Source organism: Centropristis striata, chromosome 19, assembly GCF_030273125.1.
Source record: "Centropristis striata isolate RG_2023a ecotype Rhode Island chromosome 19, C.striata_1.0, whole genome shotgun sequence".
In the NCBI taxonomy this organism is placed as follows: Eukaryota; Metazoa; Chordata; class Actinopteri; order Perciformes; family Serranidae; genus Centropristis; species Centropristis striata.
The window spans coordinates 8,505,558-8,577,646 of NC_081535.1; the positions used below are offsets into that span (position 1 = coordinate 8,505,558).

General features: G+C 38.0%; 3 protein-coding genes across 4 annotated transcripts in view; 1 reads left to right on the forward strand and 2 right to left on the reverse strand.

Annotated features, from left to right (window-relative positions):
* Positions 1–1,590: 1,590 nt before the first annotated feature.
* Positions 1,591–19,425, reverse strand: bnip3lb (BCL2 interacting protein 3 like b). Its single transcript, XM_059357969.1, has 6 exons — positions 18,353–19,425; positions 12,926–13,157; positions 8,824–8,902; positions 8,326–8,429; positions 7,279–7,428; positions 1,591–4,564 (listed from the first exon to the last, which is right to left on the reverse strand). Exons 1-6 carry the CDS (start codon positions 18,408–18,410, stop codon positions 4,516–4,518), a joined length of 672 nt encoding a protein of 223 aa, XP_059213952.1. The 5' UTR covers positions 18,411–19,425; the 3' UTR covers positions 1,591–4,515.
* A 287-nt stretch (positions 19,426–19,712) lies between these two features.
* ppp2r2ab (protein phosphatase 2, regulatory subunit B, alpha b) lies at positions 19,713–38,110 on the reverse strand. 2 transcript variants are annotated; one of them, XM_059357968.1, is made up of 10 exons: positions 37,852–38,110; positions 34,809–34,877; positions 29,327–29,424; positions 28,915–29,080; positions 28,175–28,287; positions 26,022–26,199; positions 25,170–25,334; positions 23,479–23,648; positions 22,420–22,511; positions 19,713–20,942 (listed from the first exon to the last, which is right to left on the reverse strand). In XM_059357968.1, the coding sequence occupies exons 1-10, from the start codon at positions 37,856–37,858 to the stop codon at positions 20,663–20,665; spliced, it is 1,338 nt and encodes a 445-aa protein (XP_059213951.1). In that variant the 5' UTR covers positions 37,859–38,110; the 3' UTR covers positions 19,713–20,662. The 2 variants fall into 2 exon arrangements, with proteins under 2 accessions (XP_059213951.1, XP_059213950.1); XM_059357967.1 differs by having other exon boundaries at positions 28,915–29,083.
* Positions 38,111–47,186: 9,076 nt separating this feature from the next.
* The window catches only part of gsna (gelsolin a), a 30,977-nt gene continuing 6,074 nt past the window's right edge, over positions 47,187–72,089 (forward strand). The window contains exons 1-11 of the mRNA XM_059358516.1: positions 47,187–47,327; positions 58,923–59,123; positions 61,638–61,792; positions 62,736–62,897; positions 63,106–63,255; positions 63,335–63,424; positions 64,270–64,402; positions 65,732–66,036; positions 66,949–67,082; positions 68,276–68,366; positions 71,038–71,208. Of these exons, the coding sequence (XP_059214499.1) occupies positions 58,928–59,123; positions 61,638–61,792; positions 62,736–62,897; positions 63,106–63,255; positions 63,335–63,424; positions 64,270–64,402; positions 65,732–66,036; positions 66,949–67,082; positions 68,276–68,366; positions 71,038–71,208 (1,587 nt within the window). The 5' untranslated portion in view covers positions 47,187–47,327; positions 58,923–58,927. The remainder of the gene's footprint in view (positions 47,328–58,922; positions 59,124–61,637; positions 61,793–62,735; positions 62,898–63,105; positions 63,256–63,334; positions 63,425–64,269; positions 64,403–65,731; positions 66,037–66,948; positions 67,083–68,275; positions 68,367–71,037; positions 71,209–72,089) is intronic.

Consider the following 72,089-nt stretch of genomic DNA (forward strand, 5'->3'; position numbering starts at 1 on the left):
CCTTATGCTCGTACGGATTTGGGTAAAGGGCATTTGTTTACTCTGCACCTTATGCATGGAATATGCTACCGAAAGACTGGAAGCTAACTTAGATTCTTTGAGCACTTTTAAATCCGAACTGTTTGTTTTTGAGGCCAATTCAACAATATGCACTTGTTTCTCATAACGTGTTTAAGGTCTGTGTCTTATGTAAATATGTAACAGTATTTTGTGTGTGCTGCCTCTTGGCCAGGGCTCCCTTGAAAAAGAGGTTCTTAATCTCAATGGGATATTCCTGGTTAAATAAGGGTTAAATAAAATAAAAAAATAAAAAATGAGAAAAAGTCAAGCTTAACTCTCACCTCCTTTCATCCAAAACTGATAGTTTTTTCTTCTCTTCTTGTAGGAGTTTCCAGCGCGTTAGTAACTGTCTTCCTGAGAGGCGTGATGCCTCAGGTCTCAGCTATGTGTGCTAAACTCAGAGCTGCTGTGGATTTGAATCACATCCAAAACAACGGTTGGGACCTGTGACAGCTGCTGAGGGTGACAGGGTGTGGAGCCGAGGAGATGGGGAGAAAAAAAACACGTAATTCAAGACATGTTGTTATAATTAACACTTGGAATGATTGAGTCACATGCAAATGGCAAAGTAATATAAAATTTAAACCATGCTTGGGTGTTTTCCCTCTTTGTTTAAACTCTTCCTCAGCAGGGAGTTTATGTGGAAGTGAGAGAAAAAAAATTGGATGATCCATTTTCTTATTCTGATCTAAACTGTTTTATCTCCTGTTTATAGCTTATAATGAACAGTATATATAAAAGTTTTTTCCAAGATAATTTTTTAGAAGCTGCTTTAAAAAAACTTTTCTTTTTCTGTGAATCAGGTGAAAAAAAGTTTCTGGAGGGTGAATTTTTTTTAGTTTTTTATCATCTGTGAAAAAAGTTAACATTTTTACACACCTGTTCTTCCACCATAAACACGGGAGAAATAAATATTTAGATCAGAATTAGAAAATGGATCACCTGCCTCTCAGGGTTTCCACATGTTGGCCAGTTTTTATGGAATTGTAAATGTTAATATTTGCATTTTTCTTTCCACTTTAAGGATTTTTGTGAGAATATTCATTACATACATTTAAAATGTGGTTGCTTCTAACAGTTTTATATTATAGTAAATATAAGTTCAATATTGTAGATATTTTTTGGCCTGCTGGTCTATTAATAAAACATTTTTAGGACACTGATGACGTTGGGCTCTGATAACTTATATATATTATACTTATTATACTTATGTATAATTAATACCTAGCATTATTTTATAGAAAATAACTCAATCATTAATTCTACTAGCTTCAGCATTACACATTTAAGCATCAACTAAAAGGATAAATTAATTCCAATAAAAAGCTAATTATATTAAGGATATTAAATTAGCATTCAGCAAAATGAAATCCTTAATTTTCCTTTTAGTTTTACATACCTAATGATTTAGCAGCATGGTTAAATTACTTAATTTGTGACTAATCATGTTGAGATATTCAACAAAACAAAAAGTTTACAGTGATTTACTCAGAACTGTCAACATGTAAAAATGCACACTCAGCGAATAACTTCATTCAGGTAATCTTTAATGACAAAATGTTCATCAATTCTTCCAATGTATTGGGAAAAAGAAAATCAAAGCAAATGCATCATTACAATAACTAGTGTTAGACCATCGCAGCCTGAGGGAAGTCTCTCTCTATTCACATTAGGCCCTGCCATCAACAATAAGGGTTCATTCTTTACACTTTTTATCTCGACTCCCGCTCTGTGCGTTCACAATCTTTCTGCAACATCAGGAAAAAAAATAACAGACGAAACAAACCAAACAGGAAAGAACGATCCGAAACGCCGCTGCATGTCAAACACTGCATGTACAAACACAGGCAGACAAAAATACCGTAGCGCTGTGGCTGACATGGAGACAATACTCCGATCACTGTCGTCTGTCGTTAAAGGTAAAATAAAAAGATAACACGTCCTGAGTCGACCTGCTGGGTCAAATAGTATTTGCAGGAAAAAAATATTTCAAAAAGAAGCTGAGTTTACTTCAAGTAGCTGTCGAGAGCAGAAAAAGTTAGGTGGGATTTATTTCCAATACTTCACATGTACGCCTTCAAGTCGAACCCCAAACTGAAAACTTTCTTTAAGTTGTGACCTACATTTACTTTAACAATAGTCAGAACTCATAGAAGTTGATGCTGTTTTTTGTCTACTCTCTTTTTTCTTGCATTAAATGTAACACTGAACTGCAGTAATCAGAAAATCATATTTTGAAAAGGCAACAAAGCAATGTCAGCTAGTAGAATGCTCACTTTTAAGCCTAAGAGTTAAAACCTCTACATCTAAAAAAAATAAAATAAAAAGCGTTAGAAAAACTGCAAATGCTGTGAAAAAGAAAATATCTACAGAAGTCCTGAGGCAAGACAAGCTGGTGATCCATTTTACAGTCTGTTTTATTTCTTTCCTGTGTTTGTGAATGAAATACAGGTGAAAAAAAGGTTTTGTGAGGACAATCTTTCTACATGTCTTTTTTAAGTGCCAGGTGATAAAAAATGTCAGGATAATTTTTTCAGTGTTTGTCACTGTAAAACTAACTTCAGCCACAAGTGCACCACTACCTCATGTTCCAGGTAAGTTTTAGAACAGCCCCTTGTGGCCGAAATGAGTATTACAACAAATAGTTGGTCCTGACCACAAAAAAAAAAAATCACCTGCAATTTTATTTTACCCGTTTTAACAGATCAAAAAAGTAGGAAACTTAAAAAGAATATCCTGGCAAAACCTTTTTCCACACCGGTTTGTAAGTCATAAACACAGGAGAGAAAATAACACAAAACAGACACTAAAAAAAAGGAATCAGCAGATTTCTTTTTCCATTTTCCTCTTAGAGCTTCCATAAATACCAAGTTACCAGATTTCTAGGAATTATTTACCTCAGGCTGGGATGAGTTTGCTCCAAAAGAAAGAGAAAAACATTCGTTTTAAATATTATTTGACCCAGTTCGGGCTGTGTAAGGTCTACTTGGGATAAAAAATGAACTACAGTCCAAACTCAAGCTTTTCAATCATGCTGCGCACCTTACAGAACACGCTAGCCACGTACCTCTGTTTATACATAAAGCAGAGCCTCGGTAGGTAAAGACAAACCTCCCTTTGTCTACATGAGGATGGCCCTCTACCTGTCAAAACCCTGGAATTAGTTCCCTTCATCTTGAAGCTTGATGAAGCATTTCTGTGGAAATTTTGGCAAATGTGTTGGAGTGCTAGAAAGCAGGGCTGGACATGTTTCACAAGCAATTCTACTGAAAGTGAAAGTCAATTATATTACCTGAAATAATTGACTTTTGAATAAATTTACTCAAATCTAAAAAAAAAAAAATGGCAGTAATTTAAGCTCTGTTTATTTCAAATCTTTCAACGTTTGAATATTTTTGGTAGCTAATCGATTAATCTGGAGTAAAAGTAAAGAGGGATCTGAGTGGTCGGGACAAAAAGCAGCTTGCCGATATGTTGCAGACAAACCAGGAAGCTCAATAGAAGGACAACACTGACAGTTTGGACAGACGCCTGAACCTTTCTGGACCGTACAGCGGCGTTACCAAGACCCAACCATGAAATACTGTTAGTGTACACACCGCCTGCCTGCCTGCACAACACACATCGACACCCTGGTTTCCAGTTATTGTCACTTTGCAAAGTATTCATTCTGAATTGATTTTAATTTCTAGTTTCCATCAAAGAAAAAATCTCTGGCTGGCTGTCAGAGCCTTCAGAGACTTCCCCAGTGCAATTCATGAGCGCTTGTGGTTTAGGATGGCCACTATGGTAACTCAACATCATTCTCAATACACCACCGCTGTTGTAAAATAAATAAAAAAAAAAAACAATATTTCCTAAAGAAAATGGCTACTTTCAAGAAGGCATGATTACATTTTCAGCTCGCGTGGTCGACTCTGAATTTGGCCGAAACCCTTTTTCGAGATCGAGTGTTGGGCTACTCATGTAGGTGGCACAATCTGTGGTCAATTCTAAAAACTGGTCAGTCCGCCCTTGTTGTCACATGATCAAGGGGTCGTATGTAGTAGAAGAGTTTGGTTTGATGCTGCGACCCTCCCTGAAAACCCACCCGTTAGAAACACTGAACCCAATCGCTGGGGGAAAGAGAAATATGGAAAATATGGGACCTTATGCATTCTTTGAAAAGCTTACACAAATGACTGAAGGATATAAGGCGTAAAAGAGGAGGAGGGGGGGTATCTACAGACAGTCAGAGAACAGCCGATTAAGAAATAAAGGGTGGGGGAAGGAGGAGGAGGAGGGGGGGAGGAGAGATGCATTACTCCTGAGAACATGTCATATCTCAGGGACGGGGAGGGGAAGCGGGGACAGGCGGGACAGAGGGAGAAGACACGGCCGTTCTTCTCACAACAGCAAAACTTTCTCCAAACAACGTCATGGCCACTTCTCAGGCACTTTTCTTCAGTTTCAGGTTCAGAAAGAGCTGGCGGGTGGCGTGGTCAGCCTCTTTCCGATGTAGACTCTGACAAGAAGAAAGAACACAGACCAGGAGGTTACATATCATCATGCAGGCATTTTGACTTGTCCTACAGGAGGGAGTTTCAACAGTGATTGCTTCATGGCAATAATTGCTACTACAGAGTCATCTGTAGATGTGCTGTACGTTTCCATTGTAGTCAAATCGAAATTTTGAAATTGGGCACTTAAAAAAATGCAAATTAGGGATGTTTCTTTAGAAGATGGCAGTGTAATGTATTACTCTAGGCTAACCAGTCAGTAAACAATAAAAAAAGAAGAGATTATGCGGGAAAGAAAACAGTAGAAGTAGAGACTTTCAGCACCCATGAGAGAAAATGCAGAAGACGCTGACAGCAAAAAAAAAAGCCTTTTCTTCTTCTTTTGGGTTTTCATGAAGGATGGAAACAGCTGATCAGTTATGTGAGTTGGTTGGAATGTTTGGTTACATCCAAATGTATTATGAAAAAGCATTTCCAATCTCCCATTTAGCACAATAACGATTATCCAAAAAGACAAAAACCATCTCAAATGAGCATAAAAACTTCTATGCATATTTTAACAAGTTTCATTGAATTTTGGTGTTATCCTCAAATCCTGCAAATCTTTAAAATACGCATAGAAATACATTGATGGAAGACCCATTGTGATCGGATAAAAATGGAGAGGAACACTGATGTATATGTGGTTGGGGTGCAAGTGAAACCAGATGTCTAATCTCGTGTGTAAACGGCGATCTGTCCACTTGTGATCCGATCGTCCAAGATACATTTTAAAACCAAGAGTAAACAGGGTCTTAAAATAGAAAAAAAGATCCCCAAATTCTCCCTTTTTTCAAACAGAAAAATGTGCAATCTATAAAAAAAAAGGTTGATCTCTACAAACTAAAAACACTAAAGACTGAGCAGTTACTCTAAATCTCATGCATGATAAGGATCATGAAAGATTAATATAAACAGAAATAATAAAACCCTAGTAGCTCCTTTCTCATAAATCTCATCATACAGCAATTACAGTTCAGTGAAAGCACCACAGTGACTAATTATGTAACTGTATAAACTTCACACTGGCCAACAGAGACATTGTGATGATGACAGTTTTGTTAATGACACTCATTACACGCCACATCACGTAGAAGAAAAGCCTGCTGTCTGAGGTATCGCTGCTGTGATATTATCTGATTGAGGAGTCTGGATTATTATAACATGTGTTATCATGAGCAGAGAGGGCTCATGGGAGTGTCGCGGCTCGCTATGAGGCAGCAGGTGTGCAGCCTCTCAGTCAGCAGCTGCTGAGTTTGTCACACTCACATATAAGGAGAAGGAGGGAGGACACGGCTGACTTTTATCTGCGGCTCTACAGCGCCCCCTAGTGAGATTTATGTACAACTACAAAATCACAGTGAAATTGTTTTGAAATTGGAGCAAAATCCATGCTGATTGTTCACTGAAGAATTTAACCTTCCTCTTGTGTTCGGGTCGCCACCGACCAATTTTTAACTTTTAAATTCATAATAGTACCACACAGCTTTTGTTTATGGCATCAAGGCTTTTTGACTTTGTCAGGAACTTCTATTTAAACAAAATAAAACAAAAAAAAATAATATCACTAAATTATAAATTGCCCTGGTGAAAATCAAACATTTGTGTTGTTAGGGTCAGTTTTGATCCAGTTATAATAAAAGTTTATAAAAGAATAATTAGTGAAAAAACTTAAATCATAAACATACTGTCAGCTCAAAAGGACAACAGTCCACTGACAGCCAGCACCTTCAACAATCCCCTGAGCTTCAGTTAGAGGCTGAACAAATCAAACAAACACAGACGGATATCTACAGATTTGTAAGCGATGCATAAGACTAATTAATTTCAGTTTGCAGCATGCAAAAATTAGAAGAAGATTTACAATAAGCCAAGTTCTGGATCATATCTTTACTGAAAATGAGACACGGGAAAAAGAGCAGGTTTCTGAGGAAGACCATGAAGAGTATCAAGCAGAAGACACAGACACATCTGATGCAATAAGAACAGAAAGACAAACATATACTGCTTCGACAAAAATATCTCTGCAAAGAACAAACTAAAAGTGTCACTTTTTACCACACATGCATCTAAAGACATACACATACACATGCCTGTTCTTGCACACAAAGACTGGAACTAGTACTTGATTTCTATTGGTTTGATTGGCTTGATTGCTTGTTGTTTGTTTGCACATCTACATTTTGTATTATTATTATTTCTGCTTTTCATTTTTTATTGGTAATTCATTTCTATTTTAAGTAAAAAAATACGGGTCAAATTTGACCCTAACACCATAGATGTTAGCTAATAATATTAAAATTTAAAAAATCAGGTAAAATAACAACCTTTCATTAATTTATATACTTCTATTGAGGTTAATTTTACCATTTTTTTTTAAATTGAAAACGAGAAGTATGTTGTCAAAAGAAAGGCCCAGGGGGCACAGCAAGTATATTAAAACTAATCTTTTCATGGATAAAGAAGCCTAACAAGTTAACCAAGAGGTAAGACACAAATTGGATGATAAATAATTATTTTGAGGGTATTTTATGGATCATTTAAGACACAGGTCAAAACCGACCCGCTAACACCATGGATAGTATAAGAAAGCTAACACAAGAGAAAGGTTAAACAATTTACTGTCAGGCTTGTTATCACTCAGAGACCTGACAGGTGATGTGTGGTGTTTCTGTCTTACCCCAGCCCCAGAGCGAGGATGTGTGATAGTAGCAGCGAGGGGATGAAGACTTTGAGGAACTCAGCGGAGAAGATTCCTCCTTTCTTCATGGCTCCAGTCTTCCTCATGCTGAGTGTTACTGAGCGGCGAGGGTGACGGAAATGAAACTCCCTGCAAAAATTATTATTATTTTATTTTAGACACAACACAACTGCTTGACAACCTGGCAACTATCAATCATGGTAAATATGCCCCCAAACATCTACTTTTTTAAAACTTTTTATTCTTTGTTTTTTATTGTTTTTATTTATTACTATATTTGTGTATGTTTTTTTTATTGTATTTTAATAACTGTACAGCATTTTGGTCAACTGAGGTTGTTTTTAAATGTGCTCTATAAATAAACTTTGACTTGACTTGACTATTGTTTCAGTCCTTCATATAGCAAAAAGTAGCAAACATTCTATGGTTAAAATTTCAGTGGAAATGTGCTTAGTTTTTGCTGTAAAATGCAGTATGTATAGATTTAATTTAACTACAATTTTCCTTAATAAATGATCAAAGAAAAGCAACTTGTCAACTTCTCCAAATTTTCTGTTTCTAAAAAAATGATTTATGGCATTATACCTGTGTAATACTGGTCTAATACTGTGTAATACTCATGATTGTGCTGTTTTCATAGAAATGTAGTACATTGTCCAGAAACTGCTGGCTGTTTCTATTTCATGGGGGCATTAAAATAACTAGAATAAGTTAATCAATGGGTTAAAGAATTGTGCACCTGCAAAAATCATAGCCATGAGACTTTAAATACAATATTTAAAAAGGTCTAAAAATCATAGATATCTACACAGGAAAAATATACATAACTTTCTTAAGATTTTTAAAAATGCTTTAATTATCAGCATCAGAGTTTCATGAACACTTTGTGGCAGCTGCTTTTATATTTGTCCTTTAGACCAACTTTATTGCCACAACGACTGACCACTTACTCTGGACAAACAAGCAGCTGTGTGTGTGCAGTTGCCATGGAAAAGTCACGTTGATGTTTACTGAGCTGAGACTTACTTGGGGGGAATGTTTTCTGGTCGACTAGACCAGTCAGCAACCCAGTCTGCGTCCTTCATCAGGATGTCCATGTCCCTCTCCTTGTCCAACGCGTCCTCTTCTGACTAAAGACACCAACACACACACACACACGTCACTGAGAAACCTTGGCCTTCAGTCTTTATGATCATGACGAACATTCTTTCAAACAAGTATGTATGTGACGTGTCATGGACAAAGAGACAGAGGTAGAGAAATCAGTGCAGAAACTAACACTTTTTTGTGTTTTTGTTGGTGCCCTGACAGAGAAAAAGAGAGAAAAGGTGCAGAAGAAGAGTGAAAGTAATGGTGACAACACATGCTGTGCAAAGGAAACAGAAACCCTCATTGGGTGCGGCAGCCGTCTCCATGGAAACTAAAGGCAGACGGCAGTTGTCATGTACATACACACACCACTTTCGGGCCAGTGGCTGGGGTTGCCATGACAACAGACTGATGGAGAAGCACATGAGCTCTTACTAGGCTGTCTCTTCTGGCGCTCACGTCCACGTCAAAGATGATCTGTCCGTCATCCTGGGGACTGTGTGGCCGCGGAGGGCTGTGGGCAGAGTCAAAAACATCAAATCAGAGTCATGACCTCTTGACTTCTCCTCATCCCTTCATTTCATTGATAAATGAATAATGCATGGAATTAAATCCACAGGTCAGAGGAAGAACACATATTTTCCCAACATGGTCTCAAGATGCAAAAAAAAAAAAAAAAACGTATAATTTTAAATACTATCAAAAATAAATATGCTGCTCATTAGGAAACATCAGCTGAGAAACATGGCAACTTACAGGACTCTAAAAAACTAGAATGCATCACTCCCTGTTTGGGTTTGATCCTACTGATAAACGTGAGCCAGTTGAGACTAGGGCTGTACATCTTTACTGGTCTCACGATTCGATTATCTAGCCCACGATTCCATTCCATTCCCCGATGCGTTACATCCTTGATTTCTTTATATTACAACATATGGTTACTTTTTCATCAATAAATACTAGTGGTCTGATAAATGTGGGTTCACTTTTTATTATTTAAAGTGCTTTACAAAATGTATAGCCGACTTTTGGAGTCAAGTTGTAACTTCTAACAACTTCCTACTGCTCTGAGGACATTCCTGATAACCGACATTTTTGTAAAGCAAAATAAATAGTATAGGCCTAGTCTACTACCTGATTATGGACTGTCACTGCATCGATTCAGAATCATCCACATCTGGATTGTGATGCATCGATTATACAATTATTTTAATCACCTCTAGCTGATATGGACCAAGCTGTTTGTTAGCTAGAAACATATTTTACATCATATTGTCTTTGTACAGTGTTCAACTGAATATATGTCACAAAGGATTTGCAAATTATCACGAGACAGCGTCCCAAAGTTTTTGGAATCAGGGTTTTATTTTATCTCAGTGACTGCAATACTTCATATTTTGGATAATATTTAGGCATGTTGTAAATAAGGAAAAATGTATGGAAATTAAATGTGATGAGCACCAGACCTGCTTTGTTACACTAACCCGTATGTAGAAGACATGACAGTAATTTTGTATTGTATACTTTCCTTTAGTCTCTTAGTTTCACTACAGTTTTATTACGTCACAACACCTCAACTAGGCCAGTGTAGGATGTTCAATCAGTCCTTTACCCAGCAGGAAAATCTTGCTGCTCCTGACCTTTGACTTCTCTGTGAGTCTTGGCAGGACAAGTAAAGAAAACATTTTACTTATTAAATCTGTGTCACTTGACACCCAGTTTGTCCAGTGCAATGTTTGTGTTCCTGCCCACTTCTCAGCAGCTTGTTGATACAGTGTTCTTGTGTTCGCAAATGCTCACAAACATCCTCAGGTGACTCACTGACAACTGACTGCCCGACTCTCTGATAAGCTCGACTTTATCTGCCACGATGACACACAAACACAGTGATGTGGCTGGGAGTTGAAGGGTCGGGATTTTTCTAACGTCCTCTCTAACGCTGTGGAAGACGTGTTCATTTTATTTTCAGGAGCCGACTCAGCTCCTAGGCAGCTGTCAGAGCTGACTCAACATGTTCAGAGAGCAATAACGAGCAGCCCCTCCTGATTTATGGGATGATTTCACTTGAGGGATTTTAGAAGTTATGTCACCAATATTAAACGCCTCTCATAAAAAAAGGTGTTACTGTTAACTTCCACTTTTTCCAGTGAGTTTTATTAGGAGGTTAGTAGATGAGCAGCCATCTGTGTGTCTAGGCTGAACACATTTGGCTGGAAACTTATATTTCAGTCATGCTACTCAAGACTGCTGTTTTATCAACACTTGAACTATGCAACAATTATTGATTTCCCCAAGATTATCTTAAATGAACAAGATGACTTCCATCTGGATATTATGTCCCCACACACAAAAGTTTCAGTGTAGTACAAGCAGTGAAGAAAACACTTGATTTCCCACCAAATTGTTCAACTAGAGAGTTGGCTGCAGTGCAAAGAACGTGCTCCAAACTGAGTGAAATTAATGAGGAACATAAGACAGGAGCGGAGTTCACCACGTGAAATAAATCTTCCACCACTGTAAACACACACTTGAATGAACCCAAGAACTTGTGACTTTCTTTGAACTTTTTGTGGTGGAAATTCCTGTGCTTTCAGCTGTATTTTATGTTGAGCATTTAGGAAATATGTAACAGCCTTTGGAGCAAAACTAGTTGTATTTTGTATGTTTCACAGTTGAATAAAAGGATCCAACCAGCACACTGGAGATAGTGGGGACACTATAATATTAAAAGATTGTTAAGTTACAAGAGTGGTTTTTGTATAAAAAAACCACCATATTGTTTAAAAATTAAGCCGTTTTCAAGAATATTCAAATACAAACATTCCTAATCTTGAGAACATAACAAAACTTTTTCTAAACTTTTGAGACTTAATACTTGTCATATTAAGCAGGATCCCAAACCACTTATTGGGAGTGGCTTATGAAACACTCCAACAGCAACTTACTGACATTTAAGTAAGTTCCATTCAAGCTAAATTTAATTGTATTAAGGATCAAAACTACATTCTCTATAGGAAATGATAGGTGTGCTGATTTGATTGGAAAGTGTTTGTATTTACAGTGACCAAAACAAAGTTTTGCAAAGTTAAAATGTTATCTTTTTCTGTTCATTCAAACATAATTGCTTTAGAATATATTGCTGCACATTCCTGCCTCACTTGCACATATTTTTTAAATAGTAGCCCATTTAAAAAATATTTTGATTGTAATTTTTTCTCTTTCCCTCTGTCTGTTTCTGCCAGAACTGGGGAGTGTTTGTGCCAAAGTTTGTCATTGTATTTCTACCCTACACAGTAATAAAGGGTGCTTCATTCAGCTGTGAGTGTGACTACACACAGAGTTGGAGTAGGAGTGGGGAGGGTCTCATTTAAGAAAGGCCCTGTGTCTTCTCAGACACCCTTCAGCAGAGCAACAACAGCATCATAATACCAGAGGATTGTTAAAAGACTACTTCACCCATTAAGTATTGCACTCCTATGAGACTGTCGGATTTATGACTGTTAATAACTCAACACTTCAGGGTTTTATGCTTCGGATACGATACTTGAAATTGAAATCTAAATCTATAAAGCAGGACCTGAAATTGTCTTTTAAATTACACACATTCTTCTTCCTTATTAGAAAGTTGGTACCTTCATAACGTAACTTTACGACTGACAGTTCTTTCTGAGATTTGGGTGTGTCACAAGCAGTAGCCTTGAGCCACTTCTTTCTAACTTCATATCCACAGATTTTTTTTTCTGCTGATGTTCTGCAACATTTATGGGACTTCACACAGCTTCCTCTGAAGCCATAGAGTAACTGTATCCCAAATCGGACACTGTTCGGCTAAGATTCTATCAAAATTTCACATTAACTACTAATATAAATGATCATGTTATGCTTCCAATTATTAAAATGTTGTGAAACTAAAGTCTACCTTTTTCTCTTTCGAACCGTATATTGCTTTGACTGTGTACGTTAGCCTTGAGTTTACCAGAGTCGGCAAAAGGACGCTAACGCTGGTGAATTAGCTGTGCGCTAACTGTATCCCAAATCAGACACTTTCATCTCCTTGCTGTAAAACAATGGGGGCTGTTGAGTTTTTCGGGAGAAATTGGATGTTTCTGGGTAAGCCAAATAAAGAACACCGTTATCAACACACCCGGACCATACTTCTGTCCTTCACAATAAAATACAGTACAGTAAAAATACAGATGTACTTTTAAGATCGTCAAGTGTCGCCCAAACGTTCTTACTGCTTTCTCTCATCAGATTTACTTGCATATTGTAATTAGACATGTAAATCTCCAAGTACATAAATAAAATTTCACACATAGATATATGTATAAATCAATTATACCTACACTGGTGGTGGCGATCTTATTCGAAATGACCGTAAAAATATTGGAAAGAGCGGCATTGCAGATGTGTCCGATTTGGGATACATTCTCTATATATTACTTTATATAACTTTTCTTCACATGCACATGCAGTAGTACTCGTCGCTCTATAAACTGCGATGAGTGAAATGGGTGGAGTTCCCCTTCAGCACTACCTGTCGCAGGAGGAGTTGCTGCGGCTTGACTCGTGCTGGGCGTCCAGCAGGATCTTCTCCATGTCTCCGTTGTGGATTGAGGATGAGGATGGGACGTGCTCCAGCCCCCCCACCATGGCCTCTTCTTCCTCCACCTGAGGGAGGGGCAGGAGGCCTGGGGCCGGGCCGCCTGTGGAGGATGACTGGGCTGCTCCGGCTGTGCCTCTGTTCATCTCTAACTCCACCCAGGACCCTGTGGGAAGAAACAGAGAAGCATACTTTAATTCACTCACCTCTGTCAGTGCTGCCAATGTTTAATGTTTTGGTTTTAAATGATTGTCATCAAAACAGAAAACACAGGTGAAAGGTCAGTTTAAACCATTTTTCACCCAGTTGTTATGTCCCCACCTGTGCACTCAAAAGTTTTATGTTCCTGCTGGAAGAAAACGCCAACAACCATAGTTTATGTAACACGAGGTCGCCCTGCAACAGGGACAGGTTTACATTCCATGAAAAGCTTTTTACATTTTTAGATTTTTTTTTCACTTTATCTTGATATTCTAAAACACAGATTAATAGATGCCCAGTTTCTTTCTCTTTTAAAAAAACAACAACAAAAAACAAGCTGTAACTGAATAATTAATATTATTTATTAATAATAAATACTGAAATAAGGCACTTATTTTACACAAAACCGCAACTGAAATGCATAATTTAGGGATTTGTTTACTTAAGTGTGGTTGAGAACCATTATTAGATGATACTGAGGTTAAATTTAAGGTACTGACCATTTACTGTATGTAAGAAGTGGACACAGTCACCGTGATATCATACATTGCTTTGCGATTAACCCTTTTGAAGCGCTGAGTCTGGATTTTGTTTTTCGCCTTCTTGTTTTTTTGGAGCCATAAGTGACCATATTTGGCTGAGATTGTACAGCTGAGTTAGCAGCAGCTAGTTCCAGCTAGCTTGGCTAGCATTGTGCAAAAAAACAAACAAAAAAACTAAACTCTGGCTTAGAGTGTTTTTCAGTACGGCCAAACGCTGAGCATTACAATTAACTGTCATCAACTGAAAAACTGTGAAAGGGTCAAAGTTCTACGACAAACACACCATCAGTGGAGTCGTCCCCTGCTGGCCATTAGAAAGAATGCAGATTTAAGGCACTTCCACATTGGCTTCACTTTTCAGGCCCGGAGGTTGCTGCTTGGTACCGACACAAACTCTTAAATATTTGGCATGACAGCCAACTGTTTTACAAAGTGGTGCTTGTGAGTTCATGTAAAAGAGCTGGACTGATTGACTGGATTAAAACATAAATATTTGATATGAGAAAAATTTGCATTGCTTTTCAAAGAGTTTCTCCGTCTCGACATGTCCGTATACGAGTGCTGGCTCCGTCTCATCAGCTGATAAGACGGAGCCAGCGTAAAGACATGTCAATAAATGAATAAGCCAATATCCTGTTCAGTGTCAGATCTGATATGCCCTGAGGAGCAGGCTATTTGCTTACACTGGCTACTCAAATCATAAATGGGAAGTGTCATTTAACAGTGTCCTTTTTCATTTTGGTGCATATTACCGTCCTTTTGGAAACATTCCCAGATCAACAGCCTGCCTGTGCCTCTACAGCAGGGAACAAAGCACTGCCTAGTGCCTACCTATTTTTGTGTTTTGGTACAGCCATTGATTGTTTGTTTTTCGCTATGTGCACTGATTATATATAATATACAATACTGTGCAAAGGTCTTAGGCAAGTGTGAAAAAATGCTGTAAAATAAGAATACTTTCCAAAACAGAAATGTTAATAGTTCATTTTTATCAATTAACAAAATGCAAAGTGAGTGAACAGAAGAAACATCTAAATCAAATAAATATTTGGTGCGTCCACCCCTTTGCCTTCAAACCAGCATCAATTCTTCTAGGCATTTTTTCACACCTGTCTAAGACTTGTGCACAGTACTGTACATCAGTTTGGGCAGGTAGGAGCTTGTAGGAACTATTTTAATAGTAGCCATTTTGACTTGAAAAGAACATATCACCCAACCAAAGTTTCAAGCACTTTATTCAAAATCCAAGCACTTTTTAAACACCACTTAAAGTGTTTTCAATGATTTCCAGCAGCAGCTGGGACCTTGTAGTCCTGAAATACCTTTTCACAAAATTTTTTTGACTGGTCACAGCAGGACAAGCACGGATGCTAATAAGGTTAATGGTGGCTCAGCTCTTATTAAATTTTTTAGTGTCCTGGTGAGCTGGTGTGCACAAAGCAGAAAACTGGAACACCTAAATGACTTGGCACACATCATGTTAATTGCACCTGTTAAGACATGTCAAAATATGTACCTCCTGTCAGCACTCCCTCTAAGTGCAGCAAACAGGCTTTTTTACTCAAAAGCCAAGGTGTATAATATGGGGAAGAGAAAGAGAAGATCTGTCAAAATAATTTCCTGGTCCTAACCTGGAGAGGAACAACAAGACAGACAGATGGACAGCCTGAGCCTGTCAGTCAGAGAAGTTCAAGAGTAAAGCTCTACTTACTGCCGTGTGATGAAAGGGCTGTAAATACCTGCCTGTGTATATGCCGTGGTGTCTTAGACCTTGACTGTGATATATGACGCCCTCCATGTTTGTACATGAGCTGTGGCATGGACTGGCAGCTGAGGAGGCACAGCATTTCAGAGGTGGGTTTCAACTACAGAGGAGGGGCAGGTTAGTCAGGGTAACTGCCAATCATTGTACAGCTTTAAAACACTTTCTCCATCCGTCCTCGTTAAAATAAAAAGGGAAAGGCCTCCTGAGCAGGTCACATGACCCCATAACAGTAAGTAAACACTGTGTTCACATGAGCTTTCAGGGGACTGAATTTCCCAGTTCAGGCCAGTTATACCCACTCCCACAAACGATGCACCCCTCCCCCCCTAAACTGGCCTCGACTCAGCACTTGCACTCATCCTGCGGATTACACAGCGGACTGCGAGCCAAGCCGCTGGCGACAGCCCATTGTCTCCGCTCCGTGGACTAAAACCACATCGCCATTGGTGCCGACGCTTCCGAACATTCTGGCCACAGAGCCGTTATCAGCTGTTGGGTGGGTTTAGAGGAAGCAGACATGATATGACCTCTTTGATCTACTGATGCTGAAGGATCAGACAACAGGGAGGAGGGCCCAGGCTGCCTCTTGCCTCAAGATCCCAGGTATTAGATAAAAATGACTCTGGTGTGAGCGCTCCAGGAAAGGCCAGAAATAACACAGTCTCAGATATCAGAGCTCACTGCTGGCCTCTCCATCTGATCAGTGCAAGGTCCTATTGTGCCTAAAGCTGTGTCTCAGCAGGGACTGTTACAGCCTATATGCCACTGCAACCAATGACATTTGCTATGAATTTCATAGTTTATAAATTAAGTCATTCGGATTAATCAGATGTAACTAAAACCCTGATGCTAAAAAAAACAGTGGGACCCTGTATACAACATAAATAAATAAAAAGTACAGTGTATATTCACAAAAACAAAAGTTTATCAGTTTGCACATAAAATTCATGCTTTCAATTGAATATATGTCAAAATGCATTAGCAAATTATTGTATTCTGTTTTAGGCAACGTCCCAACTTTTTTGGAGTTGAAAATGAATGATAACACTAACTTTATCAGCTAAATGTGAAAATAAGTTAATCAAAAATTAGGGCATGGCGATTAATGGGATTTTATTTTCAATTAAGATTTTGGCTTCCAACAGAAAACAATCACAGAGATTAAAAAACAAATATTTGTTATTTTATTTATTTTAATGCATATATAACTATAAAATAAATATGTATTTATACAATTTTTACTTTTACTTTCATCTGTTTTAGAAACAAATTCAAAGTATACTGAATGCATGATGTTTCTAAACGCAGTATAAAATCAAGTAATCTTGATCTCAATATCAACTGAATGAACTGAGATAATGATTTTTTTCAATAAACAAACAGCCCTATCAAAAACAATGCTTGATTAATGTTGTGGTAGCTAAATTGATTATGTGGTCCAAGATAAAATAAATTATCTCTGTTTTTGGCATAACTCGCATGAATACAACCTGTGGATGTACAACAGGAATACCAGACTTTAACATAACAATTGTTTGTGACTTTAGATCTCATACAGCAGGGGGGAAATATAGCCCAACATGCTGTTAAATCTACAACCTGCTTGCTCCACAGTAACTATCCATCACTGGCTGTCTGTTTCTATAAAAAAAATGAAACCTCTGTGTCTCTTTAAATAAGAAAAAGCAGCTGGAAAGTGTAATTGTGACCACTGTGGGTTGTATTTGGCCAGCCACAGTGTTCCTACATTGCAGTATGCTGTAACACTTTCCTCTCTTTCCGCACGTCCGAAACGTCTGTCTCCTTGTCACTGCAGCCATAAATAGCATGCCAAGTCACAGCCCCCCGTAGTGTGGTAAAACTTAACCCACAGAAGCTCTCCAAAGCCCCTGAGTCAGTGCAGCAGGGTAATAAACATGCCTTTGTTTACGTCTCTAATGACCTATACAAGCCGAGGTTTTGCATGCAGCTTATCCCATTTTAACAACTGAAGCAGGGTATAAATGTTAGATATTCAAGTTTCAATCATAACATGCACAACAATTACATAAGCAGTTGTTCTAAATGAAAATCTTGGGTCTTGGGCTCCTCCAACAGAACAGTTTGTACAAAAAGAAAATCACACAGGTAAAAAAAAAAAGGGGGGGAAACTAAGACATAAATAAGTGCAAGTTAGAATATAGGGATAAAATACTTGACAGTAATAGTATATGAAATCAAGTACTATAAGTTTGTGGTCGACAGTTATTCAAAATTAATAAGCTAATTGTAACAGAATTGTAGCAAATGTATATACATACAGGATCACTTATGTAACCCCTAAGTCAGTGCTTTTGTTTACGTCCTATGGCTTTTGTAAGGCGAGGTCATAAATTTCAGAAACTAAAGGTACGATCCTTGAAACGATTGATAAACATTAAATAAAAAATAATAGGTTTTTGGTGTTTCTAAAAATATAACTGACTGAAAAGTATAACAACTACATGATCTAAATGTCTCTGCCCCCATTTTTGCCAGTTCTTCAGACTTCTTCCATCTCGCCTTGTTGACAAAGCTTAAACCCGCCTCCACCTCTCTACAAGATCGCTGATTGGCTTACTCGCTTGTCAATCAACCCTGTGGCAACCCCATTGGCTTTGACACTGTCAATAAACACACGGAACATAGCGTTCTCGCATTCAATGTAGCTTGACGGTGAGGGGAAAAAAATATAACCAGGCAAAAAAAAAAACTATATTTAATAATTAAGAGGCCCCAATAAACTTATAATAAACACAAAGCCGTGTACCCACACACGTCCCCCAGGGAACAAACACAATGACAGCCCAGTAATTTGGTAAAAATGTAGCTCACCGTTCAGCCCGGATTCTCCGTTGTTGTCTGCAGAAGTAGAGTTAGCAGCGTCGGACATCGTGGAGCCTGGTGAGCGGGGCGGGTTGGATAAAAGATTCAAAAACGCGCACTACCTTATCTGCACACATTCAGACGTGCGATAGTACAGCTCACCCGAGTGGCCTACTGCCCTGTTTTTCCCCAACAGCGAGCGCGGCTAGCTTAAGCTAAGCTAAAGCACCGCTGCAGTTTGTTTTTCGCCCGTTAGCTGGTCTGGGAGCAGCAGCGCTCGCGAGCCGCTTAGACAGACCTTCCCGGGGCTGGGTGATGACGTCAGACCGTCCCGTTGATAACAAAAGAGGGAGAAGGATTACATAACAAGCAGACTACTGACTGCATGCATAAAGTACTAGCATCGATTAATGATCCAATGTGCAAAAAATTAAAACAATACGGCTTGTGGTGATTGGTGCAAGCTTAATTTGCCCACGAGGAGGAGGAGGCGTGCGTGCATGCACTCACGTACACAGCACATGACAAGTCAAGACAGAGGCAGATGTGTGTTTTCAGTAATCAGACTCCACATCAGCTGATTGCAGCAAGCCTTTTAGTGGTTGTCAAGTAGCAGAGCGGGTTGTTTTCATTGTGACCAGTCAGATTGGGGACAGATTCACAGCTGGATTTACCACCTGGTTGGCAGGTGCTTGCAATTTTCAATGATTTAAAAAAAAAAACAGCAGGAACCTGAAAGTACAATCACTGCACTCCAGGCTGGACAATCTGCCTTTTCTCCACCTGAAGGTGTTCTAATCAGGTCATGTGTTTGATTATAATGTAAACATGGATATCATAATACTGATATAGCAACTGATATAGATCACATAGACAACACATTGCAGAAAACTAGAGCACAGTATTGGTGAGATCTCATCAACGATCAGGCAATCACAAGGGTGCAAAAAGTAGTTCCTTTATTATCTTCACTGTCATAGATTAAAACTGTAGTTATACATTACTAGAGGCATCAATATAGTCTAAACTGTCCACATTTTAAATACGTGTGGAGACATCAACTGCTGCAAATCTTAGTGCAGCTTATTGTACCATCACATACAGTAGCAGTAATAATGTCTGCAGTAGTTTAAACACTTTAAGTGACTTAATGCCTCAAATAATGTCTCTTTTTTAAACTTACAACACATCCAAGTACTTTAGTTGGTGCAGTAAGAGTCCAGTGTCAAATCAAAAAAAAAGTATTCCCTGTTGTGAAGTACTGCTTCAGAGCTGTGGTACACACCATGAGAAGACAATACTTAAGATCACTCAAAAAGATGTGTAAAGGTCCAGCTTCGGTTCACAAAATAGGACGGAACAAATCTGGTGACGTTTTGACTTTTTTTTTAATATAAATATGACAATCATAATAATTATCTTTGAATAGGCTATCTCTTATACCTGACTATTGTCGAACACAAACAAAAGGAGGAAGAGGAACCGTTGCACAAAGATGTCAAGACAGAGCCAATACACGAGAAAATCTTTTTCTGGAGTCTGGACCTATTTGACCACCCAGAGCCTGAGAAACACAACAGTGAGCGGGACAACTCCTCACTGGGCCGGGCTTTCAAATCTGTGAAAAAACACTGTCGTTTTCAAACTCCTCGAGGCAACCGCTGAGGTGTCGCTGTCCTGTACAGAGCAGCAAGTGCGTAAAGAAAACTGTGAGCATACGTTTGTGACTGATGAGTATGCGTGGTTTAATGAACGAGGGGAGACATGTGAAGAGATTCAAAGAATACTATGACAGTATAACGGATGAATTAATAAAAGGTGTATACACACAAAAAAAAGACTGGCAATTTTTTTCTTAGAAAAATAAACACTACAATGGCACAGGACAATAAGGGGACATACTAAATAAGTGTTTTTTCATTTTCTACCACAGAGCCATTGGGGGGGAAAGTTATAAAAATAAGTGTGTCTGTATTCAGAATTTTAAGGAAATTAAACTGTTTACCCATGTCACCCCAGGGAAGAAAAGGGCAAGTGGGCTGGCAAAAAAAAAGCCATACCAAAAAGGGGGGGAAAAAAATTGGCACAACATCACTTAAACAACAAGGCAGGTGTTAACTCTGCCACAGACAGGCTGATGATGGGCAAGAGCGAGGCTTCCTCTGTCCACATCTAGAACAAAGTGGCAAAGTCTGGTCACCCAGTAGCGACGGACAGGGATGCTGGTTGTCTGCATTACAGCGGATCACCCTGGATGAGGCTGCGGGGTAGTACACATGACGTCACCCGCACCAGATCTCACATAACCTAACCCCGGTGTTAATTCACTTTATCCTGGAATATGTAGAGGTTGTTGGTCGTTGCCACTGCGATGATGTTGTCCTGGGGGTGCCAGGCAGTGTGAAGGATCTTCTTGTTGAAGTCCAAACTGTCCACGCTGATTTCATCCTTCTTGCGCTTGCCGCCTGCGCACACTTTGCGAGGCTTTAGGACCTGCATGGGCTTGCTGTTTTCTCGGGAGGCCTCCAGGGTTACATCCCGCCTCTGGCCGCGGTCAAACATCCGGAAGAAGTTGTTGTATGAGCCAGTCATAACCACACTGATGGGGGGGCAAATGAGAACAACACAAACAATCTTGAAACAATGTCCATTATTAAAAGATGTTTACATTTTAAGTCGGGCTGGGTGATATAAAAAAATATATCGATATATTTTTAAAAGTGATATGCAATTAGACCATATCGCATATATCAATATAGTTCTTTTCCCCCCTCTCTTTATGTATAAATGATACCCTTACTAGGGTTTGTCATATTTAGTTCTTTTGTAATGTTCGTTATTCTTTTCTCATTTTTTTTTTTTGTGATCAAATGTTCGTTATTCTTTTCTCATTTAAATATATTTATTTTGGAAAAAGATTGGCCTATTTTACTTCATAGGCCATTTTTATAAGTTTTTATTTTTTATTTAAATGTGCACTTTTTTTTTTTAAGTACTCCTGTTATACAGTATTTATGTTCACTTAAATAAACGGTTTCAATAAAACAACTTGTGGCATGTCATATCTGGCTTTGACTGAACATTTGCTCTCACTTTGCGATAAAAATATCAGGATCTACATCGTATAACGATATTCAGCCTTAATATATCAGGATATGACTTTTGGTCCATATCGCCCAGTCCTAATTTTAGGGATGCACCAATCAAACTTTTTTAGTCCTGATATTATTACCCAGGCATTGGGTAACAGCAGATAACGACTACTTAACGCTTAACAAATTAATACAGATATAAACGTACTGAATTGTTATTAAAACAAAGTGTGCACCAGAAACTTGTTTAAAAATGGGTTTTAAATGCAGCAACAAATTGGTCAAATCTCGCAAAGGAACTAAAATTCCAGTGTAAAACATTTAAACAGCGTAATACATGAACAAAATATAAACATCAAATCACAATCAAAAAACTAGCGCAACAGTACCTTCACACATCTGTTATTGAGTCAACAAAAGTGCTGGCAAGTATTGGATTGGTGCATCCCCAGTTTCAGTTAAAATCAGAGTGGTAGCCTTAACATCAATGCACAATTGGTATGCAGTGGACATAAAAAGAAACTTCAAACGTATAAACACTTCTAAATTAGGTGTTTTTTCTTAGCTTGAATGCCAAAGAGCTGAATTTATTGATCAAAAAGAAGTTGTAATCAGCGGGGAGAGTATGTATGTATGTATGTGTGTGTGTGTGTGTGTGCGTGCGTGTGTGTGTGTGTGTGTGAAGTAGAATGCAGGTCTTGCAATCAACACTTTGAAATCTCATGCAAGCACTATCATTTACAACAAATTAGAAAGATAGGCAGCATCAATAATGTAAACAAAGACAGAGCTACTTTAAGCCACAGTTCACCCCAAAATCAAAAATACATATTTTTAACATTCAGCAACTCTCACCAAACAATCTAGATTGATATATAGCAGTTCAGGTGAGAGGTAAAATACACATTTTTTGATTATGGGGTGAACTGTCCCTTTAAGACGTTTCACAAGGCATTGTTTTATTTGCCCCCCGGATGTCCTCACCTGTCATTTCCATTCCAGCAGCATTCAAACTTGTCAAAGATGCAGTCGTTCTCATACAGCGAACACAGCTTGCTCCTCAGGTACTCATGAACCTGTAATGATCAGAGGCAGGTGTGAAAAGGCTACCTAAAGACTAACACATTCACTGTTAGCATGTTAGTATGTGCGCATCATATAATCTAGAAGCTTGTCACAATGGAATAAACTTGTCTATAAACAGGCCAGTGTGCAGCAGAAAACAATGCGTCTATGGTGCCTCCAAGTGGTCACTATGTGGAATTACAAGGTGAGATTCAAAAAGGTGTGGCATTGGTTTAAGGGGGGGGAAACAGTCCTTTCTTCAACAGTTGCTTTTTTATTTTCCTTTAAAAAGGGTGCAGTCTATGACTTTGGAGGAATGCGGTTGTCTCATTCACAGGTTACCAAAGACTGGCACAACCTAATTCACCTGTATTTGACAGCCAAGACATCTTCAGCACGAAATTCCATTTAGGAATAAATGCTATTTGGCAACAGAGTAAAATTTGAGATGAGAACAAACTGATATTTAGTGTCCATATACAGTGTGAAAATATCACATGGACAATTCCAAATACATAATACCTTCTTGTCATTTTGCTGAGACAATACATCGTCTGAGTTTTTGAACATTGTTAACTTTATTCAGACCCTAGACTAAACAAGGCCGCATTCTTTCCCCATAATGAAAATGTTAAGCCTACAAGCTCCAGTGATTTTAGAGACCAGTGAACTTTTGTTTTAGGTTCAATCCAAGTGGTCTGATGCATGAAGCCGACTTCAAACTCACATCTTAATCAGTCTGGTAAAAACATTTGCTGCACTAAAAATAACCCACTGTCTCTAAGGCTATTGGTATTACAATATTACAATATCACTAACAAGAGACTCTTAAAGCACAGAGGAAATGGAGATAGTCAGTGTGCCTTCAGCTCTACACTCTGTGAGCTCTACAAATGATGTTCATTTAGCGCTAATTATAACCCGTTTCCACTTGTGTAACACAGCAGACTGTTGTTCTGTTTGATCTGTCATTCTTACCTGATAGGTCTCCACTGGCCTGTTTTCCATGTTCAGATCCCAGATCTTAACAGACAAGTAGTCTCTGGTCATCATGTAGCGTCCGTTGTGGCTAAACTTTACATCTGAGATGGAGGATATGATCTCAGAGAAGAAGGAGCGGTTACTGGGATCTTCTGGCTCCTCAAACACTGGACAAGAGAAAGGAAGATGATGCAAACATTAGATAAAATACAGTCCGACTGCAGCATGGACAGGTTTCCTAGCGTCATTAGTAAGATGTGCTTGTATACGGGTGGGTGAAAACAAACCAGATTGACAGAGAACAACATGAGAAGTGTTTTCTATGCACAATTCACAAAGGTAATTGGTGGAAAATGTTTGTTATTATCCAAAATATTATCTCCCTCTTCGCTCAGAGAACAGATTTTAGCTCAGGGCATTTAATGATCTGGTGAAACCTTAACAATTTGCTAAATAAATATGCTATTTAACATTTTCAAAATAATATGAGCCGATAGTTGAGGTTTATAACGGTGAACAAATGAAAAAAGGTTGCAGGTAATTTAATGGTCATGTGAGCCGAATGATGTAGAGAAAGGGGCACACCACTCCAAAAAAACTTTTTTTTTTTTTTTTTACATTTGGTCATAGAAACATGCCACACAGTGAATGTGCCATCGATTCAGGTTCAGTTTCACACATCTACGATTGTTGCTTGTTGCTCTGTTCACTGAAACAAACCTTGGTCACTTTTTTTCTGTCTGCTGACCTCCCAAGCCATAAAGCATTTAGTGTTACTATAAAAAACAGCAACTATGAGTTGTCTTGTGTTTCGGCTGCAGCATAACTGCATATCAAACTGAATTTTTAATATAGTGATTCAATTTTAATTGCTTGTTTTGATATGTTTACATATCTTTAAGGCACTCCGCTTTTGAACCCACTGGCAGAGGTAAATGTCATCACTGCTAAGAGTTGCCGTTTTCATTAGAATATATGTCAGATTAGCTTGCTAGAGCTGACAAATACCCACCACATACAAATTTGCATCAAAACAGTAATTTTACTGGTGTCAAGCAAGTTGTGTGCATAACAACCATGACGCTGTGATAATGAGTTTTACTCCCTGCTGCGTGTGTATACTCAGTTGTTTGAAAATGGGTAACCCCTCTTTTCTTTAAACATACTATAAGAGATGAAGTTTGTGTAGTTCACTAGAAATCAGGGGGCTTATCTTCAGGGTTCGTACACTTTAGCAGTGGTCAAATTCAAGCATTTTTCAAGGACTTTCAAGGTAAATTTTCAAGCTTTTCCAGTACCTTACACCTGTTGTAAATTGCATGTTTTAGATGAGTACTTACATACTAAAAGGGGGAGATTTCACTTAACCATACCAACAGCGATGGTATTACACTTTTAGGAGGAACGGTCATTTCAGTTAAGCTTATCCTTTTTTTTACATTTTTACATTTCACATTACATATAGTCAGATTTGCAAGAGAAATACAGTAAGAATTTCAAACATTTACAAGCACTTTATCCAAAATCCAAGCACTTTTCAAACCTTGAAAATACAAAATAAAAAAAATAAAAATGTTTTAATTCAAGCATTTTCAAGGATTTCAAGCACGAGCCCTGTATCTTAATGAATCCAGTACTGAAGCCACCTGTCGAGGAATGGTAATTAAAAGTGACCAAAGGAGACTCACATTTGGAGTGCTTGTCACACAGCGCTGAAGCCCTCATGTCACACAAACGGATGGTTCCTTTGCTGCTGCTGTAGACGAAAGTGTTACACTGATGAGGGTGGAACTCTGCTGCTGTGATCACCTCCGTTAGCTCCTCCATGTTGGCCGGTTTAATGTCAACAATGTCTGGAGGACAGAGGATTAAGGAATGAACCTTTAGAGTGATTAGGAGGACGACTCGCCTGGTTCTAAGCAAGGTTATAATAGTTTGGGATTTTTTATTAGTTTCAATTTCGTTATAATTTTTTGTTTTCAAATTCAGTTTGAATGAGTATGAGTAAAATGTATTTGTTGGATGCCAGATTAAAAAAGTCACAATAAACATTGCCTTTATTTCCTTTGTCTGATCCATCTCAGCCCTAATAAGTTTATTAAGTCATAAAACGAAATAGATGAAATAGATTTCATATCAACCAAAAACGTTTATGTATGAAAAAAAGACAAAGATGAAAACGAAGGACATTTTCACTATAATTTGAGATAGTTTTAGTTAGTTTTGGAACCACAGAATGCAGTTTCAGTTAGTTATCGTTTTTTTTTTTTTAAACTCATTTTATTCTTATTTCAGTTAACAAAAATGTTTTTTCAATTCTAGTTTTCGTCATTTTGTTAGTTTTAGTCAACTATAATAACCTTGGTTCTAAGTATGCATGATTTTATATATATATATATATATATATATATATATATATATATATATATATATAAAAACTTTTTTTGCTCTTCACTATCAGATACTGATCAGATGCTCTTATATTGAGAGGAGTTCTATTGATTGGTCAGGTAAACGGGCAAAAACACATTTAAGGATACTGAAGCTGCGGTCGGTGATCTCAAGGTGCCAGAGGTTGATGCGGAGATCATCTGCAGACAGGTAAGTCTCGTTGTCACTGTTGACGGAGATAGAGTTGATATGGTAGGTGTGAGCGTTGGCAAACACCCTCCGAGGACTGGCTTCTACCATGAGGTCCATGGGTATTAAAACTGGTACCTGAGGGGAGAACAAACACATATTTACACAATGAGATTTTTCATAAATAGAAACTTGAAGCACATTTCTAGTGTGTCACAAAGCTTCTATTAGACTTTCATTACTTGCGTATGTAGCCAATGTTTCACACAGTATGCAGTAGGGAGTATTAAGTGTTTCCACCAATTTAATCAGTCATCTATCAAATGTGAGTTTAACACAAGGATTTGCTTTTTAATACTTTGTCCTTGGACCCTTACTTTGAATAAGCAGAGTTTGTTGTATGCTGTACAGATTCTAAAGCCCCTTGAGGCAAGTTTGTGATTTATCTTAGGCTTTATTAATAACACCGACTTGTCTTTCTTTAAATTTTGTGCCAACATGCAAGTGTAAATTGTCAGCTTTTTGGCTGAACACCATGATAACTATGCGCCCAGAAGGTGCATGATTCTGACAGGAGTCCAAACATTAGCTTGCAGAGCAACTGCACCGGCTGCAAGCTGCAGTTATCTAAGCCGTTAGCAGCAGAAAAGGAAGCCAAACCATTAGCTCTTCCTGACTCCTAACACACCCATGTTTAATATCTTAATATATCATCTTCTTTGAGTGTGGTTGGGCTATGTGATACATGACTATATAATGCTTTCTTATTCTTTTTTCTTTCATTTTTATATTGACTTGAGATTGTAATGCCTGTTGTGCTCTATTAAATATTATTGTCTGGACCCCAGGAAGACTAGCTGTCTTCTTGGTATCAGCTAATGAGGATCCTTTTAAATAAACTAATAATACTCCTGCATCCAAGTTAGATTTGGAATTAATGGGATTTAGATCTGAAAATTTATAGAGTTTCTGTTTTGTACATATTGCTCCTGCATCAGACTTTTAGGATGCACCACGAAGCAGTCAGCTGCACTGAAGTCAAACGGTTGGCCACGCTCCCTCGACTGGGAGGATGAGTGAGTGGAACAGTGACAGGACGCCAATCACTCGCTAAGTCCTGACTACTAAATTAACAACAGCAGGAGTACAGAATTCTCTCCTCGGGCTGAGTGACAAACAGGGACGAGAGCCTCAGCGGCTGTGTTCCCATGGAAACCATGCTCAGACAGGTCAACAAGATATATGACAGTTACAGAAACTTGAAAAAAGCAATATATGAGGCTCTGAAACTGATAAATGTACAGTTTGAGACAACAAAGGAGACAAGAATTAACTAGCTAGCGCATACTGCAGTCCTGCTGCCTCACTGCCCGCTGCAGCAGGAGGAGGCCGCAGTTCAGAAGATGGACAACAGCTCACATTCAGCCAGCACAAACCACACACAGGGGGTCTCATTGGGCTGAAGGCCAGCAGCAGCCCTGGGTCAAACCAGAAATCTGCTCCTCTTCCACGTCAGACACACAACCATTTATATCTTGTACATCATAAAAAGCCGTTACCCATGTAGATGCACGTTGATAAGTAAACAGCAGCCACAGTTAAAACCACCACACGATGTTACACCCACAAAGGTGTTGTCAGTATTTTTGTTTGACTGTGTTAGCATAAAAGACAGTGCTTGACTAACATTTTGTTAATCCTGTTAGATGACTCAGGTAGTTTTTGTCACACCTGTTCATGTTAGGACAAGAAAACATATTCTTATATGATTCTTTTGAATACATAATTTGGTGATCTCAGCAAACTGCCAGCTTAGTTTTACCTAAGTTCAACCTAAAACCTGTTAGAATAAGTGTAGCCAAATAACCTGTGTGGGTTTTTGAATAGATTTCATCAACTGTAGCCTTCAGTATAACTACAGGGCAGGGAACCTGACAAGTCCACATTACCTCACAAAGCAAACCTGCTAAACTGGGCCGCACTGCTCCCTCAATGTATCACGTATCAAATAAATGTGCTGGGATTATTTTGAGTTCCAGATGGAAACACTGGTCGGTCAGAGTAATTCCACCTCTTGAAATAAACTCAGGTTGTGTTTGATGCAAGGACTGACCCGCAGTGATGCGATAGTGTTGGGGTCTTTATAGCGTCCATCCTCCTCTTTGAGATTATAGCCCTCTGGTCTCTTGTCCCGTTCACTGATTTTCCACAACTTGATTGTCTTATCTGTCATAAAGAAGAAGAACGATGTCAACACCAAAAGCACCAATGACAAATCTAGACTCTTAGCATATAGTGACAGGATCAAACTACATGGATATGTTGGTCACACTGGTTACATTTCAAAGGGGTTAAAGAAAAAGGGAATTAAATGGATTTTTTCCAGATGTGAAATATTTTCTCTGCTGTTGGCTAAAAGGTATGTTTTTAATCCAAGGTTACATAATTCTGATAACTTAATATATAGTTTAGTTCATGCCTTTTTGCACGAATTAAAGTGTAAAAATACTTAAACTATACTTGACCTGCCCATAAGTCATAGTAACAAACGTTTTGTGCAGAGCCATCATTCCTCTATGAGAGGACTGTGATATATATCTTATACAGGATATCCATGTAAAGTAAGGGAAGCCTGGATATTGTGTTTCAAGATAACACTTTCCTGGGAATTTTGTTATCTTACAAATTCAATTTCTATTATGTTTTCAATTTTTTTTATTCCAGTTCTTGATATGAAGTGTTAAAGGGTCTTTATTTCTTTTCTCTTTTAAAATGGTTTTATTGTCACAAGAGATGGCTGTCAAATACCTGGGTAGTCACTGAAATTGAATCAAATTAAAATGACAAAGTTACCATTAGTTGACAACAGGAACTGAGCGGCATTCTTTTGAGGCAGCCAGCGGATCTTGTTGATCTTCTCTTCTATTTCCAAACTCTTCAAGTAGTCGAACTCGGGCTCATGGCTCTGGAAAGTGCTGTAAACATTGTATTCGCTCCGGAACTGAGGCTGATTCTTATTCTGCTGGGAGCCGGGTGAAATATTAGACAAAGATGAAAAGAGCAGATGTTAGACCAAAATAAGCCGGTGACGACCTTTCTGTTCTACATTTGATGAGTTTCATTTCTAAAAAGACACATCATATAAAACATGACAGCTACTTTTGAATATAATGCTTATCGCCAATTTAAGAAATATTTAGTTTTAATCTTTTATTACTTTTTTTTAAATTAATTTTTGGGAATAAAGACAAATTTGCAGCTGTACCTCTATTTCCTGCTGGAAAATGACAACTCGACCGCCCTTGTCTCCTGTGGCTAGCAGCTCCCCTGTGTGGTTAAACTCAACTGTGGATATGATGTCCGCTGCAAGAAAACAAAACGCAAACATGACAGTATTTAAATTTGCACATGTGATCTTAGATTTCTCTGTGCTGGAATCAGAGTGCATTAGATGGCCAGGACGCAGAAGGATGTCAGAGCATGTAGAGCAGACGGAAAATGATCATTAACCTAGTTTTACCCTCTCCTCTACCCCCCTTACTTCAGCAGCGTTATAGGTTTCCCCCAGCAGTAGAATGTTGCTTTATAAACTGAAACTCACTGACATAGACATACACTCTTATTTAACCCTTTGTTACCCACTGGAGCAGAAAGACAATGCTGCAAAAGGTTGTAGTAGGAGGTCTTTGTGTCTGTGGTCCTCCCTCAGGCCAGAAGTAGGAGAATAATATATTTGAACAACTGGCAAGGCTACTTACAGGGTTTGTACACTTTTTCAGTGGTCAAATTCAAGCACTTTTCAAGGACTTTCAAGGTCCATTTTCAAGCTTTTCCAGTACCTTTCAACGGTTGTAAATGGCATGTTTTAATGAGTATTTCGATATCAAAAGATAGCCTGGCTAACGCCAGACTATATCACAAATGAGATCTAGTCTGGACACGAGCTATTCATTTCTCCATCGAGGAGGCGTGGTTTACGATCCTCCAGAGCCGTTTTATTGGGCGCTACCAATGTCTATCAAAAGCGTCTGTACGTAGCTCTTAGCCAATCATATCAGTTATACCAGATGACGTATGTAGAGCGACAGAAATTGATGTTTACATAGCCAGACTAGCCCATCTCTACTTTAGGACTAAAATGCTCAATTCTGCTTCTGCAACGTTTTTCTGCAGCATGTTCTGACTCTGGCTGCTCTGTAGTTTAAGCTCACAGTCTACCGGCTGTGTTGCAAGATCACTGGCGTTACAGCAGTGAGCGGTAGCGGGGCTAGTTGGTAGATTAGGCTTTTGCCAAATCCTGTCAGAAGCACGGCTAAAACATCCTTTACCGTGGTGAAACAGGAGTGTAAAGTCAAACGTTGTTCTTCCTTTAAGATCAACTTTCGCTCTAAACTATTTAAAATGGCATCTACAGCTAGATCGAAAGAGAGTTTTGAGTCTGCTGCAGCCATGTTGGATCCGTAAGAAAACTACAAGTTTCCATCTGTCGAGTAGTACGCGTCATCTTGCCGTCCCTCCCGGTTCTGTGATTGGATCCCTAAAACAGGGCTAAGAAACGGCCATAGTTTCCAGACCCTTTCGCAGTTCGAAATGAAATCGAGCGTGCAAGGCAGTATGGGTATACCCAGGCTAACTAAAAGGGGTCATTTCACTTAACCATACCACCAGCAATGGTATTACACTTTTAACAACTAAAAAGTAGTTTGCTAATCTCATAAAACATACTGGTATGGGAATCTAGGGGCTAGGAGCAAAAGTAAGGTCACAAAAATCATCAACCAGCAGCTGGTGGAACTATACACGACCCAAACTAGGAGGAAAGCCCCACAAATAGGCCTACTTCAGGACCCTCACATCCACTAGGAATTAGAAAAACTCCCTGCAGTAGGAAGATACAGGGTAGAGCAACAAGAAACATCTCAGAAACAAGAAGATGAAGGCGGAGCGGTCTTCATTTCAAATAGGCTATAGGCTTTTCAGTTTGGGGTTTTTTTCCATTGAAAATGCGGTTATCTATAGTCAGATTACAAGAAAAATACAGTAAGAATTTCAAGCATTTACAAGCACTTAATCCAAAATCCAAACACTTTTCAAACCTTGAAATTCAACATGAAAATTCAAGCATTTTCAACGATTTAAAGCACCAATACGAACCATGTACTTAACAGGAAATACTTAAAACTATTATGGCAGTAACTAATAATTATTTTTCCCCTGCCATCAGCAACGATCATCATTTCCCCCCCTTAATTCAACCTATAAAATGTATAAAATAATGAAGAATTCCAATCACAGGTGTAAAAAGAAAGCAACTGCAAAGCAACTACCCTGCATTACTTATTGATGGCTAATGGAAGTTACCATCTATATGTGGATGCTGCATAAAAGGAGAGGATAGTGCACCAGTTTTCTGTCAGTGAGTCCACGGTTGGAATGTGTTAAAGGGCTGAAACATGCCAGACTGCTGAAGAACATCATGAACCAAACTTTACAGTCTTACAGTAACGCATGATGCCATTCTTTGGATTCCAGCTGCATGGCCATTTTGTTCTTTGGTTTGTTCTCATGACTGTAGACAATGTGTGCTGTGATCCAATGTAATTTATTTTACTTATTTGGGAGATTAATGAAAACTTTACACACAAAATGATAAACAATACCTGATATGTGTCGGTGCCCCCATTGAAACATCTGTATACAATCAAGAGAAACTACATATTCTTACATACATACATACTCTCTCAAAACAGGGGTGTCACGAAACCAAATCCACGATTCAATTGTACTGTCACATTTAAGGCCACGATTTGATTCAACCTTAGATTTGAACACTTCTCAGCAGTGAAGGCTATGCCATTGTTAGACTATGGAGACTCAATCCGTGGGTGCTTGAGGAGAATCTCTTACATTTACATTTAGTCATTCAGCAGACGCTTTTATCCAAAGCGACTTACAGGAAGAATAAAAGCAAACAATCAAGGTATAGTGCAATAAGAGCTATTAATGCATCAATAAGTGCTAGTGACAATTCTTTAAGGAGTAGAATTATTATGTGGTGCTAGGAGAGAAGATGCTCTTTTTTAAAAAAAAAAAAAAAAGGTAGAGAGGGAGGCCCCTGCTCTGGTTGGAACCATAATGCAGCCATAATTTAACAGAAAGACCAATAGCAGCACTGTGTTTTGGAAGATGTAGTTTGTGCTGTTGTACATTTTACTGATATAGGTTTCCATTATTTTGTGCACCCCATTTACAACAGTAGGGGTAAATAAAACAGCAACACCTTTCACCTTTCTGAGCTAGGTGTGCCTATATATAAATATAAACTGGCAACTGAGTGTAATTCGATGCAACTTTACCCAGCAACGCATGGCACGGGACAGTCAAATACATGTGGAAGCACGAATTCAAGGTAAAATACCTTACAACATGAAGAAGGTATAGCATTGTGCTAATTGTACCATTTAGAAACCGCCCAGAAACCCTGTCTGATAGGAGCATTAACTGCTGTACAGTGTCTGATAAGCCTTCACACTTGTGGAAATATAATTTAGCATCTGTGAGCTTCTGTCCATTACAAGGGCATCTGGCCTGCTGAAGGTGCGGCTGCTGAATTTCCCTATAGTTGGGGCACCTGCATCACACCATGTGCAACCAAAATCTGAGTCCATGATGTAGGCAAAGCACAGATGGCACCTGTTGTCTGAGGCTCTTCATCTACCCAGCTCACCACGCCTGGTTTTTCATGTACCATTCCTTTCTGATATACTAAAAACTGCTCTGAAAATAAAGTGGCCATATTTTGTGTTTTGATTCAATGTTAATCGATGCGAGGCTTAGCAGTCAGTCACTAACCTCAATGATAAATAAGGCTGCACTTTATGTAAAAAAAAAAGGGGCTTTCTCTGGTACTAGGCTTGCCAGCAAAAAGCTTTTAATGTGAAGCAGCAAGAGGAAGTAGTTTGTTTGCATTAGAACCACCGTAACACAAAGCTCCAATAAAGGAATTAGAAAGCAGAATGTAGTGGCACCATAGAAAAATGTATTTTACAGAGTAAACCTCACACTTTCTCTAGCTTGTCATCTAGATCAGTGTTTCCCAACCTTTTTCTTGAGGTACCCACATTTTTACCATTGGAAACTTTGGCGACCCCCCCATTGTCCATTGCTTCTATGAAGCCGAAGTCAATGTGACTTTCATGGTACAGTCTCTTTTCCTTTTTGAGATATTCAGCATTTTTGTCTCCCTGACGCTTCGCCATTTTTCCATTAGCTCTGTGTTTCTGTTGTTAGGTGAGGTTACCGCTAGGTGAGGTTACCGCTAGGTGAGGTTACCGCTAGGTGAGGTTACCTGTGCATACTGCAGGAGGGATGTTACACATGTCCTTATTCTCTCGATATAGCCTTTATTTTTCTAAAGCGATTTTTCTATTTAAACAAATGTTTAATGTAGCCCTTATTTAGTTGTTATTGTCCCACTAGTGAATTAAATGCTGACTCATCTATATTTAAAGACATTAGATTTATTACATCCCTTAAAATCAAGAGGGTTTCATGACCCCCTGTGGATCTTTGGTGCCCCCCTGGGGGGGGGTCAGGCCCCCCCTGTTGGGAATCACTGATCTAGATGACCACACAGGGTGGGAGTGTCAATTAAATGGCCTACATGAGTAATGTCATGTTGTTTACCCACAATGTACAGGGTTCGCACACTTTAGCAGTGGTCAAATTCAAGCATTTTTCAAGGACTTTCAAGGTCAATTCTCAAGCTTTTCCAGTATCTTACACCTGTTGTAAATTGCATGTTTTAGATGAGTACTTACATACTAAAAGGGTGTTACACTTTTAAAGGTATAACACTTTTAGGAGGAATGGTCTTCAATTCAGATAGGCTACTCCTTATTTTTTACATTGAACATGTGATTATCTATAATCTATAGATTAATATAGTCAGATTGCAAGGTGAATATAGTAAGAATTTCAAGCATTTACAAGCACTCTATCCAAAATCCAAGCACTTTTTAAACCTTGAAAAAAACAACATTTAAATTCAAGCATTTTCAAGGATTTCAAGCACCCGTAGGAACCCTGAATGTATCACACGTAGACTTTATATTACATAACTATTGTATTCCGTCAAAAGTGTTTCAACAACAACAACATTTCCAACTGCACCTGAAGGCCACTTCATTCATTTCACAGCAGCTCGACAAGAAAAGAGGGAGGGACTGTGTGCTGGTGCTTGTTGCGGGTAACACACTAACTGGGGGTTTGTGCTTGTGTTAAGTTTTTCACCACAGCGGTGAGAGACAGGGATGTTTACCGTTTCTCTTTCACTGACTTGCTGTTGATCACTGCAGCGTGACATTGGGCTGCCATTCTCTCAAAGTTGAGTCAATTTTCGACTTTTCCAAAGCAAGCCACTTCGTTTTCTTTCAGCATCGCCTGAGCTCAAATTCTCTTCCTCACTCAAATGAATGGGAGGACCGCCTTTTTCACCGCATTTCATGTGAAAGTTGCCTTACAGTTAACACTGCAGGAATCACACAGTTAAAATGCGGAGCATCGTGGTTTGTCGCCTAATTAGGCTACATTGACCAAGTGGGAATGAAACACAAAAGGAAAGTGTAGAGCTGCTATATGCTCACTCACTGAAAACGGTTATATATTACCTAATACCTATAACATTTTGCCCCATTTGCCCATCTGTGCTTTAGATTACAAATACTAGTTCTTAGCAAGACTCATACCTTCAGCTACGTCGTCATCAATGGCTCCTTTCACCTGAGAGAAGCACCACTGCATGTCACCTCCAGGTCCTGCAGAGATTAAAAAACAATCATTAAATTACATTTTGATTACAAGCTCCGTGATGATTCTCAGATCTTAACTGTATTGTGCTGGGCATCAACTACGATGTACAAGTGGTTAAGATGAACGAAGACAGCAAAGTTATGGCTGATGATGAAACCGATTGCTTCGGCAATAATTCACATCATGATGTGGTATGTCAAAAATGTACTGATTGTTTGGACTTTCCTTGCTCATACAGGTTATATAGTTGCACCTCTACAATGTGCTGTGTTTCAACCCACTGTCTGACAGTGTCGTGGGATAATTGAAGTGATGTTAGAACAACAGATGAAGGACAGTCATGTTGCAAAAATGTGTGAAGTCATACATGTGCCCATATCCTCTCACAACTTCTCTATATCTGGCCTCAAAAGACAAATTACTTTGTTATGACATAAAACCTTGCAATCTCTCTATAACTAAACACAGTGGATGTGGATATTTCTGAACTGTTGCACACAGATTACTTGCAAGAAGAGTCATGCTATGTGAACAATAAGAGGCCAAAGAGTTAATCATGTTATGAAAAACATCTTAAAATTCATTGAGTGTAAATGCATTCATTAAATCAGAAATCTAATTTGAGCCTTAGTTGAAAATGTGGTTCTCTAACTTGGACAAAAAAATACCTGATTGCAAATAATCATATATATACAAATACTGACATTACTACAGTATGAATGCAGTCTTGAAACAACTTTTATTTTAAGCCTGGGCAACTGTTACACCAGCAGGAGATGCTCTCAGGCCTATGTTTAAAAATACATCAACAAGAAAAAACACGCTAGCTTGTTTAATAATGACCTCCATCACTTGCCTCAACAGGTTCTCATACAGGATATCTCATTGCATAACATAGCTAGTTAAATTCCGCATATTTCTACACGTGATCGTTTCTCTTATTACACAATGCAAACTGGTCTGATTTGTCGATAACACGTAGTGGAAGAGCTCTGCAGAATAATCAAGGACATTTATGAGTCACCCTGTATTCTGTGGTGAATCATGAGTTAAAACAAACAGCCAGGACAGGCTTGGTACCGGTCAGGACAAAATGTAGCACTCTCGGAGATTGTCTGCATTCATTGCAGAAGGAAATGTACATAGCAAAAAGGTGTTTTAATGTCCATATAATCTGAGCCAGTCGATTTCAACAAAAAGGGTTATGTGCAATGCTTCTGCCAAAAGACCAGAGTCACTTCCCCGCCCAAACAGACCAAATTCAAATATAAATAATTCAAATTCAGTTTCTGGTGGCACATATTTCAGCCCATAGATGCCTTGTCTCTTTTTAGCCTATCTTTTGCTCCTAAGGGACCATTAGGAGAAGTAATTCAGAAACAAATGATCACAGAATGAATATGAGAAGCTCAAACCGATCCCACGTACTAAATATGTCAGTATGCTAAAGGAATAACTGACCATTAATCTCTATCGGATACATGGGACTTCAGACGCATATAATGTTTAATAACTCTACATTCATTGCACAAGCATCAGCTGATGAATGAAATGTGAAATGCTAACGTTGCGATGGGCTGAAAATATCTCGACTATCTAGGTCTTGTTTGAAGAGAGAATATTTCCTTTAAAGCATATTTATGTTCCCAGTAGCGGCTCTCTTCAGTCCTTTTTTGCATATTTGCCAGCTTGTTCAATGTGCAGCAGGCCTGGACTACTAGCCTGCATGTGGCCAATGTCAAAGTTTGAGCTAACGTTAGCCTGCTAGCCTGGATTGTCAAGCCAGTCATGGCATGTTTGAGAAATGTGTGCACTGGAGTGAAAACCGCCAGTTTTACCTCAAGCTATGTGCTTCAACATCAACAGCAGATTCAATAACTTGAATTATCATCTTATCAATCCAGTGCACAAGTCTGAGAAGCGCAAGCGTTATAGGTTAGTGTTGAATAGCTATGTTTGCAGCGTTAGCTTGAAAGAAAAGAAGGTCCCGGCTCGGTGATAATGGTAAACAGCTATCGGTAGCTAGCAGCAGCTTGCTAGCTAGCTTTAGCCGGTGTAATGTCCTAACTGGTTTCCAGACTATCTGGTTCCCGTACTCGTGTGTGCAGTTGCCTCAGTTAGCAGATTCGTCACATATTTAATAAACATTTAACTGGTGATTTCCAGGTTGCATCTCCTTTTACTGTGGATAATATTGTTGTATAAGTGAACATTACATCACAGCCACCTATACATAAAAAGAATGAGCATGAAAATATAATGTTTCCAAGATCAGTTAGAGCTGGATTCAAATTCACTACGACACAATTTAATTGTTCATGAACCATCACCTGTACAGTCATGGAATACATGATTAGACCACCCTTGTTTTCTTCCATTTTTTCTTCATTTTAATGCCTGGTACAGCTAAAGGTACATTTGTTTGGACAAATATAATAATAATAACAGAAATGGCTCATAAAAGTTAAATTGAAGAGCTGATATGTAGACATTTTCCATGTTTTTATTGATTATAACCAAAATCATTATCAATAAAATCATATTATATGTCTAGATATCAGCTCTTAAAATAAAATATTCTCAGCTATTTTTGTTATCATTATATTTGTCCAAACAAACGTACCTTAAGTTGCACCAGGCATTAAAATGAACAAGAATTTGAAGAAAACAATGGTCTAATAATTTTTTCCATGACTGTATATGTTTATTAAATATGTGAGGAAACTGCTAAATGAGGCAGAAAACAGCTGCACACAACAGTCAGGGCACCAGATAGCTCGAGAACCAGTTAGGACACAACACCGGCACAGACAGGCCAAATGGGCGAGCTAGCTACCGTTAGCTCCAGCTAGCTAAGTTTGTTAGCTCTACTGACACTAGGCTGGGTTAGCGGAACCTTGCGGGATCAGAGTCGGGTTTATAAAAACAAACGCCGGCCTGTTCGCGGCGTTTCTGTGTGTAATTGTTAAACTGAATTACCTGCCATGACGAGACAGACAGTGGAGCTTCAGCCTCAGTCAGTCACGATCCTGCTTCCCACTCCCACGCGCTGGTTCGTGGGATCTGAACTTTTCCTTCCGCTGAATCTCCGCAAACCTGAACGTCAGGCGCTCAATTAACCGTAAAGCTGGCTATTATTTTACTGCTCTCCTCCTTTTGTTTCCCGCTCCTCCGGCTGTAGTTTCCTCCTGTGTGTCAGTCACTCTCCCATATATCTCTGTGACTCTCCCCCTCTGATCTCCTCCTCCCCTCTAGAGTTTCTCTCCGCACGGCAACCAAAGGGTTCTTATAATGCGCGCGCACACCCAATGGCAGATGCACAGGCACGCGCGTGCACAAAGATGAAGAAACACTTAGTAGACAGCAGGGATGGAGGAAGCATTGTTATAATGTTACATGATCATATTTTACTGAAGTATTCATATTTATTGTGTTGGAAAGCACAAAAACTGCAATGTTGTTCTTGTCGAACATTTGGTCACAGTGAAAGGAACAATATTACCATTAGACCTCTGAAGTCCAGGAGATTTTGGTTCAAATTTGTCAACTTCATATGCATTCATTTCTGTCTCTGTTAAGCATCTTTCAGTCTGTCCTCACATCGCATGCATGGCTCCTTTTTCTCCACACAAATTTGTCTATCAGTCAGATTTTTCATTTTATTTTAATTAACAAAGTATAAAGCTGCCAGGAACACAAAATACAAACAAAAGACACAAGTGTCTATGGAAATGTATACCTTCTTTTTTCTCTCTCTTTTAATTTTTTTTTTTACCATTTATACACACAAAACAGCAGAAAAAATAATAAATAATAAAACTACAAAACAGTCTATTTGTATGAAGTTAAAAAAAGTAATAGTTTTCATTGTAGAAAGAAAATTCACAATTTAAAAATGGTCTAGAAACATAAATGGCACACTGTGAAAGCTCCTATTATTGAACTTTAGCTTGTCTACATATCATATATAAATAAAGTTATTACTGTAAATAAAACATGTGTATTTTAGATAAATAGATGGACTCCAGAGTTGTTAATATTACAACAGGTATCCATTCAATGTGACTACACCTTACTATCCAATCAGATCAAATCAAATCAAAATTACTCTATTTATCCCCGAGGGGAAATTCAGTTAGTCTGTTATCTCTGTTAGAATGAGACAGCCTGATGGCTGTAGGAGTGAAGGATCTTTTGTATCTCTCCGTCCTGCAACGGAGAGAGAGGAGCCGTCCACTGCTGTTTTTTTTGGTCCATAAAGGTTTTGTGTAGCGGATGGTCCGGGTATTTCAGGATGGCCTGGAACATCTTGACAGTGCATGTCTCCACCACCTCCTCCTGGCTCCAACCACAGAACCAGCTCTTTAGACCAGTCTGTCCAACCGCCTTCATCTCTGTGTGTGATGCTGCCTCCCCAGCAGACTGCAGCATAAAACAACACACTACCACCACAGACTGATAAAACATCTGCAGCATCTTACTACAGATGTCAAGAGATCTGAGCTTCCTTAAGAAAAAGAGGCGGCTCTGCCCCTTTTTGTAGAGAGCGTCTGTGTTTAGGGACCAGTCCAACTTATTATCCAGGTGTACACCTAGATACTTAGAACTTGGCACCACCTCCATGTCCACCCCACAGGTATTCACTGGCTGAGGGGGGGATTGAACCTGTGGAAATCTATGATCTTTTCCTTAGTCTTTGAGGTGTATGTATCAGATATGTATGTATGAATGTATCCATTTCAATGTGACTATACACCTTACTATCCAAGCTATTTCAATTCTGATACACTCCAAAGTTGTAGTCATATTTTCGTCTCAGCAGACTGTGCACATAATACTCTCTTCACTAATGTATGCACATAAATCAGCCCAGTCTACAGTAACTAATTATACATAGGCCTGCATTTGTTCCAGTTTCCTTTGCACTGCAATGCACTCTTGCACTAACATAACCCTGTAGTATATACAGCTTATGTAGATACTATAACATAAGAGATAAGATAAGATATGACTTTATTTATCCCACAGTGGGGAAATTCAGTTGTCACAGCAGCTCAAGATACAGACACATAGATATATAAAAAACAGAATAAAGAATATAAACAATAAGACATATACAAACATTATATACATACATTTCTGCTATTTGGCATTTATTATTTATATATTATTTTTTGTGTTTGTTTGTTTTCCTGAAAGTATTTTGCATTTTACAGATATTGCATATTGGAGAAAAGGTCTATAGCCATAGTGTTGGAAAATGCATGATAGCATTGCAGCAATGGTAGTTCTCTATGTGCTATCACTGCTGTTTTCATTCCTCCACCATTACAACTAATGTAATGTATCATGTAAAACCTATTTTTGTGCTCTTTATGATGGCGCTATTGTATTTGCATAGTCATTCAGAATTGTCCCTATTGCTTTTATAGATTAAAGGTCAAATTATGTTGCCCTTTACAATGATATATGACTTAATGATCTCTTGTGTATGATATCATTTTCTATACATGACTATATGTATAAAATAGCAACAAAAAAAACAAACATGGACAAATTGTAATGGTGGAGGGATGAAAAGGAGTCATAATACATAGAAAGTTACCATTGCTGCAATGCTATCGTGTATTTTCCAACACTAGGGACATAGACATTTTTAAAAAAAAGTCACTATAAGACATGATCCCTCCAAATTGGCACAGACTAATTTACAGTGAGCTCCAGCTTAATTTTTTGCAACTTGCCAACAACAGCTGGCAGTGTTGCTGAGAGAGCTGACATAGAAAATGAGAAAAAGAGGTAAAATCACACATTACAAGAGAAAAGACAGGGATAAACCTCAATCTGCTCATTTAAAGGAGTCTGTCATTACACACTTTCATGAACTAACAGCTAGAATAACAAAGTAACACAATATAGTGAGCTACAACATCACTAACTATGCACTATGTGTACACTTATGTGCACACATTTTTATCCTGTTACTGTTCAAAGACCTTTTTGGTGGTTGTGGGCAGTGGATGTTTAGGGGGAGATAGCAGGTCAACAATAAATGCCACATAGAAGTGGTGTATATCATCTGAAAGCTGTGAACCCGAAGATTAATTTGAGATTCAGCTCAGCACTGTGTGTCACGTTGTTCTGGTCAAAAATATCTAATAAAAATTACTTAATGAATGAATTATTTATTTATTGAAGTCCAGTTCATGTTCAACTGTGTCCCATAAGTTGTTGCAGCAATTTTTGGGTTGATACCATTTGCTACACACATGGTGCTCAATAATGCTATTTTATTTATATCGAGAATGGATAAAAATGGTCAGAGAAAACCTCCAGAATATCACATCAATATATCAAGACCTATGGAACAACATAGTGGAATCCATGCTGAGATTTGGGTTCAATAACTTTGGTCATTTTGGAGATTTCTGTATTTTCAGCGATTGGATGACGAGCACTTCTGTTCTACAAACTACTGTGAAACCCCCTTATTGTCAATATACCTAGGAAAGCTGCACATCCTCTAAATGCTCAAGTTCTCTAGTTTGTGGTTGTAAAGTTTCATGAGGCTGTGATAATCATTGAGGTCACCGCAGCTCATTTTATACACTGAGGTTGAGATTTAAAAACTCAGTGAAGTGAAAAACAGAACTGCAAAGTGCCCGTCTGTCAAATATGTCTGTCTGAATATGTATTTCCATGTATGAGTCACGACTACAGCAATCCAAAATTGACCTCTGCTGTGTCTGTTATTGCCTGTCAGAATTTCTGAACATATCTCTCTTCTCACATTATCCCCTTATATCATGTCTACTGTAAAGGAAGTACAGTCGTTTTTTGGTGGACTTTGGAGGGGATTGAAGAGCTTGTAAGATGTCTCCACATCACAAGCATGGAGGCCTTCAGATGTGTAAGTGAAAGTTTCACCACCCACATTTCAAACAGAAGAAGTATGCCAACTGAAGAAAAAAGAAACAGCTTTCCTGGGCTGCAGCTTGCTACGAAACACAAGAAAAGTGAGATGATCATTTCTTTACCAGAAGCTTGCTCAGATGGGGTAGAGCTATCAGAACTGTCATTTCCAATACCTTATTAGACTCAGTGAAACTGTCAATTCCCATCCAGGCACTGCTTTCTGACCCACTCCACCTGTCAATGATTTCAAACCCTTTAATTGACATTTCCAAAGACAAGCTTCCCTTCAGTCTTCCTCAAACAGCCAGCAGCAGTGGGCCCCTCTGCTGTCCCACCACCTGCCCCTCATCACAGAGACAGACAGCACAAAAAACTTTCACCAAAGAAATAAAATGACAGCCAAGCAAAGTAATGGGCAGCCCTGTTGAAAGCCTCAGATTTTGTGATGACCAGCTGGCAGTCTCTGTTTCATGTTTCCATCATTCAGGATAAACCACAAATCTTGCTGTCAGCTGTTTTCACTGGAGCTACTATATCTCTCTCTTCTAATGTCAGTTTTTACAGTGAGGTCTGTGGATTATCCATTGAACCAGGGTGCTGTTTCCACAAAGACACATTCTTTGTCAAATGTAATTTTAATGCTTTTAGTTTCACAAATCCAATTCCGTTCAGTTGGGACAGAGACACTTTGAGATAAATGCTAACGCTAGCATACTCAATAACCAAGCAGCGATCTCAGGGTCTAAAAAGTGAAGCCAAAGCATAAGTGCCTTAAACCTGTATCCTATCTAATGGCCAGCAGGGGGCGACTCCACTTGTTGCAAATTAAAGTCTGACCCTACTTCTCACTTGATTTATCAGCTCAGTAAACATTTTCCTCATGAGCTTATGGTCTTAATCGCTAGTTTCAAGTTTTCTTCAGTACAGCATGATGTTTATTTTGTACATTAGGGCCCCATTTACATTCAAATAGATGATTAAACATTGTATGATTTGCAGACTGACCTAATGTCATTCCTTAAATTAGAAAAAAAATCACATTTTCACTCCGAGGGTCAACTGAGAATAAAAAAATTTTTATACTACATGGCAGCCTCTTATCTCATATTTCGATAATGTAGCTACAACTAGGAGTTAACAACACTTTCTGTTTGTATATTTTTGTCCAGCTGTGCTCAATATGAATGTAAGTTGAATGTGAATGTAAGGTGGTTGATGAGATATTCTGTTTGAAAAGGGAAGACCACTGGGGTGGGGGTGGGATAATGTTTTGTATGTTTTCTACTTGTTTGTTTGTTTCTTTATTTGAGGGGGTAAATATCACCCATCTATTTGTAAAGGTCATGTAACATAATGTGATGTGTTTCAATAAACAGATTTATATATAAAAAAGAAAACATGGTACAATTTAGGGCTGGGCTACCACAGAACACTGTGTTTAATGAACTTTGGGGTTTTCACTGTGTGTTTACAGTTCATCAGAGTCAACTGTGACATCGGCGAATAACGAATAATAACAATTATAATCTTCTAATAAGGAATAATGATTTATTATTCCTGCTCCTGATCTGTTCTGCACATGAGCTGGTTGCAGAAAATCAATATGGTGACGGCTATTAAGGCCAAACCTTAGGCTTCAAAATTGGAGTCCATAAACCAATGGAGTCCTATTTTCACATCGTCTTCCATAGCAGCTCTGATCTGCCTTGCTGACACTGTTGTAAACTATGATACTGGAACGGCATGAATGTATTTATGATTTCATGCATTGCCTATATATGTGCATGTTTCTGTTTTGTAAAAGAAACCTCCCTCTGGGACTATAAATCTACATCTACATCTACAATATCAGTAAATCTCATCATAATTCATTTGAATGACCAGTGACAAATTTTTACCTCTTAAATATAATTTTTTAAATAAATCTTTTACTTTTATGCAATTCAATCTTTTTTTTAAATTCATGTATTACTTTTACTAATTTTATTCTATAGCATTTTATTCTATTCTGTTTTCTCTATTGTTTCTGCAGCTGACATAAAAAGAGCTTCACTGCACATTGTATTGTTGTGTATGTGACAAATAAATGTGATTTGATGTAGTTGTTGAAATATTAGAGTCATGGACCAAAGTGGTGGACTGACTAGGCCTATAAATAAATATTAGGGGGGAAACTATCAGATTGTTGTACTTCCTATAAACTTATTATTACATTGTTTTACGCTGGAAAATGTGTATGGGTAAATAAAGTTATAAACTATTTGCATGGCAACCAGTGGGGATGTGTGGGAAAATCAGTTTTTTATGACCTTGGTGAGCTATCTCATGTCCAAGTCTTAAATCTCCAGTGTAAAGCGCTGCCTATTGAGGTTTGCTGGACTTCCTGTCAGGCTGAATGCAGCTTGTGTTTCTGTCTCAAACAGCAAGGCACAACAACAAGACTTTCTTGTTGGAATGTTTTCATCCATGACTGGAGCCTTTCAATGTGTGCTCCTAATTTTAGTGACGTAGATAGTGTACATCAGTGAGAGTCATTTGACACACAGTGTCTGTCGCTGAAAGGCAACATGAATTCCCACTGCTAAATGTTATTTTGTGATGTGATTAGATGATGTTAAACACTCTTCTTTATTCATGATGCTTAACCCTCTGAAGTCTCCAAAAGCTCCAAATCCAGACTTCTTCATCACTTCCAGACTAGAAAACAAAGCAGCGTCGAGCCCTACTGTAAATTTACCTCTAAAGTTCTGGCTGTAAACTCCATGAGGCCAGTTTCAGTTTGATGATGATATACTGGAGACAAGGTCAAATATATTTAGTATAAAATTATAGAACTGGATGTAACCATCTTATATGTTATATTTGCAACCTTTGTTCACATTTGCAACATCTTTATTGAGCATGATAGTTTTTTTAATGTACAAAAAAGATTAAAAATCACATTTTATGCTGGACTAAAGGATTAAAAAATACACAAAATGACAAAAAAAGACACAAAAAGACACAAAATGACTAAAAAAAGACACAAAATGAGAAGACAGAATGGCCAAAAAAAACCCACACAAGACACAAAATGACCAAAAAAAGAACAAAAAGACATGAAAAGGATTAAAAAATGGACAAAATAGCCCATGAATCCATAGAGTTAATGGTACATACACAACAACAACGAAATAAAAGAGGAAAAGATAGTTAAATACATTCTGTAATAGACGCTTAACTGATCAAATGCACTGCTAATCAGTGATCAGCTCAATAATATTACTTTTTAGTACCTACCTATTCCATCAGCTATCTCATATTTGTCTGGTTAGTATGCCAGCAGTAAGGATGAACACAGATAATCCCTTGTTTCTCTGTTTTGTGTTTTGTCCACTAGAGGGCCACCAAGATTTAAAAATGCTGGTTTACAGTAATAAAGGAGCACCAGGTTAATGTTGGTGGTCAACTATTTTCCCAGTCTATCATATTCTTAACCCTTTGGAGTTTGGGGCAATTTTTTTTTCTGCAGTTTTTTTTACTCCTTTTCATTCTGTCTGTATATAAACCACTTAAAGATGTGTACCATGTATTATTCTTTTCAGCACAACTTTGCCTATATGACAAAAACACACATAAAAACACATCCAAAAAAACAAACAAAAACACACATAAAAAACACACAAAAAATTACAACAAACACACAAAAATACAAAAAACACACATGAAACACACAAAAACACACAAAAAAATTACAAAAAACACACAAAACATTACAAAACACACAAAAACACAGGTAAAAACACACAAAAAACACAGGTAAAACACACAAAACACATAAAAACACACAATACACAAAAAATACTAAAAATCACACAATAAACATTAAACACAAGAGATTGCATTAAAAATGCTGAATGCAAACTGGAAAATCTGAAAAATCTCTGCAAAAAAAGAGAAAATCATGTTACACTTGAACAGTATACCTGTTGTCAGGTAGTGTCAGTTAAAGGAGCAGTGTGTAGGACATAGTGGCATCTAGTGGTGAGGTTGCCAACTGCAACCAACTAAATGCCATCCCTTTCCAAGCATGTAGAAAACCTAAAGTGGCCTTTAATTCATCCATCCATTATCCATAACAGATTATCCGAACTCGGGTCGCTGGGGGCTGGAGCCGATCCCAGCTGTCATTGGGTTAGAGGCGGGGTACACCTGGACAGGTCTCCAGACTATCACAGGGCCGACACATAGACAGACAACCATTCACGCTCTCATTCACTCTTACGCACAATTTAGAGTCACCAATTAAACCTAAGCTGCATGTTTTTGGACTGTGGGAGGAAGCCGCAGGACCAGGAGAGAACCAATGCTGACACGGGGAGAAGATAAAGCGGCCTTCAGATAACTTTTTTAAAAAATAAATCAGAAAAGCCCTCTGTAGAGTCAGTGTTACTGTCATACAATGTTCAGAGTATGTGGGGGCAGAGATGCTAGACCCAAAGATGGTGCCCATTGAGTCCAATAGCATTGGCTCAATTTCACAATTTCATAATTTTGTAAAAACTGTAAGGAATTGCATAATTAATGCATTCAAATGCAAATAAATGTATGCAAAAATGAAACCAAGATGCCTCCTTGGGCGTGCTAATATCTCAGTATTTGCAAAAAATATTCTGTGCTCAGGTCTCACACCACTGCTAAACCTTTGTTTTGTCTGCTCCAGGCACATTATTGTTAATCCTTTATAGTGTTAGATTTGCCAGATTATGAACATGCACATTCAATTTCTCATGTTGGGGTAAAATAAATAAATAATAAAATAATGCATTTCTTGATTGCAAGAACTATATGTAATGATTTTTTTGAATGTCACACACTTTACTCAGTGAAAGGGACTGCCACCCTTTGACCCTCTGTACGTGGAAAAACATGAGCATGCGCAGTCTGAGTTACAGTAGTGCGCTAAGAAGGTGTGCCTTTACATCTTTGGTGCACCAGACAGCGGCAGTGTTGTTCAAGACCTGCACTGGGTTGGAGACCGGAAGTGCAGACTCACTCCTGACTGAGATAACATTTACAATACCTGCAAGCAAAAAAATATACATATTATTTTTTATTGAGACTGCAACAGTAGGGGTTTCATTCAACGCTAAATCCCTAACTTTTTATGTAGTTATTTAAATGTATATTTTTAAATGTCCAAATCACTGAACACATCATTCAATTCCGTACAAAGAGCTAAATGTCCACTTTTATGCTTAAAATAAAAAAGGAAAAGCTCCAAAATGGGAGCTTACAGATCGAGATCAGACAGATTAATGCGTGTGCATGTGCGCGCACACGTGTCGGCCGCCCCTGTGCAGGCGGTGCAGCAGCCGGGACCGGGGGAGTGTCATAACGGGGAGTGTCCCGGACCACAGGCATAAACAGCGGCTCTGCACCCCGCCGCTCCGCCGACTCGACGCCTCTCTGCTCCCGCTGCAGCTAGAAGCGCTCCCCGCGGCTCACTCAGGCTCACACCCGTCCATCACCGATCACAACAACAACAACAACACCTTCAGGTACGTTAAAAGCTATTGTCTTCAATTAAACAATACAGCCTGGCGCACAGATTGCGGTAATATGACACCTTAAATTAGAGCAAAAATCACATGAACCGTTACTTTGCTTGCAGACTGGAACAAAGGTTTGATATGCTGGGTAGAAAGAGAGTGTTACAAGTGAAATACTTTCTTTCTGTATGTTAACATGGTTTGCTTGACCCTGAGCTCTTCTTGTCTAGCTTATTGAAAGAAGTGTAAACCAAGATTTTATTGTGAAATGTGCAACGCAGCTGCTGCCATATATGGACAGGCAGTGAAAACCCTGGATGATGACTAAATGCTGGTTTCTTCCACAAAAACTGGCCACATTTTTTCCTGAACTGTTTAAAGTGAGTTCAGGCTGCCATGATGTCAGAGCAAACACAAAAGCTACATGTTACATGCTGTGATTTGCTGCATTACAATAAAAAAAGAAGAAGAAGAAAAGTCAAGTAATTTGTTCGAGAATCTCTGTTATGATATTTCCATCAGCAGCTGCATGCTCATCTCTATTTGAAGACATCTGTGGTTGCTATAGAAATGCAAAACCACAACACACACACACACACACACACACACACACACACACAGTGGAAGTGTTCACTCAGGAAGTTCTTCACAACATCCCTTTTCTGCTTGGTTACGGCAGCGGTGACATGCGTCAGTGTATATGTTTGTCTTTGTGTGTGTGTCTGTGTGAGTGTAAGAGATAAAGTGGGGCCTCTGTGGGCCAATCAGAAAGCGCTGTGTCAGATCCACACTGAGCTGTGAGCCGGACAGAGATTACAGGATGTCTGAACCCACGATTGTACTACACCCCGGTTCAGATTTAGATATAAACCTCAGACAATTGTGGCCACGCTTTCTGTGTATGTTTGAACACATTCTACGTATTTATGTTCAAAAATAATAATGTAGAAACCTCGAAAAATGTCTCCCAGCACTGAAAAAAAATATTTTTTGGGCCCTGTAATTATTATTTCAATCATCTATATAAATTCTACGAAGAAATACGAATTCAGTGCTTTTTCTTTAAAATAGCAGTTTTTCATGTAGTGCATTACTTAGTGATTGTTTGTTATTATGTGTCCTCAGTTTTGTCTGTAAATTGAATCATTCTTTCCAAGTAATATTCACTAAACCAGTTCATTGGCTTAATAAGTTGATATTTCCAAGTAAAATGTAATTGAGGGACATCAGTGAATCTGCAATTTACTTGTATGTGTATTTTCATAAAGAAATAAGTGGTTCTATTAAATAAATATTACTTAGAAACAGCCTGAGTAAAGATTACAAACACTTTCTGTGGAAAAACTTGTCTAGCTTTTTAAAAAAGTAAATGTCACTCCAATTTTTTCAGTGAGGGGACATTTTGAAGCACCAACTTCAGGCTCTTGCTCGCTGTAATGTTTGGCAGCTGCTGGAGACAGAAAATCCAAATTTAGGAGACGGTCCGCACACGCAAAATGACAGCACGAGTCTTTAAAATATTTAAACTTAGGTTATGTCTACTTCTCCTGGCATGCAGCGTCTTGCGGTTGTGCAGTCATGCAATGACTTGCGCTGTTTTGCTCAGCAGCAGAAGTTGAGGTGGCACGACAAAGAGGAAGTGCAAGGGAGTAGGGCTGGGTAATATATCGATATAAAAATGTTTATATAAAAATTATTGATCTTTTGTTAGATGTGATATGGAATTAGACCATATCGCATTTATCGATATAGTTCAAATTTGTGCAAATGTACAGAAAAATCACTTACAGGATTAAAATTGAGAAAATAAATGAATATAATATTTGATATTTATGATTAGAACTGGTGTTGATTAAAAAAAAAAACTATGATAATAATATTAATGTAGAATATTTATAAAGCTTGATATTGGACAGCGCTTGATTTATGAGTGTGTTTAAGTAAAACCTGAGTGAAATTTCTTTTTCTTTAAGATATTTTTTTTTATTTAAATGAGCACTTTATGGAGCTTTGACTTTTTTAAAAAAGGTACTCCTGTTGTTATACAGTATTTATGTTCTCTTAAATAAACGGTTTTAATAAAACTACTTTGACATGTCATATTTGGCTTTGACTTTGACTCATTTGCTCTCACTTCGCGATAAAAAAATATCAGGATATATATCGTATATCGATATTCAGCCTAAATATATCGGGATATGACTTTAGGTCCATATCGCCCAGCCCTACCAGGGAGGATGTTGGGTGGTTTGACTTACACATCCAGTAAACATCGATTGGTGATTCGCAGGTCAGAAGATGTCGGGTTTAGTCAACCTGTAGCTGTTGTTCCAACATTCAAATCACTGGATTTCAGTGTAGAGCTCGTCCTAACTACATAATGAAACATCACATATGAGACACTGGCTTGGCTTGGCTTATTCTAACAATGACTGCAGTCTTTCCCGAACCTTAACCACATAGTTAGGTTGACTGAACTTAACCAGATCTCACCACATGAGTCATATTTTGGACGGTTACATGTGTCGCTGTAGGGTGGGGCATTCACAAAAGACCTCGAATATACTGTACCCTTCTTTTTGTCATAAAGGGGAAGTTCAATGTATTGAAGTGGGGTTGTATGTGGTACTTATGTATAATCAGTTTATTACCCAATATTTCTCCACCCCCAGTGGAGGCAGAAGTACTGGTATGTACTACAAAATGTGTTTTAACCACCTATAAAAATCAGTTGCTGTGTTTATAATATTGTCACCTTGATGTCAGACAGCTATTTATGTTTACACAACCAAAATTTAAGCTGTTCTATGCTCTGTTCAAAGCCACCAGACTCCATTGACAAAACAGGTTATTTATCAGTGGTGGAAGAAGTATTCACATCCTTTACTTAAGTAAAAGTACTAATTCCACACTATGAAATTACTCCACTATCAGTAAAAGTCCTGCATTCAAAATTTACTGAAGTAAAAGTACAAAAGCATCAGCATCAAAATGTACTTAAAGTATCAAAACTAAAAGTACTAATTATGCAGAATGGACCCACTCAGATTGTTTAATATATTCTAAATATATTACTGGTTTATTATTATTATTATTATTGATGTATTTATGTAAGTAGTGTTTTAATTTTGAAAAGATATAGATCATTTTAACAACTTAATTCATTTTTATGTGGTTTAATAAAAAAAAAAAAAAAGCCAAATCACTTTGAATTTATCATGTTTTTCAATGTTAAATCTCGACCTGAAAAGTTACTAAAGCTGTCAGCTATGTGTAGTGGAGTAGAAGTATAAAGTTACTCAAATAAAGTACAAGTACCTCAAAATTGTACTTAAGTACAGTACTTGAGTAAATGTACTTAGTTACTATCCATCACTGTAATTTAGCCTCCAGAACACAGGAGTTGCTGCTCTACCACTGCTTAAAATCTTTAGTTTTTGTTACTGTGTGATGTCCTTTAAATGTGCAATAACGCAAACAAACTTAACACTAATTACATTGAAAACTTAGACTGATGATGATCTATTTAGATTGGCATTTTGTAGGTGGCTAGAGTATGTTTGGGTGCTCCCCCTGTCCTTCACAGTACTCAGTTTCCATGTCTGCTTTTCTAAACTGGGGTCTTGCCAACTGCCATCCAATGTATGTAATACAGTAATACACTGACCTCATACAACCCCACTTCAATACATCTGACCTCTCCCTTTAATATCTTCTACAGGAGAGAGCTAGTTACAAAATCTCTATTGAAACACATATTAAAAGTGATGAAGCCGAAAAAAAACCCTTGGTAAAATACTCACAATTCATATTGATGTTCTGGTAGAAGTAATATTCCTTTCTGTGATCTAATTGAACAAAAAGACTTAAAGACGTATCAGATTTTGAGCCAGTTGACAGCCTACAGTAACAGAATAGTTTGACGTATGATTATGAGCTTTTAAATGCAACTTTAATAGCAATATTTATAGTTTTAATAGGACTTAAAATATAATCTCAAGGCACGCTGTAGCTTCATTCCAGAAGAATCAATCATGGGAGAAAAATGACAAAACTACCACAACTTTTAAACTATGGTTGTTCTGAAAAGTGGAGTAAGTTGACCGTGGTTTAAAGAAAGACAACTTGACATTGTGATCACTTTTGAGGGGAGGGAGAGGTAATATTGTTTTGAAACAATTACAAGTATTTTCTGACAATTCAACAAGAGTACTGTGTTGCAGACTTGAGACACGTTACCTCACTAACCAGAGAGAGAGCTTTACAGAAGTTAGTAACTGGGAACAGAAAAGTTGTTTTTTTCCCCAAAGTTTTTCCAGTTTATTTAGAAACAGGCCACGCCTCTCACTTCTAGCTGCTTTGCACTTAGAGCAGGGCAATGTGTCATGAACTCTGTAGGATAAGTTATAGTTATAGATATAATACACATAATCAGCAGGAATTAAAGATAAATCACACGTTATATGCATTAATTTCTATTTACAAGATTGTACTGCAATGTAGGGCTGGGCGATATATAACGATATAAAAGATATATCAATATATTTTTAATTATGATATGGAATTAGACCATATGACATATATCGATATAGTTCAATTTTTTTCTTTCTTTATATATAAATGCTGCCCTTACTAGGGTTTGTCATATTTAGTTCATTTGTAATATTCATTATTCTTTTCTCATATAAATATATTTATTTCAGAAAAAGATTGGCCTGTTTTATTTCATAGGCTATTTTTATTTAGGATTTTATTTTATTTTTTAAATGTGTACTTTATGGAGCTTTGATTCTTTAAAAAAAAAAGGTACTCCTGTTGTTATACAGTATTTATGTTCACTTAAATAAACGGTTTCAATAAAAGTACTTGTGACATGTCATATTTGACTTTGACTGAACATTTGCTCTCACTTTACGATAAAAATATCAGGATATATATCGTATATCGATATTCAGCCTAAATATATCAGGATATGACTTTTGGTACATATCGCCCAGCCCTAGTGCATTCTCAATATCAATCAAACAAGATGCCATTTTGTTTGAAATGTGATTTTACATGCTCGACAGAGAACTGGTTCCAGCTAGGTAGATCCTGAACTACCCCTCTCATATCCTTTAATAACCATCCATATATCAGGATGTCATAAACAGCTATTGTGATTGTCTTTGTCTAACGCTGAGTAAACAGATGAAAGGGAAGCAGAGCAGCTATTAAAGTGGATTCTGTGCAGAGGGTTATCTGTCCGGAGCGAGCTGCAGGACAGCTGCAGGGCCCTCGAGAGGCAGAGAGTGGCATGCATGGAGAAAATGAGTCATCAAGAATCCCCCTTCCTTTTCTTTTTTTGGGAGAAACTCAGCACAGAAGCCCGTAAATGTAGATTTTTCAAATAAGAAAAGCTATTATGCGCTTGAAGTTGGACACCAGCAGACAAATCACAAGGGCTTTGAAAAAATGTTATCATATGACTCCAGTGTTGCTTTCTGCACAGTGGATCAAGTTTTGAGGCCGCAAGGGAAGGCAGACACAAAGGAGAGGCTGGTAAATATGGGGGAGGGGACTAAATAGCTGAGGGTTGGAATGACAGATTCACTTCGTGTTGATTTGGGGAGGGGGAGGGGCAGATAGCCTGCAGTGAGGGGGCAGCGAATACCTCCAGAGACTCACGGTGGCCTGCAGACACCATATGCTTTTCTCAACATGCTCAAGAAGAAGCAATAATCATGTGACTTGTTCTATTTTGTGTGTGTTGAGTCACACAAACTACTCCTCCCTGAGTCACTTTATCCAACCCGGAGCTGCCAGAAACATTTATTGGTTAATGTTTGCCGTTCATTCAGCAAAACTTTGCACAAAAATATGCTAATTTGTAAAAAAAAATATCAAATTCCCTCTCTCTAACCTTCTCTCTCATTCCTTTTGTCAGAGACATTTTCTAATACCGGCTTTGATTTTTTTTCAAAGTGTGAGGTGAATCTGAAGCTGTGTATCCCCCTCTGATGTTTGCTTTATTAAGCTGCAGACAGTACGAGTATCTAACTGTGGGAGAAAACAGCTTTGATGTCCACAGACAGACAGAACATTTCTCCCCATCAGAGGGGGAAGATCACAGTCAAAGGCAGTCATATTTATTTAGTGGCTTTAGAAACAAAGGCCTTCAGAATAAGAAGTGATAATTTCAAGGGGTGAAATGTTTCAGAGTAAAGGTATTCAGCTGCCGTCGGATGAAAAGGTGCTGGAACAAGTCGACTTTTCAGGAAAAGCAGCTATGTTTTCAGGCAATCAGAGAGCTATGGAGGCAGTTTTTGAACACTTATCATGGAGATTGAGTTACACAAGTATGTTGTCATGAAAGTTAAGCTAAAAGTAGTAATGTCAAACTTTACTTCAAGTATACACTACAAGCCAAAAGTTTGGAAGCAAGATCAAATTTGTGCAAAAAAAGATCATAGTTTCATTGCTATACTTTGCAACAAAATAAACGTGATTATTATATAAAGAGTCACTTATTAGAACACTTTTTTACTATAATTATCAGGTCTTTGGGTTTTTTTTTGCTTGTGTATCCTTCTTTCCTTAATGTATAAATCTGTACTCTAGTTTCTTTGCTCAGCTGCTTCAATTTTAGCCATTTCTGTGGTAGTTTGTCAGAGATATGAACACAGTTGAGATTTTTGTATCCAAACTCTCAAAAGCCAAAGAACTAAAGTGAATAATGCAAACTGTGATTTGTTTTTTTACTTTTGCACTGAAGTTGTGATTCTTCCAAATCTTCTCAACCCTAAAACTAAGCCCTTCTTTTCTTTTGTTAACATTAATTCAGCAATGGTCTGCTAACATCAATGTATACCTTAAGGTCAATGGAGGAAAATGGTTGAATTTAATAAAGGTAAAGTTTGATCATGCAGTAAACACGTCCAAAAATCCAAAGAATCCATACTGGTTTTTAAAAAGGCCATTGTGAACAGAAAATTTAAGTTGCTTCCACACACATCTCTGCATACAGGCTGCCTTTTTACTGCAGGGTGTGTTTGTTTAAGTTAATGAGTGGCTGTATACCAACTCAAGCAGAAGTTACTGATTTATTATCAGTATTATATTTTCTCACCGCTCTTATTTTAGATGGTTCCCAAGATATTTAGGAAGTAGCAGTTTGAAGGATGTGGTAGACACTAAGGTTGTTTTAACTTTGATACAATACTAGTTAGGGCTGCCTAATATAGAGATTATTAACATTGATATTAGTACTGTTATTAAATTATTGTGATTACTGACTTTAGAAACCATAATGCATTTATTGAACTTTTAAAAACAGTGGAATTTTCTTTAAAAATAATTCAACTGAAAAACACATTAACAAATGAATGGAAAAATGTAATTAGAAAAAGAAAAATTAAAATAAATAAATAAATAAAATAAAAATATTCATATAATATTAATAGATAATATAGAAATATATACATTTAAATAAATAATATCAAATAATGCATACAAAAATAAATAAGATAAACTATGTTGTAAAATGGCAAAAATCATATTTTCGATTAGTTGTCTTTGGAAGTATCGTGCATTTATTGAACTTAAAAAAACTTTTTAACAGGGAATTTTGCAGCGCTGGATTTATAAGACAAGACAAAACAAGAGCATCATTGTGACGCGCAAAGCAGAATCATTGTATTTCAATTATCTCATTCTCATAATCGTTGGAAGCCAAAATTGAAAATAAAATGTGATTAATCAGCCTGCTCTGTACACAACCGTTTCTTAGTTTCTGGTCTTATGAAATTAAAATAAAAGGCAGCATATAACACCCACTGCCCTTCTTCTTTAGAGAGACAAAAAGTGTATGTGCCAGTTTCAGATCATGTCCATGTGCTCAGTGTTTCCTTTGAATCCGTTTTTCAGTGTGACACAAGTTTCCTTTAAACCGGTTAATTGGTATCTTTGCTTTCAGACAAATTAGTGATCACACGTTGCTGAAACTCGCCTGAGGCTTAGTTAAACCTTCCTGTGTGGTTACAGATGCTGTCTGGCTTTAGTACACTGAAAAAAATTGGAGTGACATTTACTTTAAAAAAGCGAGGCAAGTTTTTCCACGCAGAAAGTGTTTGTAATCTTTACTCAGGCTGTTTCTATGTAATATTTATTTAATAGAACCTCTTATTTTTTAAAATGAAAATACACAAGTAAATTGCAGATTCACGGATGTCCTTCAATTACATTATACTTGGAAATATCAACTTATTAAGCCAATGAACTGGTTTAGTGAATATAACTTGGAACGAATGATTCAATTTACATACAAAACTGAGGACACATAATAACAAACAATCACTAAGTAATGCACTACATGAAAAACTGATATTTCAAAGTAAAAGCACTGAATTCGTATGTCTTGCAATATTAATTACAGGGCCAAAAAAATCTCTTTTTTTCAGTGTAGCCTTCGAGCCTCCCCAGGCTGGAAACTCCAGCAGACTAGTTTAGAGCCACTGTAGGAAAATCCAGCTTTCCACATCCTCCATCATGCTATAATAATCCCAGAGGAATCGCCCCCTCAGATTTAGTTTCTCTTTGTCTGGCCAAACGTGGACGCAGGCGCTAGAGAGTCATGGAAGTTTAGACTATACACGACCTTGTATGACTCCGGGGCAGCCAGCTGTTTTGACTGCGTCCATTAAATGTGAAGTCTAATGGAGGTTTTCCTCTCCTTACAATGTCAAATATCTATCTAAATATTTAATCTAGAGGCAATCCATGAGCCAGCCACATGTCCCCATCCAAAATATGTCTGTAAAAATGGTTATTGACATTATTATCCACATACTTTTCCATGCTGAAACATTCCAAAGCTCCAGAATAGCGAGCAGCGAGTGTTACTTAAGAGGAGAGCAGAAATGTTGGGGGGGAAAGGAACCCCACATTTGTTGGCCTGGCAACGTGAATTCAGAGCCACTTCCCTCTTCCAGGGTCAGGAGCAGATTCCTGCCATGTTTGTGGGCAGACGGCCGATAGAAGAATGGCCGATTCTTGCTCCAGTGTGGATTTTAGTCATGCAAATTGAGAGGCAGCCGGTCCAAACAGCATTCCTGTGGAAAACTGGATTCTGTGTTCATTCTGAACTCTATGACCTCCAGTTTTTGGAGTTTTTTGGGCTCTTTAGAGTTAAGAGCACTGATGGGTTAATGTCTCATAGGTACATCACTATTTAAATAAATTAGTCAAGTGAAGAAAACATGCACAGTGAAAGCTCACTGAAGCCTTTTACAGAAAGGTCAGGTTCTTATTCAAGAACAGTGGTTCACTTCAGGGAAACTGTTTTCGCTCCTGCAGTGTTTTCTGTGCAAGCCATTAATATGTGGTGTGAAGTCAGAGTCTGCTGCAAAATCTCAGGACACATCTGTTCACTTTTGCGTCACGGTGTGGGCTGCATTATCTGACATTGCAAACATTTAGGTCTGACCAAGTGGAAGATGTAATGCAATGAAATGATTTGACTTCACTATGTCAAGAAGGACGATGTTGCCATTATCGCAATATACATTTTTTGTTTATCATATATATATATATATATATATATATATATACAGTATATATATATAGGTATATATACAGGTATGAGGGAGCAGCCCAGGAATAGATTTATAGATGAAAACTATCCAATGAGAGAGCCTGCAAACAAACAAAGACGGCATTTCACCCGTGGCATACAAAGTACAATGATGTGTGTGATTTCCCAAACCAGTAATGAAACGCAGAGCACAATGTTAAACACAGTCCAACTTGTTAAGGCTCTGATTACTTGCATTCATGAAAAGCAGATCACCGTAATCCAGCAGAGGCAAGAAAGTTACAGAAATCAAATATTTACTTAACTGAGAGGAGAGGCAAGATTTGTTTCTGAAAAAAAATCCTAATTTTAGTTTCAGTTCTGTCACAAGGCTTTCAATGTGGGGTTTAAATGACAGCTTCTGATCAATAGTGATCCCTAAATATATAATATTATTATAAGCGGGGACCCTTTCAATTTCATCACCTTGTCCTGTCGTTATCTTTGGCAAATTGGATGAAAAGATCAAAAGTTTTGATTTCTCCACAAAACCAATATATACCAGTATCTATCTATATCTATATCTATATCTATATCTATATATATATATACATATATATATATATATATATATATATATATATCTATATATATATATATATATGAAAAATATACCGGTATGATTGTGAAAGGTACTATATGGCACACCCCTAGCAGATACCCATAACAAAGATTTTAACAGGATGCTCAACTCCCTTTTTAAAAATCCCAAGCATCCCCACATGCTAGTGAGAGGCCGCTGAGTTGTGACAAATGCAGCACAGACACACATTTGTGGCTGTTGATCAGGCGCCACAAGTCTCTCTACTCTCAGATAGGCTGAAGTGTGTGGTATGTGTGTACATGTCTTTGGGAATTTGCTTGTGATTGGACCATTGTCTGACTTCTGATGTGTCTGTAAGGACTGATGCTATATGATGCACTGTGAGACCACAGTGATTAGTAAACTGGTATATGATTTCTATCCCTTTAAAAAATGGAAACTTTTTAGATAAGTTTGACAATTTTTAACTAGGGCTGGGCGATATGGACCAAAAGTCATATCCCGATATATTAAGGCTGAATATTGATATACGATATATATCTTGATATTTTTATCACAAAGTGAGAGTAAAAGTTTAGTCAAAGTCAAATATGACATGTCATTTTATCATGCCGTTTATTTATGTGAGCATAAATACTGTATAACAGGAAAAAAAATCAAAGCTCCATAAAGTGCACACATTATATAGATCCATTACACACAGAAAGAAACATTTCATGTCTTAATTTATTTAATTTCTTCTAATTATAATGATTATCGCTTATATTTAATGAAGACCTAAAATTCAATGTCTCAAAAAAAATCTATTACAAAAGACCAATTTTAAAAAGTATGTCTAATTAATATGGAAATGTTTGCCTCTGAAAAGTATGTCCATCTATATGACTCAATACTTGGTTGGGGCTATTTGACTTGAACTACTGGAAATGGACTTTTCCATCATATTCTAATTTATTGAGATGCATCTGTACATATTATGATGCATGTTATGCAGGTTATGATAGACTGAGGAACACATTTGTCTAGTTACACACCAGTATTTTCCTATATATTACTGTGTGTGCACAGTGTTTCTTCTGCCAGTTATGGCTACGAATGAGTCAGAAGTGGCAGGACTTCCTCTTCCTGCTCCCAGGAGGAAACACCCTGAGCACAGGGCAGCCGTGACTCACCCTGCTGTACCACTAATATCTAACTATAACCCTAAACTTTGTCTTCGTATCCATGGCAACACCTCAGTCTTAAGGGGAGTGGCTTTCCAGAGCAAACATCTCACCAAGTAGGGAGTCCCAGTCTCACTTTTCAAAGGTTATTACAAAGCTCCACAACTCTTATCTCTGCAGTGTTTGCCTGCTGATTCAGAGCGTAAAATCACAGCCTGTTGCCACGGGAGCACAAGGCCTGCAGAGTAGAAAAAGCACTAAATCTCAGCTGTGTGATTTCACTGCAGGCAGAATGGCAGCGCAGCACCCAGAGTTCGAGCGGGCCGGACAGAAGCCGGGCCTCCAGGTGTGGAGGGTGGAGAACTTTGACCTGGTGCCGGTCCCTGAGAACCTGTACGGAGGGTTTTATACCGGAGACGCCTACCTCATCCTCAACACCATCAAACAACGCTCCGGGAACCTGCAGTATGACCTCCACTTCTGGCTGGGTGAGTGCTGTGAGGTGTAATGATGCGCTATTACAGAGAAATAAGCAGATAAAAAGGGAATATCTGGATAAAGATATGTACAGCGGTCATTAGATTGAATGCTAATTTGCACCAAATTTCCTTCTTTGTGATTATTTCTAAAAAGCAGTGTTGGAAAACGTATTCAGATCCTTAACTTAAGTAAGAGTACTAATACCACGCTGTGAAATGACTCCACTACAAGTAAAAGTCCTGCGTTCAAAACTTACTGAAGTAAAAGTACAAAAGTATCAGCATCAATATGTACTTAAGGTATCAAAAGTAAAAGTACTTGTTATGCAGAATGGACCCGTTCAGACTGTTTTATATATTATTAAATATATTATTAGATTACTTGCATTGATGCATTTATGAAAGGGCTCATTTTAACTACTTAAAATACTGTTATGAGGTTTACATTTTTTTTTACTTCTTATCACTTTAAATTTATCAGGATTTTCATGTCAAAAGTAACTAAAGCTGTCAGGTAAATGTAGTGGAATAAAAAGTAAAATATTTACCTTAAAATGTAGTGGAGTAGAAGTATAAAGTTACATAAAATGGAAATACTAAAATACAAGTACCTCTTTTACTTAAGTGCAGTACTTCAGTACAGTTGCTGCTGTATAAGAATATAATTTAAAAAATCGGGGGGGGGGGGGGGGGGGGGGGGGGGGGGCATGCTACACTAAATATACAACAATATAAAATTGAAAAAAAAAAAATATCTAGATATATTTCTATATTAATACAAATAAAATGGACATTTTAAATATTTGATCATGTTTTTTTATGGGAAATCTGACCTGAAAAGTAACTAGAGCTGTTTTAGCTGTGCTAAATGTAGTGGAGTAAAAAGTACAATATTTGCCTCAAAATGTAGTGGAGTAGAAGTATAAAGTTAGAAAATGGAAATACTCAAGTGAAATACAAATACCTCAAAAGTACAGTACTTGAGTAAATGTACTAAAAAGTGAGGTTAATTTTGTGTTTCTTTGTCAAAGTAAACATTAAATCAACTTAATTATGTCATTCAGAACTTTGTGGATGTGCAAAAACACCCAAAACAATACAATTTACAGATAAGATACTAATCAGCATATTCAAATTATTTTTAAGGAAGAAGATACATATTTCTGGAGCTTTAGCTTTGTTTTGTGAATGCAATGATTTGCATGTGACATATTGAATCTGGCTCGATAATAAAGTGAGAAACATGCTGAAAAATGGCCTCTCTGCTGATATTTTTAAAACGATAGATGACACTGTACGTTAATAGACAAAGCTGCATTTCCTGTTGCTGTTGTGTTTTCTGTTTCTGCAGCGTCTCATCCTGCTCACTTAGATAAGCCTAGAAAACTCTGATGGGTCTTATTTCATGTGACAGATGTCTCTCTGTGATGTGTTCACAGCTTATGAAACTTGAAATGTTTACGAGGACACAGCAGAATTTCAGAGCTGACACTTTGTAAGGTTCATGCTTTTGTTTCAGGTGGATTAATGGTTTGGATCCTTTACTTCAAAAGATATTCCATTACAAGCTGAACCAATCATGTAGAATGGCCTTTTTTTTAACCTGCTTCGATTTTATATGTGTAGTAGATTATTATCATGGACACATTAACTGTATTAATTTATGTATTCACATTTAATGAGGCATTTGAATGGTGTAATTGCAGAGGTAAAGATAATTTGAACTTCATTACGAGAGATGACGAGCATGAAAAATATAATAAATGTAGTAAATAAATGTAATAAAAGTGGTTAGTTTTCAAAAAAATGTAAATTTAAGACGTGTTTAGTTGAAATATATTCGATATAAAGTGTCTTGGAATGACATTTAAATCAATATTAAATACACTGATTAATAAATTAGGCTGTGAAATAAATAAATGAGGCAATACATATATTATTAAATTTTTATATATATATATATCTTTTTTTTTTAATGTAGTGGAGTAGAAGTATAAAGTTACATAAAATGGAAGTACTCAAGTAAAGTACAAGTACCTCAGAATTGTACTAAAGTATAGTACTTGATGTACTTAGTTACATTCCATCAATGGTAAAGGGTTAAATTGTTTTTGGAGGAGCCAGAAGCTAAAGATTAGTCCTGTAGATGAGTATTAATAGAAGATAGACTGTGAGAGTGTCTGGCGGGTCATTTTTTGGATTTAGCTTAAAGCAGAAAACAAAATAAAGTGAGAAGCTGAGTTGTGTCTTTTTTTATTGATCTTCTGTGCTTTTACTCAGCTTGTTCGATCATGGAAACAGGATTTACCAATAAACAGGATCTGATGTAACCCACCCACATGCTGCTGTACTAATGTGTGTGACCAGAAATACAATAACATTACATGTAATAATGTATCTGCTGTGATCTGACCCAGTCCTCAGTGAGGGAATGCATACAACGCACCGTGTGGCTCTCTGTGTAGAGACATGAAATAAGCATCAGGATTAACATGGAGCACCTCTGTGGTTCCTCTGCTGCAGGTGATTCTTGCACCCAGGATGAGAGCGGCTCGGCGGCCATCTTTACAGTCCAAATGGACGACTTCCTGGGGGGGAAACCCATCCAGTACCGCGAGGTCCAGGGATACGAGTCCAAAACCTTCCTTGGTTACTTCAAGTCTGGACTCAAATACATGGTAAGATGTCATTTTATAGCTTGTGCTGAATATTTGCTCTTTCCTACGCCGATATGAAGCTAATTTTAACTTACTCACTATCAGAACTAAAATGCAGTGGTAGAATGTAACTAAGTACATTTACTCAAGTACTGTACTTAAGTACAATTTTGAGGTACTTGTACTTTACTTGAGTATTTGCATTTTATGTAACTTTATACTTATACTACTCCACTACATTTTAAGGCAAATATTGTACTTTTTACTCCACTACATTTAGCTGACAGCTTTAGTTACTTTTCGGGTTGAGATTTAACATAAAAAACATGACACATTTAAGGTGATTAGACATTTATAACATTATATTAAGTAGATAAAATGAGTCCTACCGTGACGAAATTAAATTGCTGCTTACATAATTCCAAAACAGACTGAGACAAAGTCGTCCTTGCTGGAATTTCACTCATGTTCTGTGACATTACCCGCTTCACCCCCCATACATGGATCTACTATGCCCCAAATACATTACCCATATAATTTTATTATTAAAACAAAAACTGTATTTTTGTATAAAGGATCTAGTCTGTTTTGACAACATTACTTTGTAAATCTTGAAAAAAAAATATTTCTTTTTAAACAACTTTATATTATGTATTTATTTTAGGGGACTTTTATTTTGTAAAGCCACATTCATTTATTTTAGGGGGCTTTTATTTTGTAATGCCACATGTATTTATTTTAGGGGACTTTTATTTTGTAATGCCACATGTATTTATTTAAGGGGACTTTTATTTTGTAAAGCAACATGTATTTGTTTTAGGGGGCTTTTATTTTATAATGCCACATGTATTTATTTTAAGGGGACTTTTATTTTGTAGTGCCACATATATTTATTTTAGGGGACTTTTATTTTGTAGGGCCACATATTTTCTTTTTAACAACTTCAATAACTCTTACCTTTCAGAAAGGAGGCGTGGCGTCTGGGTTCAAGCACGTGGTCACTAACGAGGTGCAGGTGCAGCGAGTGCTCCAGGTCAAAGGTCGCCGTTCTGTCCGGGCAACAGAGGTGGCGGTCAGCTGGGACAGCTTCAACCAGGGAGACTGCTTCATCCTGGACCTGGGAGCTGTGAGTCCCACCGAGCACATTAATATTACAGATTCATAATGATATGATGTGACGTGTCACTGCTACAGTGAGGTAGATGGCATCTATTTAGCAACTGGAAGCTAAGGATTATGGGAAACGTGATTTGAATTTTTGTGAAACACAAAACGTTACTGTAGTTCCACTCTATTCACTTTGTTCACTATGTGCTCTTGTTCTCGCTCTGCAGGAGATCTACCAGTGGTGCGGCTCGCAGAGCAACCGCTTCGAGAAGCTGAAGGCTACTCAGGTCGCCAAGGGTATCCGTGACAACGAGCGCAGTGGGAGGGCCCGGGTTTATGTCTGTGACGAGGGAGTGGAGAGAGAGAAGATGTTGGAGGTGAGATCAGTGAAATATGACAACAAACGAAGTCTCAAACTGGAAACCTGTGAGTAAAAGTGTCTGCTTCTGTCCTCAGGTGTTGGGTCCTAAACCTGATCTGCCTGGCGGAACCTGTGATGACATCACAGCTGATGCTTCCAACAGGAAGAGGGCCAAACTCTACAAGGTGAGACCCCAGACACACGGGCTGTATTTTCTTCTTTTAAGTTCTCTTGGAATAAATTTCTTGTTTTAGTGCAAAAATACAACAATCAGTAATACAAATCCAGGAAAAAGTACAATTTGAAGGACAAACCACCACCTCATTTTTTAAAATTAAACATAAAATAATAAAATAATTATAATAATAATATGTATATATATATTTACTTAATTACAGGGAGTCATGATGCAATGTTTATTTTTTCAGAGGACTTTTATTATTTAGTAATGCCACATGTATTTATTTGAGGGGACTTTTATTTTGTAATGCAACTTGTATTTCTTTTAGGGGACTTTTATTTTGTAACGCTGCATGTATTTCTTTTAGGGGATTTTTATTTTATAATGCCACATGTATTTATTTTAGGGGACTTTTATTTTGTAAAGCCACATGAATTTTTTAGTGTAATTTTATTTTGGAATGCCACATATATTTATTTATTTCACACTACTTTTATTTCATAATTCCACATATATTTTGGGGGACATTTATTTCATAAGCCACATTTATTTATTTATGGTGCATTATCAGGATCCTTTGCACTTCCTCCCAGTGCTTCTCTTCACTGTTGCAATAACAGGATATTTTCTGAACTGTTTTTCCTGAGAGAAGATATTAATCTTGGTGTCACTGGCAGCAAAAAACAATAAAGTTCATGAAATACACATGAAAAATGTGAACTTCAAGTCAGCTGTCAGCCATGTCAGCTTCACGATTTTACCTTTTGATCATTTCCAAGTGACAATTATTTAATTGCATTCTCACAAGTGTGGCACATGAACCTCTCTCCTGCTTCGCCCTCCCTGCAGGTGTCCAACGCCAGCGGGGGCATGACCATCGCGCTGGTGGCAGCAGAGAACCCGTTCGCCCAGAGCGCCCTGGAATCTGGCGACTGCTTCATTTTGGACCACGGCCCCGACGGCAAGATCTTCGTCTGGAAAGGTCGGTTCAGGGTGCTGCAGCGGATTCCATGTTCATTAAACAGCAGGAAAACTTTAGGTCTCTGCTGAGTAGAAACTGCGTGGTCAGTTCTTAGCATAGATCCAGCTGATATATGTCTCAGAAGGTCCAAGAAAAATGACCAATTTCAGTTTTGCCATGTGGGCTGCAGTCAAATAGATATTTTGCTGTGGAAGGTTCCTAACTGACCTGATAAGAGCTGTTTAAATGCTACAGAAAGGTGCTTCAGTGCTTATCTGCTTCAGCCCAGAGGACCATCTTTTACCAAAGGAAAGGAGACAATGAAGTCCCCTTTGCAGCAGCAACATTTAAACATGCAAGATATAATAAACAGTAAAAAGAAACGTGAGAAAAGGCACTGAGTGGCTACATTCACTCAGCAGCAGGAAGGAAGTGCAGTGTCTCTCCTCCATACAATGAAGGAAGCAATATGACAATTATTTTTACACTGTCACACTAAATCTTGCTGAGTAATGTTAGTGGACAGGAGGATGAGCAACCAGTCATTTTACAAGGGAGAATGTCAAGTTCTTGGCTGGGTGCAGTGACTTCCTGGAGTCTTGTTTGTTTAGGTCTGTTTAGGTTTATTTGCACAGTTAGAATTACATAAAATGACAAAGATAACATATGGTGTAAAAAGCAGGGAGAGGCAGAAAACCCAGATGGGCTTATTTAAAGCCTCCACCTAAAATTTCATAGTTATCAACAACAAGTTATAATGACAATTAAAAAAATAATATAAAAACAAAAATGAACATGATATAATAGTGTATTTGTGTGTGACTTAGAATTTAGAATCTAAAGATAGGGCTCTTTTTAAGTGCTTAATATACTGTTAAATAAAAAAAATGTCTAATCACTTTAAATTGATCATGTATTTTATGTTAAATCTCGACCTGAAAAGTAACTATAGCTGTCAGCTAAATTAACAAAAAGTCCAATGTTTGCCGATAAATGTAGAAGAGTAGAAGTGTAAAGTTACCTCACAACTGTACTTAAGTACGGTACTTGAGTAAATGTACTTAGTTACATTCCACCACTGGTTATTATCAGTATAATAAATGAGCTTTCAAGGTACTGGTTGGTAGATTTGTATCTTTAGAGAGAGCACGCTAGCTGTTCCCACCTGCTTCAAGTGTTTATGCTAAGCTAAGCTAACTGGCTTCATTAGTGACATTTTTTTTCACATTTAATTTTAAGAAAAATTGGATATTATCACATTATACAACTCGGAAACTAATGTGTTTTTTTTAATATACATACAGTATATTGTCTTGCTTCATTTAATAATCCCTACCCATCTTCCGTCAGGCAAAGACGCCAACATGGACGAGCGAAAGGAAGCGATGAAGGCAGCAGACGAGTTCATCAAGAAGATGAATTACCCCAAACACACTCAGGTGCAGATCCTGCCAGAGATGGGCGAGACGCCGCTCTTCAAGCAGTTCTTCAAAAACTGGCGGGACAAAGATCAGACGGAGGGCCTGGGCGTGGCCTACATCGCCAACAGCATCGCCAAGATCGAGAAGGTGGACTTTGACGCGTCCACCCTGCACGACTCCCCCGCCATGGCCGCCCAGCACGGCATGGTGGATGACGGCACCGGAGAGAAGCAGGTGAGAGGACGGAGGCTGGACGTTTGTCTAACTCAACCACCTGGGGCTATTACTCTCCCATCCTGTAGGGGGCGCATGTGTTCCATGTGAATAACTTACTGTTGTGGAGAATGGTACGGTGGCCCTGAGAGCTCACAGCACTGCAGCTTAAATACACAAAACACAAGCAAATTAAGAAAACATCTTCATCAATTTGACAAGCGCAGCATTTAGAAAAAGCGCTGCAAAGACCACAACACAACAGAAGTGTTTCCAGAGCTAACATGCTAACGTTAGCCAACGATCGATATTCATTTATTTGATTTGTCTAACTGCAATGTGATTTATACGGGCTAGCGGGCTAACACTATATATCATGTATAACATGAAAGTATCATTATCATGAAATAATGTGATAATTTCACGTTATAATGTTATAACGTATAATAATAATATCAACAAAACTTACTGAAAACTGAAAAAAAGGCCCCCAAAGTTTCCCAAATTTGTTTGAAGACCGTATTTTTTCCAGTTTTAAGAAATAAAGAACATCCTTGATCCACTGAAAAAAGAAAGGAGAGGGAGATTTCCACTTAAGCAGAATGAGTCTTCTTGCAAGAAGCATAGTAAATGCCAGAATATCTTTCATAGGGGAGGATAGAGGAGAGGGTGAAACCAAATAAAAAAACACCAAATAAAACACTAAGTGGGTTGGGAACTATGCTTTCCCCAGTGATGTGAGACAAGGTCTTAAAAATCTCTTGCCCAAGAATATTTTGACACGTAGACAGTCATAACCAGGGATCGAACCACCAACCGCTCCACTCCTGAGCCCCGGCTGGATGTATTCTCTGTAGGATATAATTTGTAGTAAATGAACATATTAACGAACGTAATGAGAAAGAGTCCCTTAACTTTCTTTTTCCTCGACAGATCTGGCGTATTGAGGGTTCAGACAAGGCGGCGGTGGATCCGTCCTCATATGGACAGTTCTACGGAGGAGACAGCTACATCATCCTCTATAACTACAGTCACGGAGGACGCCAGGGACACATTATCTACATGTGGTAAGAATGCACTCGGATAAAGCAGAAATAGGCAAGAATTTGATGTAGAAAAGCAGTATATTCAGATAAAAAGCTCCTGTTTCCCTGAATGCTCAGAGCTCCTCGCTCACCTTCTGCTAAAAGTCTGATGGATGACATGAAAACTTGTTTTGTTTCACACCTGCTGCAGTGACACAGAGCCGGTTGAAAACTGGCAGTTTCGCTTTAACCATGAAATTGGTCCCCAGGGGGAAATTAATTATTACAGTTGCTGCTGTATAAAAATAGAAAGTAATTATGTAAATAAATAAAGGTAAAAAGGTAAAAAAAAAAAATTAAAAAGCATGCTACACTAGATATACAACAATATAAAATGCAAGTCTTAAGTAAATAAAGATATGTATAATATATATTTTTTTATATATATGTATTTTTTTAATTTTATTTAAGTGAACATAAATACTGTATAACAACAGGAGTACTTTTTTTTTTTTAAATCAAAGCTCCATAAAGTGCACATTTAAACAAAAAATATCTTAAATAAAAATAGCCTATGAAATAAAATAGGACAATCTTTTTTCTGAAATAAATATATTTCTATGAGAAAAGAATAATGAACATTACAAAAGAACTAAATATGACAAACCCTAGTAAGGGCAGCATTTATATATAAAGAAAGAAAAACATTGAACTATATCGATATATGCCATATGGTCTAATTCCATATCACAATTTAAAAAATATCGATATATCTTTTATATCGTTATATATCGCCTAACCCTAGAATGCAGTACAATCTTGTAAATAGAAATTAATGCATATAATGTGTGATTTATCTTCATTTACTGCTGATTGAGTGTATTATATCTATATCTATAACTATGACTTACCCTACAGAGTTGATGCAAAGCAGCTAGAAGTGAGAGGTGTGGCCTGTTTCTAAATAAACTGGAAAAACTTTTTAAAATTATATCGATATATGCGATATGGTCTAATTCCATATCACATTTAAAAATATATTGATATATTTTTTATATGGATATATCGCCCAGCCTTAAGTACAAGTACTTCAAAATTGTACTTAAATACAGTACTTAAGTAAATGTACTTAGTTACATTCCACCATTGTTTATAACCATAACAAAGTAAGTTTACACATCAAAGAGGTTTATATAAATTGATCCACAGTGTTGATGATTGATTGTGTCTCCCAGGCAGGGGATGGACTCCAGTCAGGATGAAATCGGAACCTGTGCTCTCCTCAGCGCCCAGCTGGATGAGGAGCTCGGCGGCGGTCCTGTGCAGGTGACACACTCATTGTTCTTTCAGGGGCGTTTAGTTTTCATCTCATCTGTCATTTGATTAAAGTCTCTGCTGTCCTCTGGCTCACTCAGTCACCTCCTCTCTGATCTTTACATCCTCCTACTGTTTCTCCTCCCCTGATGGTTTCCTCCTTGCTGCTGCTGCTTCTGTCCTCCTTGGTTTCCAATCTTTTCTGTGTCTTCAGGTTGTTGGTGCTCCTATAACCACTCAGGTATTTCCCTTCCCTTTGCTGCTCCTCATCCTCCCCAAAATGACTCATGATTTAGTCCAGAGCCTGTGACAGAAGGAGCCAAATTTCTTGCTTTTTTCACCATTCAGACTCCTTTAAGAAGTCTTAATAAAAGTGACAGTAGCCGTGTTTCCACTACAGTCGAATACGCGGAATGAGGCCTCACTCACCGAAACGCCCCTAATTTGAATATGAGCCGTCCCGAGCGGTCTTTTGACAGGATTTTTTTTGGCCCTGTAGAAGAGCAGAGCCGTTTTTCTCCCCTGAAAAAAGCCTGGTTACTGATTGGATAGAACGCTAAGCAGGATGTGATGTAGGACTTGATGCCACAACAACATGCGCCATTTTTAAAAGCAGGCGAAAGTAGCGAGTAGTCACAAACGACAATAAACATAAGCCCCTTTCATAGCGTGGTCCCGCAAATCCCCGCTATATTGCTGGAAAGATCTGTGCCATCTTTTCACCTTAGGGTATTCATAGTGATCCCATAAAAGGCAAAGTGATTTTCTGTCCTTTCATAGTGCAGTCAGGTGTAGCGGAACGAGGTGCACAGTAGCACAGTGCTAACAGGCTAACAGTTAGCTCTGTAGCAGTACAGTGTGTATGTGCTGCTTCTGCATGTGTTCACTTAGCGATCTCTGTTTGTTTACAACAAGCACCGGACACTCTGGGCACAGTAAGCGATGCCGGTTAATTCACCATCAGCGGCGGACACTTTGTGTACAGTTAGCATGCTGGTTTGTTTATGATTAGCGGTGGATGCTGTGCACAGTTAGCGAAGGCGGCCAAAGTTGCGTCTACCGTGTTTAATCCATGCAACATCACGGTTGCTAAGAGATTATGCAACGATCAAAAACCATACGTCACCTCTGGACTCTCGTAAATCCCTCTGGGGCCTTTTTTTGTAATGGAGACACGCTGAGTGGGCGTCCATTTGAGAGGGCGTGGCCTGAGACTTTCCCAGCGGCCACTCTTTCCCCTAATGGAAACACGGCTAATGAGTCAACACAAACAGGACATTCCGATGTGGATGTTAACAGGAGGTTCCCTCCTCCTCTGTCCGCTCCACATAAATAACTGCCCTGTTTCCAAACTCAGCTGATGGCAGAACAACATCACGGTTAGAGTCTGGAAATATCTGGACATCAGTCTGTAAGCAGTGAGTCCTGGCTCTGTACTTATTAGAGTCTCCAATCATTTGTGTGTTGTCACTCACACTTCACTCATGTGTCTTCACTTTGCATGTGCAACATTCATGTTCATCTTGTGTGTGTGTGTGCTGTGGCATGAATGTGTGTTAAAGCACTGAGGAAGACTGGAACTTACTTATCAAGATCAAGATACTCACTTGATTTGTCTACGACTCAAACCTCTGCCGCCTCATGTTGGCTTCAGTCAAACTTTGAAATGTGTTCTTATAGAGGATGAGACTTTATGCTTTATGTTCAAGAGTTCCTTCCAATGAGGAAACATCTGCACATGTCACATTTTCCAGATGTTTTCCTGCTCTCACTGTCAGAGTAGAGAGCAGCTGTTTTGCACATGTTTTGACACCTTTGTATTCACAGTTTGCCAGTTTATAATTTACCTGGTTATGGCTGGGTATTGACTGTGTTTAAATTACACCAGTACTGATACAGCACCGGAGTATAACCCTCTATGGTACGGTGTTGGCCTGTCAAATTTCTACAATGCATCCTTTTGAGTGATGTGATACTTTAAAAAAGAGGGAAGAGTATTGGGAACCACTAGCAATGCTTTAATTTGTCACATGACCTCCAGGAGGCCATATATGATGGAATACTCAACAAACGATATTAGAGATGGTGATTTAAACGACAGCTGGGAACCTATTTTAAAAAAAAAAGTTTTTTTAATAGGCTCTGATTTTCTTACTTTTACTGTATTTTATTGTGGAGTTTTATCACCTATTTTCCCTTGTTTTAATGTTCTGGGCTTTTATTTTGTAAAGAAAAAGTTTTTCATTATTATTATCATTATACCAACAACCACAACATGCAGCAAAAGTCAAATATTTGATCAAACTGCATAACACCTTCAACCTGCGTGTCTCAGGATTATCATAATCTGCTGTGAAGACTGTTTAGGAATAGAACTGACACATTATATATATATATATATATATATATATATATATATATATATGAGGAAAACTGCAGACCAAAGAGACTAAGATAATATTGTGTTAGCCTTCACCTGCGTCATCACACAGTGTCCACAAAGCCTGAGGCTCAGACAGGGATCAGTGGTTTAGCCCCACGCTGCCACCTGGTGTCTGACGTGGAGAATGCAGGCACATGGTGGCAGTTTTGGATAATTCACTGTTAATAAAGGGCGTGAGGTATTTTGTTCTGTAAAAACCATGGGATGTGTCGAGGTCTAAGTGTGGTGTTTGTGTACCAGGTGAGGGTGGTGCAGGGCAAAGAGCCGGCCCATCTGATGAGTCTGTTTGGAGGACAGCCCATGGTGGTGTACAAGGGAGGCACGTCCCGAGAAGGAGGTCAGTCGGCTCCTGCAGAGACTCGACTCTTCCAGGTGCGCGCCAACTCTGCAGGACACACCAGAGCTGTGGAGGTAAGACAACATGCCGCATTCACCCTCTCACTAATGCTGATACAGGGGATTTTAAAGGAAAAGGGGGCGAGGCAGATAAATACAGTGGTGGAAAAACTGAAGTAAAAGTACAAAAGTATCAGCTTCAGAATGTACTTAACGTATCAAAAGTAAAGGTACTCGTTATGTAGAGTGGGCCCACTCAGATTGTTATTTGTAAAGTTATTCTAAAACATTATTAGATTATTATTATTATTGATGCATTGATGTAATTGTATTTAATAAATGTAAGGCTCTTTTTAACTACTCAATATACTGTTATAAGGTTTACGTTTTAAAAATGTCGAATCTCTTTAAATGTATCATCTTTTTTAGGTGACAGCTAAATGTAGAGCAGCAAAGAGTCCAATATTTGCCTCTAAAATGTAAAAGTAAAGTATAGTATATATATATATATATATATATATATATTATATATTTATATGAGATGATATATTATTTAAGATTTAAACTGCAGATCACAAGCTACTTTATCCACAGAGCCTAAACAGCCTCATCCTGCATAATAATATTTATACTAATAAAACAGAGAATTGTATTAAAAAGGTCTTATTAGTTATTAGTCACTATTTGGGTTAATTTGACAGTTTATCAGTCGTTCTGTAGCGTCATTGTTACGGATTGAATGTAATATGAAATAGTCATAAGATAAGTCTCTTGGTCAGTTTACTCAGTGATAGAAAAGATTAGAAACTGCTGCTATAGAACTCCATTCTTCTTTAAATACTCACAAAAGCACCAACTGTGTATTAATCCGCTACTAAAAATAGTCCCCTATAAAAGGCATTTTGACTGTTATCTCAGTAACGTTTGCTAAAAACTACAGTGTCCAGCTGTTTTAG

Coding starts and splice junctions, on each gene's coding strand:
- ppp2r2ab (XM_059357967.1), bottom strand. Junction 25,335..26,021: donor GATCACCGACCGCAGCTTCA/GTATCCTTAAAT, acceptor TCTGTCCTCCAG/ACATTGTTGACATTAAACCG. Junction 20,943..22,419: donor TGCTGGAATGGAAATGACAG/GTGAGGACATCC, acceptor CCCCCCCATCAG/TGTGGTTATGACTGGCTCAT.
- bnip3lb (XM_059357969.1), bottom strand. CDS start 18,410: ATGTCCGACGCTGCTAACTCTACTTCTGCAGACAACAACGGAGAATCC. Junction 8,430..8,823: donor GCGCCAGAAGAGACAGCCTA/GTAAGAGCTCAT, acceptor TGGTGTCTTTAG/TCAGAAGAGGACGCGTTGGA. Junction 4,565..7,278: donor ATCCTCGCTCTGGGGCTGGG/GTAAGACAGAAA, acceptor TCTTCTTGTCAG/AGTCTACATCGGAAAGAGGC.